At 46.5% G+C, this 71185-nt stretch overlaps 3 protein-coding genes, 3 non-coding genes and 1 pseudogene across 6 annotated transcripts; 5 read left to right on the top strand and 2 right to left on the bottom strand.

The window, feature by feature from the left end:
- Positions 1-4879: 4879 nt before the first annotated feature.
- On the bottom strand, positions 4880-5846 carry LOC137668850 (olfactory receptor 10A7-like; annotated as a pseudogene).
- An 11872-nt stretch (positions 5847-17718) lies between these two features.
- Positions 17719-18696, top strand: LOC137668853 (olfactory receptor 10A7-like). The gene has a single exon (XM_068410669.1). It carries the CDS (start codon positions 17731-17733, stop codon positions 18694-18696), a length of 966 nt encoding a protein of 321 aa, XP_068266770.1. The 5' UTR covers positions 17719-17730.
- Positions 18697-34735: 16039 nt separating this feature from the next.
- Positions 34736-35677, top strand: LOC137668814 (olfactory receptor 12D1-like). The gene has a single exon (XM_068410613.1). The coding sequence runs from the start codon at positions 34736-34738 to the stop codon at positions 35675-35677; it is 942 nt and encodes a 313-aa protein (XP_068266714.1).
- Positions 35678-40067: 4390 nt separating this feature from the next.
- On the bottom strand, positions 40068-41045 carry LOC137668915 (olfactory receptor 6B1-like). Its single transcript, XM_068410729.1, has one exon. The coding sequence runs from the start codon at positions 41043-41045 to the stop codon at positions 40068-40070; it is 978 nt and encodes a 325-aa protein (XP_068266830.1).
- Positions 41046-46711: 5666 nt separating this feature from the next.
- TRNAM-CAU (transfer RNA methionine (anticodon CAU)) lies at positions 46712-46783 on the top strand. Its single transcript has one exon. It is a non-coding gene; the product is annotated as a tRNA-Met (tRNA).
- Positions 46784-47880: 1097 nt separating this feature from the next.
- Positions 47881-47952, top strand: TRNAG-UCC (transfer RNA glycine (anticodon UCC)). Its single transcript has one exon. It is a non-coding gene; the product is annotated as a tRNA-Gly (tRNA).
- A 19628-nt stretch (positions 47953-67580) lies between these two features.
- TRNAM-CAU (transfer RNA methionine (anticodon CAU)) lies at positions 67581-67652 on the top strand. Its single transcript has one exon. It is a non-coding gene; the product is annotated as a tRNA-Met (tRNA).
- The last annotated feature ends 3533 nt before the right edge of the window (positions 67653-71185 follow it).

Here is a 71185-nt window from a genome sequence, read left to right as displayed (position 1 = left end):
ATTGTTCTCTAAACATAATACACAGATGAGCTACCTGCAAAACAGAAGACAAAAAACGAAGCAGCCCACAGAGACTAATTAATAACAACAAACCCCCGACATTCACACCCCTCGCCAAAAAGAAAAATCAAACACAAATATCTCCATCTCTGTGCACAGAGTTTAGGCCTGAAATTTCTACTGGCAATAGAAGCATGAGTCGTGCAACCTCCGCTGAACTGGAGCAGTGCTTGGGCAACGTTTCCTAAATCTTTTTCACAGACTAGGATTTGTGAAACCAAGTATGTGTTCCATCCATTCTGATGTGTAGGATTTCTGATGTTTGATTTTTGTTGGCATTTCACAGATGAGGAGGAGTTTCTGGCCTCTTTGTAGTCAAAACCATCCCAAATTGGCATTTTAGGCTTCTTTTTCAATCCTGTGGAAAAATTTCCACAACTGTTTACAGAAGAAACACATTCAGTTCTAGTTTAAGCAGTTCAGATGTCGGTGTATAAATCGCACAGGAACTTCTGAATCACACGGATGCCACTTTCTGGGAAGATGGCTTTAACATTTCCTCTACAAAGCTCCTGGCAGTTCAGCTCCAGGCTGATCGTGGGTTTGAAAACCCAGTATGATTTCAGCATCGTTTTGTAGACACACAGAATATTGTAGGTTGGAAGAAACCTCTGCAGTTTCTGGTCATTCCCCCGCTCAAAGTAGGCCAACTGCATAGGGCCTTGTCCAGTGAACTTTTCAACAATTGCAAGGATATTTAGGCAAACTCTCTGGGCAGCCTGTTCCAAGTCTGAATACCCTAAAGGTGGAAGAACATTCCCTAGCATCTAATCCAAATTTCCCATGTTCCATCTTGCACCCCTAACCTCACATCTTATCACCATGTTCCTCTGAGAAATATTTGCCCCCATTTTCTCCAAGAGAATCCTGCCCACACTAAGTAGTTGCAGACAGCAATATGATCTCCTGCTCCTAGGAAGGGACAAGGATGAAGAAACCCAGTCTCCCATCCCCTCCTTGTCCTCGAGGTGTATCAGACCACTAGTCACCCTGGTGTCCTTGTGTTCCTCCACTGGACTCCCTTCACTAAGCAATGTCTTTCCAGTACTGGGCAGTCCAACATTGGACACACTCTTCCAGATGTGATCTTGCAAGCGCCAAAGAGAGGGGAAGGATCGCTCCTGTCCACCGGCTGCCTATGCTCTTACCAATGCAGCCCAAGATGCATTTGGGCTTCCTTGAAGCAAGGGCATGCTGCTGACACACATTTCACTTCTTGTCCACCTAATCCCCAGAAGTTGCTTTTTCTGCAAAGCTGCTTTCTACCCAGTCATCCCCCAGCCCACCCTGTGCTGTGGGATTATTCCTTTCTTCCCAGATGTGCAAGTTCTGATTTACTTTTGTTGAACCTGAGGAGGTTCTCGTCAGAGCATTTTTCTCACCTGTCAATGTCCCCCTGAAGACAGGCTTTTCCCACCATGCATCACCGCTCCCTCCAGTTTGGAAGCACCAGCAAACACGTTGAGCGTGCGCTCTATTCCATCCTTCAGGTGGTTAATAAAGAAATTAAACAGTAGTAACCACAGGACTAATCCCTGAGAAATACCACTAGTAACTAGCTGCTCGCAAGACCCTTACCACATAGACATTTGAGCATGGCAATCCTGACCATTGTCATTATTATCTAATTAGCCAGTGCATATCTTCCAAAGTTAGATCTAAGGATTCTGTAGGAGACTGTACTGAAGGCCTTGCTCAAATTAAGGTATACCACATCCACTGCCCTCCTGTGTCTATCCGACAGTTATCTCATTATCCAAGCCAGTCAGATTGATCAGGCCTGATTTGCCCTTGTTGTATTCATGCTGGCTGTTCCCAACCACCTTCTTGTCCTTCAGGTACCTCAAAATGGCTACCAGAAGGATTTATTCCAGCACCTTCCCAGGTACTGTAGTTCCTTAGCTCCTCCTTCTTGCATTTCTTGAAGGGGGGTGTGGCGTTTGCCTTTTTTCCAGGCATCAGGACCTCCTGTGGTCACCATGACCTTTCAAAGACAACAAAGAGTGAACTTGTAGGGGCATCAGGCAGTTCCTTCAACACCACCCTTGGGTTCTTCCCATCCAGTCTCATGAACTTTTCTATGTACAGTTGACCTACATGCTCTAACAGTCTTTTCTTATCCTGCTCGTGCTGCTTCACTCCCACATACTCTGCTACTAGGCTTAAGGAGCTGGGGACGTTGAAGGCAGACCTTATCAGTGACATGGAAGGCAAAAAAGGCATTGCCTACTTCAGCCTTTTCAATATCCTTGGTCATGAGGTCTGCTGCCCATTGACCAGTGGACTTACTTAGATTTTCCTTAGCCTTCCTTTTCCTGTCAATGTACATCTAGAAACTCTTCTTCTTGCTCTTCCAATACCTCGCTAGTTCCAACTCCAGCTGAGCATTGTCTTTCCTAACTCCATCCCTGCATGGTCTCTGTTCCTTCTGGTTTGCCTGGCCCTGTTTCCATGTTCCCTGAACTTCCTTTCTTGTTTGAGCCAGGGGAGTCAGGAGTCAACCCACGGGCTCCTAGTATCCTTTCTGAAGCAAAACAGCCACGCACGCAAAATGTGGGAGCAAAAGAGAGATTTGACTGCCCTACGTACCACTCTAATAATAGTAAGACAGTTTTGCTTGTTCTCCTTCCCATTGTCCTCCAATAATGTCCTAACAGACCTTGCATCTTCCCACACATCTATAATGTAGGATCTCCTCTAAATACACACACATATTCTCTGCTTCATTTTGTGTCACACAGCCATTTCATTACCTATGAACTCTTAAGGAATCTTAACAACTCACTTAAATGTCTCAGGTCTAAAGAAGAGCCATATTGGAGTGATGTATTGTACTGGCTATGCTGGTAATGTGCTTCAAGCTATTATTGACCCTAACAATGAGGGGAGGAAAGTTGTAGAGTATCCCAGGGCACCTAGAAACATGTGTCAGAGCCCCTTCCTGCTAATTGGATTAAGAAGTACTAAAAAGTGACACTCAAAAGTAGAAGAATGACAAAGAAGCAAACAAAAAGCAAATAACCCTCACTATTGCCCATAATGACACCTACAATTACCTCACAGCAAGCACAAATCAAAGAACTGTTGAGCAATGCTGGCAGGCAGGCAGTCTTTTTGTCTAAAAGACTAGGGCATATACAAGGTCTGGGAATCACCAAGCCAGGTATTACTCCAAAACCAGGCAGTATAAATGTGGACAAGCAGCTCTTGCAGGAAGTATGAGCCACTTGGGCCAACTGACCTGTGGAGCGGCAGCAGCTGAGGAAATGGCAGTAGCAATATAAACACAATTATCTCTGGTGTCTCTGGGTCTGAACGCAGAGGACAGCATCATTCTAACTTTGTGTGGTTTCCCCGTTAAAGCTGTTAAGTGATGTTAGAGCACGGCCACCTCCTCCAGCTGCTGTGGCCCAGGACAGTACTGCCCAGCTGCCAAAGCCCTTCACAGTGCCCAGGGACCCAGGGTCTCTGCCCAGGTTGAGAGAAGCAGCTACCACTTTCCTGTCTGCAGGTTCAACCAGCAGCGAAGCTGAGCACATATCCTAGACACACATCCAGACACAGAGAGACACACAGAGAGGACATTGACAGAGCAGGTCACACAGATTGCCACAGATAAGGCGCTGCCTTCAATAGCATGTGCATACGGGACTGACATAAATCATAAGCACAGACAGCCAAGTCCCCTTCCTCCTCTTCAGCTAATTTATTTAATAATAGTTAATTTATTTAATAATAATTAATTTATTTTATTGCCAATTAAAAATGATTCGATGGTGAGAAACAAAGACAAAACTAAAACACCTTTCCCCCACCCCTCCTTATTCTTCCCAGGCTCAACTTCACTTCCTCATTCCCAAATCTTCCACCTCCTCCCAGCCCCAGTCTGTGCAAGAGTGATGAGGAATGGGAGGTTACTGTCAATTCATATGAGTTTGTTTCTGTTGCTGCTTCCTCCTCAGAGTGGAAGAGAATTGCTGCTCAGATATAAGCAAGGCAAGAATTGGGTTGAAGTTGGATGGAAAAAAGCAGAGAGAAAATAAAAACACAAGTCACATTTCGCTTTAATGAACACTCCATCTGTCAAGCCAGAAAAAGAATCGGACAGAAAGTATCAGATTCTGTGAGTTAAGAAACAATTCCCTCGCACAGCTTGCTTTCAGCCTACATGAGAAGGGAATTAATTAAAACAAAGCTACCGCAGCTGGCTGGCACTGTTTCAGGTTACCCTCTCTTTCAAACTGAGCAAGTCAGTTGCTAGTTTGGGAAAGAGATCTTTGTTCTGAGAGGAAAAAGATCAGATCAAGTCTAGACCTGAATCCTGTCCCTCCCATCAGTAGGAAGGACACTTCCAGGAGACACAGCTCCTCCCCTCCAATCATAAGGTCCTAACTTGTTTCTCAACTCATTAATGAGGGTTTTTTTGGGGGGGTGAAGTTCCAGGCTATAACTTTTCCTTTGATGGAGAGGAAAACAAACTTCTTTTTTCCCAAGCCAGAGACTTTATATACTTATGGAGTATAAGTATAAGGTGTAGTGATGGGAGAGGATAAGAATTTTATAATCCACTTTTATAATATTCCTCCACTGAATCAGCTTTACTTATTTGTTTGCAAGGACAGAGGTACAACAACCACAATTTATTCTAATATGCTGAGGAATAAAGGCCAGATATTTGATGAACTGAACAGGAAAGGATTGCTAAAGTAGCACAGACCCTTTTGAAAGACATTTCATTTCATTCATAAACTCCTTTGATATTTTTTTTTTTTTTTTTACTAGGGAAACACTTATGTTCTGTGCAGCTACAAGGAATGTATCACCTGGACAGAGAAAATATGGCCATCTGCTTCCTAAGTAATCACTTGTCAGTGCATCTCCTCAGGCTTTGCTTGACTTCCTGATTCCTCAAGGTGTAGATGGTGAGGTTGAGCATGGGGGTGACAACAGTGTAAGACAGGGAAACCATTTTCTTCATGTTGGATGAGAGGCTGGACTTGGGTCCCAGGTGAATGATACCAGCTGTGCTGTAGAAAAGAGTCACTACCACCAGGTGAGCTGCACAGGTGGAAAAGGCCTGCCTCTGGCCCGCAGCTGAGGGTATCTGAAGAACAGCATGGATAATGCGAAGGTAAGAGATGGTTATCAGAGAAAAGGGAATCATCACTATTATGACAATGGCAACAAAAATCAATAGTTCAACACACCAGCTTCAACACAGGAGAAACATCACAAAAGAAAGGATCGACCATGTTTCTCCCACAGAAGGGCAGGCTACATAACCACGTGGTGAAGGCCAGAGCCACAGGGATGCCAGACAGCCAAGACCCAAGAGCCATCCTGAAGCAGCGATCCCTGCTCATCATGGTGGCATAATGCAATGGGTGGCATACTGCCACTTGCCGGTCATAAGCCATTGCACCTAAGAGGAAACACTCACAGGTGACAAAAAGAATAACACAGTTGAGCTGCAAGGCACAAGCTGTGAAGGAAATCATCTTTCTCTTCACCAGCAGAATCATGAGCATCCTGGGGACAATGCTCAGGCTGTAGCAGATCTCGGTCAAGGCAAGGTTCTTTAGCAAGTAGTACATGGGCGTGTGCAGGAGAGGGTCAATGGTTGTGATCACAACAATCAGAGAGTTCGCTGTGAAGATGGCCAGGAACATGATGGAAATCAGTGTGAAAAATAGGAACTGCACCTTGCCTTGGAAGGCAAACCCCAAAAGTAAGAAGTGAGTAGTGATGGTTTGATTTCCTGGCTTCATTTCCTCAACAGGTCCCATCCTGAAAGAGAGGAAAAAAAACCACACTAGAAAAGGATTAGCAGCTTGGGACAGAGTTGTTGTCCACCAACCTGACCTACTTTCCTAAGATCTAAATGCTGTAGTGACCTCTTATCTCAGAGGCATAACATATAGTAAAGCCTGCATGTATATTCTCTTCATTGACTGTAAAGTCAGACTCAGATTTAGAGTCCTACCTTTAGGATGATGTATTGAGGACTAGTAGAAGCCTATAGCTGCGTTCCTTTCACCAATAGGCATCAATTCTTACCTGTCTGGGGTGGCTTCAGCCACTGACTTCAGCCTAATATGAATGTCTAAGATGCTTTAGATGAAATTACCCATGAAGGCACATCTTTCTTTCGACTGCAGATGAAGCCTTCTTACACAACCAGCTAAAGTGAACAGCTTAATCTCAGACTTTACCTGTGCTGCAATATAAAGCTGAAACTCTTTCATTACTTAGTGAATTACAGCAGTGAAAGAGCGTTGCTACAGAAAAGAGAGAATCACTCCAGCGACAACAGCTTCAGACTCCATACTCTGACGCCAGGAACCACCTAGGACAGCATGAACAGTTTGTCAGGGGTGGGGGCATCACCTCTTTAAACAGGATCAGCAGAGCGAGTGTTGCAAGGAGTCCATGCCATTGCTTTTCTCTCAGGCAATTTTCTTGTTTGAAGCTTCAGTGACTCACTGGCCCTTCACAGCTAACCTAAGAAGCTGATGCTGTTTGGAGCCTGTAGGAAGGGTCAACAGCCTTGTACTACAAGTGACCAGCAACTGATGAGTGAGTTTTAATTTTTGGCATTGTTATCCTTTAACTGTTGTTATCTGTTTCTTACTGAGGTAATAAAATCATTCCAGCTTTGGAGGTATTCATGTGTTCAGATTAAAATGCTTAACAAGTAGCCATTTATATTTTAATTAATTGTTGACTGTAGTCATTAAAGAGAGAAAGAGGAATTCCAATGGAATGATTTATCTCATCCATGAGATAAATGCCAAGAAAATATCTATTTCTTTCCACTAGTTACAAATCAATCCTTACCAGGTAAGACGTGGATTTCTGCATTCTAGATTTTCAAAGTCAGACATGATGTGGTTGTTTTAGAATTAAATTATTGTTGTTAAATTAGTCAGTTTGCATAAATGCCTCCTTCTTGGATGAGGGGCTAAGAGATTTTTCTTTTTTTTTGAGTAGCAAAATCACCAAGAAGGTACGGAGTTGTAAAGAGGGAGATAAATATATTAGCATAAATAAATTAGCAAAATGTGAGTGAATGAGGCAACTATATGCTTGCCTCCTTCTCCCTAAGTAATGTTAGAAAAACTAAGTATTTTATGCTAAATATTTAGGTCATTCACTGATACTAAACTAGGAGGATCTATGGACTCCCTCAAGGGTAGAAAAGCCTTACAGAGAGATCTGGATAGACTAGAGAGCTGGGCAATCACCAACCGTATGAAATTTAACAAGAGTAAGTTCAGGAATTTCAGGCTGCAAGGCAGCTTCGTCAGGGGCCCAACTGAAATGCCTCTATGCAAACGCACAGAGTGTGGGGAACAAACAAGAGGAGCAGGAGACGTGCGCATACCTGCAAGGCTACGACCTTATTGGCATCACAGAGACATGGTGGGATGACTCTGACGACAGGAGCGTTGGAATGGAGGGATACAGGCTTTTTAGGAAGGACAGGCAGGGGAGACGAGGAGGGGGTGTTGTGCTCTATGTCAAAGATCAGTTTGAGTGCATGGAGCTCTGTCTGGGGATGGAGGAGGAGCCAACAGAAAGCTTATGAGTCAGGATTAAAGGGCAGGCAGGGACGGGAGACATTATAGTGGGCGTCTGCTACAGGCCACCTGACGAGGAAGACTGAGCAGATGAGGCCCTCCACAAACAGATAGATGTAGCCTCACGTTCACAGGCCCTGGTCCTCATGGGGGACTTCAACCACCCTGACATCTGTTGGAAGGACAACACAGCTGGGCACAAGCAATCCAGGAGGTTCCTTGAATGCGTGGATGACAACTTCCTCCTCCAAGTGATAGAGTAGCTGATGAGGAGAGGTGCCATGCTAGACCTTGTTCTCACCAACAAGGAGGGGCTGGTGGGGGACATGAAGCTCAAGGGTAGCCTTGGCTGCAGCGACTATGAAATGGTGGAGTTCAAGATCCATAGGGCAGCAAGGAGGGCGCGCAGCCAGCTCACCACTCTGGATTTCAGGAGAGCAGACTTTGACCTCTTCAGGGACCTGCTTGGGAAAGTCCCTTGGGATAAAGCCCTGGAGGGAAGAGGGGCTGAAGAAAGCTGGTTAGTATTCAAGGACCACCTCCTTCAAACACAGGAGCGATGCATCCCGACAGAGAGGGAGGCAGGCAAAAATGCCAGGAGGCCTGCATAGACGAACAAGGAGCTCCTGGGAAAACTCAAACACAAAAAGGAAGCCTACAGAGGATGGAAGCAAAGACAGGTAGCCTGGGGGGAATACAGGGAAATTGTCCAAGAAGCCAGGGACCTGGTTAGGAAAGCTAAAGCCCTGACAGAATTAAATCTGGCCAGGGATGTCAAGGACAACAAGAAATGCTTCTATAGGTATGTCAGTGATAAAAGGAAGACTAGGGAAAATGTGGGGCCTCTCCGGAAGGAAACGGCAGACCTGGTTACTCAAGATATGGAGAAGGCTGAGGTACTCAACGACTTTTTTGCCTCAGTCTTCACTGGCAAGTGCTCAAGCCTCAACACCCAAGTCGCAGAAGGCAGAGGCAGGGACTGGAAGGATGAAGAATCACCCACTGCAGGAGAAGATCAGGTTCGAGACCATCTAATGAACCTGGAGGTGCACAAGTCCATGGGACCTGATGAGGTGCATCCATGGGCCCTGAGGGAACTGGCGGATGAAGTTGCTAAGCCGCTATCCATCATTTTTGAGAAGTCGTGTCAGTCTGGTGAAGTTCCCACTGATTGGAAAAGGGAGAACATAACCCCCATCTTCAAGAAGGGGAAAAAGGAAGACCTGGGGAAGTACAGGCCAGTCAGTCTCGCCTCTGTGCCTGGAAAGATTATGGAGCAGATCCTCCTGGAAACTATACTGAGGCACACGAAAATCAAGAGGTGATTGGTGACAGCCAACATGGCTTCACCAAGGGCAAATCATGCCTGACAAATTTGGTGGCCTTCTACGATGGGGTTACAGCACTGGTGGATAGAGGAAGAGCAACTGATGTCATCTACCTGGACTTGTGCAAAGCATTTGACACTGTCCAGCACGACATCCATGTCTCTAAATTGGAGAAACATGGACTTGACGAATGGACCACTTGGTAGATAAGGAATTGGCTGGATGGTCGCACTCAAAGAGTTATGGTCGACGGCTCGATGTCCAAGTGGACACCAGTGACGAGTGGCGTTCCTCAGGGGTTGGTATTGGGACGCGTCCTGTTTAACATCTTTGTAGGAGACATGGACCGTGGGATTGAGTGCACCCTCAGCAGGTTTGCAGATGACACCGAGCTGTGCGGTGTGGTCGACACGCTGGAGGGAAAGGATGTCATCCAGAGAGACCTTGACAGGCATGAGAGCTGGGCCTGTGCGAACCTCATGAAGTTCAACAAGGCCAAGTGCAAGGTCCTGCATGTGGGTGGGGGCAATCCCAAGCACAAATACAGGCTGGATGGAGAATAGATTGAGAGCAGCCCTGAGGAGAAGGACTTGGGGGTGATCGCTGATGAGAAGCTCACCATGAGCCGGCAATATGCGCTTGCAGCCCAGAAGGCCAACCGTATCCTGGGCTGCATCAAAAGGAGCGTGGCCTGTGGGTCGAGGGAGGTGATTCTGCCCCTCTGCTCCACTCTTGTGAGACCCCACCTGGAGTACAGCTTTCAGCTCTGGGTCCCTCAACATAAGAAGGACATGGAGCTGTTGGAACAAGTCCAGAGGAGGCCACAAAGATGAACAGAGAGCTGGAGCACCTCTCTTATGAAGGCAAGCTGAGAGAACTGGGGTTCTTCAGCTTGGAGAAGAGAAGGCTCCAAGGAGACCTTCTAGCATCCTTCCAGTATCTGAAGGGGGCGTACAGGAAAGCTGGAGAGGGGCTTTTTACAAGGGCAAGTAGTGACAGGATGAGGGGGAATGGTTTTAAACTGAAAGAGGGGAGATTGAGATGAGATATCAGGAAGAAATTCTTTCCTGTGAGGGTGGTGACACACTGGAACAGGTTGCCCAGAGAAGCTGTGTCTGCCCCCTCCCTGGCAGTGTTCAAGGCCAGGTTGGATGGGGTTTGGAGCAACCTGGTCTCGTGGAAGGTGTCCCTGCCCGTGGCAGGGGGGTTGATATGTTGACAACACATCGATGTTTTAGTTATTATTGCCAAACAGTGTTTACACAGCGTCTGCTTCTCACGCTGCCTCACCAGCAAGTAGGGTAGGGGTGCACAAGAAGCTGGGAGGGGACACAGCTGGGGCAGCTGACCCCAACTGACCAAAGAGATATTCTGTACCACATGACACCATGCTCAGAATAAAAACTGGAGAAGGAAGTGTGCTGGGCGGTGCCTTGGCTCAGGGACTGGCAGGGCGTTGGTCGGCTGGTGGTGAAAAATTGGGTATTCTTTGCATCACTTGTTCATCTTGGATTTGTTTTAATTGGGGTTGGTTTTGTTTTCTTTTTCCTTTTTTTTTTCCTTATTACACTGTCTTTATCTCAATCCAAAACTTTCTGCACTTTTACTCTTCCAATTCTCTCCCCCATGCCACCAGAAGGGATAATTTTACTGAAGTCAGAGTTTTGTTAAAGGATTCATGAAAATCTGTTACTGCATGGCAGTATGATGTTTTTGTCTCAGGATATCTGGCTAACAGTTGCTCACTTAGACAGACAGTGATGAGAGGAACAAGGATGAGGTGTGGAATACAAACAACGTGATTCATCTGGCTCAGCCACCCAAAAACCATCAAATGTGATTCAACCTCACACCAGTCTTTCAGAAGAATGATATTCCAGTTAGAATATATAATTCATCCCAAAACCATGGTGCAGTTACAGTATGTGCAAGGAAGAACACGTGCATCACATTCTATTTTGCGGGGAAAAAAAGTGCAAAAAATATGAGGAAATGAATGACAGGATCATGATAAATGGATAGAAGAGCTGAATTAAATTAAATTGAAAAGTCCCAATTTATGGCCTGTTACCATGTATGAACACTGAAAAGAAAAGAGAGGATGTCCAGTGTATCCTTCTGCTCAGTGAAAACATTTAAGTTTGGATTCAACTCCACACTGAGACCTCCAAACTTATGTGCCTTCAGCATAGGGACTGGATTCAATTGTTGAAACATAGATCTACAGTGCAATTCTTGACAACACAAGGCATCCTACTTTTAACACAGGGTGGTGGATGTGACCCAGAACTTAAGGTAACCCCTTATCCTTCTGGAATGCTATTCAGAGCCTAACGAGGACACTCTGTAGGACCTAAAATATTTCTCTACAACATAACTGAACACCAGTCCTAGACTGTCTCTATAAAAAAAGGAAAAACATAAGCACCTCCTACTGCCATCCCAGTTGTCTCAATAACTACTTCATACAGGATGATTGCTGTCTGGAGGTGCTTGCGACTTCTGATTGTCTTAGTACATTCAAAGTGATGTTGAGTTCTTTGCAAGTTATGTCAGAGTTAGCATGACATTCAGGAATCAGTATGTTAGGTTGGGATTTGCTCGGAGCTGTGCATTGCTTATGCTTTCTTTCCATCTTTTTGTCTCTTGAGTTTTCTTTCTTGATGAAGTGTGGTCCTTAATGGGCCACATATGTTTTCTCCTCAAAGTGTACAACCAGGAATAAGTAAGTCACATGCTTGTGCTTTGAAACTGTGCAGAAACAATACTTTGCCATGTACAGACTGCCTTCTCTACCAACACCAAGATAAAGGGTGTCAGCGTGGAGTCTCCCTCTGGCTAGAGGATCCTTGATTTCTCTTCATTGATGAATCAGCTGAAGAACAACTTACAGTGGATCTCTAACTTTCAGATGTCTAAGATTTGGTGACAGGTTTTCAATCTTGAAAGATTTGTTGAAAAACAAGCAGTGGAACAGAATCTGTTTTTCAGTTAATCTGTTAATCTATCTAGCAATTCACAGTCTTTATCCCCCCACCCTAGATGGAGTTATTCCTCCCCAGGTGCAGAACTTTGCACTTCCCCTTGTTGAACTTCATTAAGTTCCAGTTGGCTGGGTCCTCTGGATGGCAGCATGACTCTCTGGTGCATCAGCCACTCCTCCCAGTTTTGTGTTAGCAGCAGGTTTGCTGAGGCCCCATCATACAGATAATTAATGAAGTGCTGAACAGGATTGGATCCAGTACTGAACCCTGGGGTACACCACTAGTTACTGGCCTCCAACTAGACTTTGTGCCATGGATCACCACCCTCTGGACCTGACCATTCAGCCAGTTTTGAATCCATCTCACTGTCTGCTCATCCAGCCCATACTTCATCAACTTCTCTATGAGGATCCTATGGAAGACAACATCAAAAGCCATTATGAAATCAAGGAAAATAATACACAGAATCATAAAATCACAGAATGATTGAGGTTGGAAGGGTCATCTCATCCAACCCTCCCCTGCTCAAGCAGGACCATCTAGAGCCAGTTGCCCAGGACTGTGTCCAGACTGCTTTTGAACATCTCTAAGGAGGGAGGCTCCATAACCTCCCTGGGCAACCTGTGCCAGTGGTCAGTCACTCTCACAGTGAAAAAGAATTTCCTGATGTTCAGAGAGAACCTCCCGTGTTTCAGTTTGTGCCCATTGTCTCTGGTCCTGGCACTGGGCACGACTGGAAAGACCCTAGCTCCTTCTTCTTCACTTCCCCCATCAGGTGTTGGTACACATTGATAAGATCCCCCTGAGCCTTCTCTTCTCCAGGCTGAACAGTCCCAGCTCTCTCAGCCTTTCCTCCTATATGAGGTGGTCCAGTCCCTTCATCATCTTGTTGGCCTTTTGGTGGACTCTTTCTAGTATGTCCATGTCCCTTTTATACTGAGGAGCCCAAAACTGGACACAGCTCTCCAGATGCAGCCTCACCAGTGCTGAGTAGAGGGGAAGGATCATAACCCTTGATCTGCTGGCAACACTTCTCCTAATGCAGCCCAAGATGCCATTCACCTTCCATGTAGCAAGGGCAAAGAAGGGCATATCTAACTGCTATCTCTTCATCTACTAAAGCAGTCCTTTCATCACAAAAGTTTGCTAGGTTGGTAAAGCATGATTTCCCCTTGGTGAAGCTATGCTGACTACTCCTGGTGATCTCATTCATGTTCTTCATGTGCCTGGAGATGGTTCACAGGATTAGTTGCTCCATCACCTTCCCAGGTACCAAGGTGAGGCTGACCAGCCTGTAGTTCTCTGGGTCCTCCTTCTTGCCCTTTTCAAAGATAAGAGTGACATTTGCTTTCCTCCAGCCCTCAGGCATCTCTCCCAATCACCATGATCATTCAAAGATTATTGAGAGTGGCCTCACAACGACATCAGCCAGCTGCCTCAGCACTCATAGGAGCATTCCATCAGGGTTCATGGACGTATGTATGCTGGTATTACTTGACATGATCTTCTTTTACCAAGGATACATCATCCTTGCTCCAGACTCTCCCCTTGATCTCTAGGGCCTGGGATTCCTGAAGGCTGGTCTTGCTAGTATAGATCAAAGCAAAGGCTGCATTTGGTACATTAGCCTTTTCCAAGTCCTGTAATCACCAGGTCCCCCAACTCATTCAGCAATGGGCCCACATTTTCCCTAGTCTGCCTTTTGTCACCTGTGTACTTAGAGAAGCCCTTCTTGCTGTCTTTGACATCCCAGGCCAGATTCAATTTCACTTCAGCTTTGCCTTTCATAACTGCATCTCTGCATGCTCAGACAGAGCAAGAATATTTGAAAAACAATAATTCTTAATTATCTCATGCACTTGCGTCATGTAAACTGCCAGCCAGACGCTTTAGGGAATATACCTGTGTGGCTGATCAAAAAATCCCCACCCACGCACAGGCATGCACGCACACATACCACACACTGGAGGAATGCTCTGAAGAGGCAAGCAGAGGTTGGGAGCCCTTGAGGCTCAGGGGAGGATGAGGGACCAACTGCTTACAGCTGTTGCAAAAGAAAACAAAATCATCTCAATGTGAAAGGAAACTGGAGGGTACTTTTTTTGACAAACAGGCAAAACCTGTAACAACCAGTTGTACTTAAAGGAATGCAGACCTAAACCAGAGCAAAATTCATTTTAGGGTTATGCATATTGTTAAATTAACATAGCTTGTGTATTTATTAGGGTGGAAGCAAGCCTTACCAGGCCCAGAAATTGGTCACGAACCCAGCAGCGTCAGAAGTGAAAGTCAGACGAGCTGAACTGATATATGTCCAGCCACATGGCTGCAGACCCTGACCTATCAGGGACACTTCTGCCTAATGTCAGTCCCCGAAGTGGGCTGCTCCCAGAAAGAACTGCAGCATGCGTACAGGCCACACTGGAGCAGGTTTATCCTGAAGGACTGCAGTCCCCAGGGAGGACCCACACTGGAGCAGAGAAAAAGTGTGAGGAGGAAGGGGCAGCAGAGGTAAACTGTTATGAATTGACCATAACCCCCACTGCTCAGAGTGGGGGGAGGTAGAAGAACTGGGAAGGAAGGAATGAAGCTGAGCCCAGGAAAAAGGGGAAGTTGGGGGAAAGGTGTTTTAGTTCTGTCTTGGTTTCTCACCATCCAATCAATTTAATTGGCAATAAATTAAATTAATTTTTCCCAAGTCCAGTCTGTTTTGCCCATGACAATAATTGGTAAGTGATCTCTCTGTCTTTATCTTGACACATAAGCTTTTTCACTTTATTTTCTCCTGTTGAGGAGAGGGAGTGAGAGAGCAGCTGGGTGGGTACCTGGCAGCTGGCCAAAGCCAACCCACCATGCATGGCTAAAGACATTTGCATTCACATGAGAGAATTCACACAAATGAGAAAGCCACGTAAGTCACGGCAGACCAGAAGCAGGATGAGATTGTGCTATACATGGTGTGCAGTGAAGGAGTTAGAGATCAAGCCTGAAACCTTTTGCAGCAAGAGAATATTAATGGCTCCTCTGTGATGTTTCCCAACTGTGATGCTCTGGTACAACTTTCTTCTTGTTCCACTTGTTTGACTTGTCTTTCTAGATTTTTCATGATACAAACCTAGACTTCACTGGAGTTGATTAAGTGTTAAATACTTCAGTCTGGAATTCATATCACCTGAGTTTTCACCTGCGTCTTACGCTGAGTTACACCACCATCATGGGAAGTGCTTCAGATGACCAGCAGACATCTACCAAAAGATAAGAATCTTTCATTTCCAGAATAAAGTAGAAAAAAGCAGTAATTAAAAAAAAAAAAGTTCTATAAGATAAGCTGTTATTGTACTATTGTTTGCCATATTTAAGGCTGTGTAATACATTGGTATCATATTGCAATGCTCTATATTCATAACACTATTGTCATTCAAATATTTTTAATGATCACTTGAAAGTCTCTTCATCTACTGGGAAACCAACATATGTCAAACTTCATTTTTTCCCCTAGTGCCAGTAAACTAGATAAGAAAAAGAATTAGAGAATATCATATTATTACTGTTAACAGTTATATCAGTTACTTGTACAACTCTGAAGATGTGGAAGGAAACTTTGCTTATACTGTACTTAGACTGCTAGTATGTCCTAAAACATACTGCAGATTTATATAGACCATGGATAAAAAAAGGTCATTTAAGATACGATTTAATCATACCAAAAAGTTGCTGTCTGGAGACCAGATCCTCCTGGGAGCACATGAAAATTCAAATACTTCCACCCATCAGTTGTAGGAGTCTTTGGAATCAGAGAGGAGATGCTGCCTCTTACAGAGGAAAGCAAAGGGATTTTTTTTTTTTTTTTCTCTCGATTCATAGTTTCTCTTCCTCTCTGCCTTTGGAATTATTGCCCCTACTGAAGAGAGAGAGAAAATTCTACTAATTTTAGTAACAGAAGGTAATGTTTCAATTTCTATTCCTCATTCTTAGTTGATTCCTAAGGCAAAATCAAAACACAAGTGTGTTTCTATGGTTTATTTTTCTAATTGGAGCCTGGAGCTGCTCTTATGGTACACAAGAGGAATCTATCCCACCTACCTTTAGGCACCGGCAATGCAGGTTTTTACACCTGAATTACTCACTCACACGTCTGAGGGAAATAGGAACCTCGGTGTCATCAGCGATTCGTATTATTTTAGGTGTCTATGGTGGAGAAACACTAATTATACTGAGAGCATACTTGCTTATTTCTATTGTCCATAGAAAACTTTGGCAACTGTAGCTACCTGTTTTGCTGATAAATATGTTGAACAAATGAATCACAGTGTCTGTCTATGTACCTTTTCCTAGTCTTCTCATCTGCTCATTTTCTCTTTCATCATTGCTAAGGAAAACAAAAAGGCATTTTCAGAACTCCTGAAAACACAAAGACTCTAAAATCTTAAGCTATTTTATCGTTATTAGTGATACAGTTTGACTGCTATGTGGGTAGCAAGCCTTCCTTCACCTGTGGATGGAAGCTAAAATCCCCCTGGACATACAGATATCTCCATGGTAGTCTAAGCAATTTATTTCTCATTATTAGTTTGGAATTTTTGTCATACATATATATATTCTCATCTCATGCACGTGAATCCTGAAGAGAAAATGTTAATCCTTAGTTCTCAGAGTAAAGCTAAACTCCAGATCTTATGGGTCACATTATCTCAAGTCCCAATGGTGTAAATACAGAAAAAAAGGTATAATTCTATAGGTAAAGTGTATTATTCTCTTCATGTGCCTTTCAAAAATCAGCCAAGTATATTTTGTCTGAAACAGTCCAGGAAGTTTCCCAGTGAAATAATTCCATTAGCAGATCTGATGAGATGATAAATTCCCAGAAAATGGCAGCAAGGTGTAGATGATGATGATCACTTTTATGTGAGCATCTGTTTGTATGATGAGCATCTTTTTGCTCCCTAGAGCTTATCTTAAATGAAAACTCAAAATAAGGCTTTTATATGATTTGATGAAACAAATGTAAGTGCATGAACACTTTTATTAATTTAAACTTGTTTTGGTTTGGATTATATTTTTGCAGGGTTAACAATTAAAGTAATGTAGGTAGATCACTTCTGCCTGAGTCAAACAAGAAGGTGGAAAGCCACAGGATCTCCATATCACCTAGCTCAGAGCATCAAGAATTAAATGAATTTCAGTTAATGCCAGCTATCCAAAAATTTGGTTATTGTATACTCACTTCATTTTTAATGATACTGCCAATCCTGTCAGCCTTGGATATCCATCTTAGAAGTAAAGAAATTGTGCTTCTGTCTTGTGCTATAATTCTCATCATTAAATATGAAGTGATTTGAAGATGACTGGCTCACATTTATATGTCTATAGACATTTAGATGCTGAAGTTAACTGAGAGACATCCAGCCCATCCAAAGTGAAACTTTGTGGCCACTCTTGATAAGGTGACCTGGATTTGGAGGTATCCATTTCTTTCTATATAAAATAAACACAGAATGGGTCTTTGAAATTTGAATGTCTATCTTCTGTTCTCCTAATTTAGAGAAGATGAATCCCAGCCTATGACTGCTAAAGATGATCTTGTACAAGTTTCCCAGCTGAGATTTTTTTATGCTGGGGTCACTGTCATATCCAATCCAAGTTTCACCTCATGTTTTAAGCCTCATTTTACTTGCAACTGTAGCTATATCTGAGACCAGAAGTCTGTCCCAAGCTACTAATCATTTTGTAGTGGTTTTTTTTTTTTTTTTCTCTTTCAGGGTGGGACCTGTTGAGGAAATGAAGCCAGGAAATCAAACCATCACTACTCACTTCTTACTTTTGGGGTTTGCCTTCCAAGGCAAGGTGCAGTTCCTATTTTTCACACTGATTTCCATCATGTTCCTGGCCATCTTCACAGCGAACTCTCTGATTGTTGTGATCACAACCATTGACCCTCTCCTGCACACGCCCATGTACTACTTGCTAAAGAACCTTGCCTTGACCGAGATCTGCTACAGCCTGAGCATTGTCCCCAAGATGCTCGTGATTCTGCTGGTGGAGAGAAAGATGATTTCCTTCACAGCTTGTGCCTTGCAGCTCAACTGTGTTATTCTTTTTGTAACCTGTGAGTGTTTCCTCTTAGGTGCAATGGCTTACGATCGGCAAGTGGCAGTATGCCACCCATTGCATTATGCCACCATGATGAGCAGGGATCGCTGCTTCAGGATGGCTCTTGGGTCTTGGCTGTCTGGCATCCCTGTGGCTCTGGCCTTCACCACGTGGTTATTTAGCCTGCCCTTCTGTGGGAGAAACATGGTCGATCATTTCTTTTGTGATGTTTCTCCTGTGTTGAAGCTGGTGTGTGCAGACACAGCCTTGTTTGAACTATTGATTTTTGTTGCCATTGTCATAATAGTGATGATTCCCTTTTCTCTGATAGCCATCTCTTACCTTCGCATTATCCATGCTGTTCTTCAGATACCCTCAGCTGCGGGCCAGAGGCAGGCCTTTTCCACCTGTGCAGCTCACCTGGTGGTAGTGACTCTTTTCTACAGCACAGCTGGTATCATTCACCTGGGACCCAAGTCCAGCCTCTCATCCAACATGAAGAAAATGGTTTCCCTGTCTTACACTGTTGTCACCCCCATGCTCAACCCCATCATCTACAGCTTGAGGAATCAGGAAGTCAAGCAAAGCCTGAGAAGATGCACTGACAAGTGGTTACTTAGGAAGCAGATGGCCATATTTTCTCTGTCCAGGTGATATATTCCTTGTAGCTGCACAGAATATAAGTGTTTCCCTAGTAAAAAAAAAAAATCAATGGAACTTATGAATGAAGTGAAATGTCTTTCAAAAGGGTCTGTGCTACTTTAGCAATCCTTTCCTGTTCAGTTCATCAAATATCTGGCCTTTATTCCTCAGCATATTAGAATAAATTGTGGTTGTTGTACCTCTGTCCTTGCAAACAAATAAGTAAAGCTGATTCAGTGGAGGAATATTATAAAAGTGGATTATAAAATTCTTATCCTCTCCCATCACTATACCTCTATCTCCATAAGTATATAAAGTCTCTGGCTTGGGGAAAAAGAAGTTTGCTTTCCTCTCCATCAAAGGAAAAGTTATAGCCTGGAACTTCACCCCCCCAAAAAAACCCTCATTAATGAGTTGAGAAACAAGTTAGGACCTTATGATTGGAGGGGAGGAGCTGTGTCTCCTGGAAGTGTCCTTCCTACTGATGGGAGGGACAGGATTCAGGTCTAGACTTGATCTGATCTTTTTCCTCTCAGAACAAAGATCTCTTTCCCAAACTAGCAACTGACTTGCTCAGTTTGAAAGAGAGGGTAACCTGAAACAGTGCCAGCCAGCTGCGGTAGCTTTGTTTTAATTAATTCCCTTCTCATGTAGGCTGAAAGCAAGCTGTGCGAGGGAATTGTTTCTTAACTCACAGAATCTGATACTTTCTGTCCGATTCTTTTTCTGGCTTGACAGATGGAGTGTTCATTAAAGCGAAATGTGACTTGTGTTTTTATTTTCTCTCTGCTTTTTTCCATCCAACTTCAACAAAATTCTGGTCATTCTTTACTGAGTAGCATTTTCTCTTCCAGTTTCTGTGATTAATACCTAATTTACATCACTGTCTCTTTGAGTAGAAGCAACAAAGGCACTCTACTACAAATACAAAAGGACAATTAAAAAATTCTTGGTATACTGTGTGTACATGGCAAGGTTTTGGTAGTGGGGAACTGCAAGCTCATGGAAAGCCCATGCTAGATCAGGTTTATCCGGAAGGACTGCATCCCCCAAAGAGGAGCCACACTCGAGCAGGGGAAAAGCGAGAGGAGGAAGGAGCCACAAAAGCAAACTGTTATGAACTGACCACAACTGCCCATTCTCCATGCCCCCTGTGCAGCTTGAGGTTTGGAAGTGGTAGAAGATTTGGGAATGAAGGAGTGAAGTTGAGCCTGGGAAGAATAAGGAGCGATGAGGGGAAGGTGTTTTAGTTTTGTCTTGGTTTCTCACCATCTAATCTATTTTAATTGGCAATAAATTAAATTAATTTTCCCCAAGTCAATCTATTTTGCCCACGACGGTAATCAGTCAATGATCTGCCCATTCTTATCTCAACTCAAAAGCTTTTTCATCTTATTTTCTCCTCCTTTCCTGTCCTGTTGAGGAGAGGGCATGAGAGAACGGCTGGGTGGGAGTCTGGCTGCACTCCAACGTCAACACACCACATTAGTGTATGTGTTGATGAGAGGGGATTTCAGGAGTAAAAAATAGATGAAATGGGAAATAAAAAGAAAGGTATGGGGTATGTACAGAGTCAAGTCTTCCTCTCCAGTCTCACCCCCCACAATGGCTAGTAGGCTGCCAGTAGGGAAGAGGCTGGGAGAGGCACAGCCGGGACAGCTGAACCAAACTGCCCAAGGGGATATTCCATACCATCAGGTGTTTTGCTCAGCAATGAAAGCTCAGAGAATGGAGAAGGAGGGGGACATGCTCATGGTTAAGGTGCTTGTCTTCACAAGTAACAGTTAGGCATACTGAGCCCCTGCTTCCTAGGAAGTGGCTGGACGTCTGCCTGATGATGGGAAGTAGTGAATGAATTCCTTTTTTGCTTGTGTGTGCAGCTTTTGCTCTCCTTATTAAACTGTTGTCATCTCCATCCACGAGTCTTTTCACTTCCCTTTGATCTTCTGCCTGTGGGAGAGGGGAGTGGGCAAGAGGTAGGATGCTTATAAAGCTGCAGAAAATTTCAGGATAAACTGAGTCACTTGGCATTTTGCAATTAACCCACTCCCTCATACAAACAGTTTTCCACTTTACTTCTGTGTTAAGGAAACACCTTGTGCTTGTATAAACATGTCTTCAGTTGAAACATATACTCCCAAAGCTCCTGTTTGTGGTGTTATGCTGGCGTGGAGCCTGAAGTCACTGCATCCCACACCCCCTGACACTTTGGTTCTCATTTGAACAGTGTGGATCTCTCCCCCAAACATAGTGAGTAGTCACGGGCCATTAAACCAAGCTAGCAAGGGCAGTGTAAACATATAGTGAAAAAATTAAACGCCTTTGTAAGGATAAATAGAAGGGCAGTGCCTGTTCCTTTAGGGATACTTGGTCAAGGACCTTTTTCAATGCAACACGGGATAATAAGAAAGGGAGGAAGCAATAAACCATACCGGGACACAAACCTGACCAACAAATGGTAGGGAGGCAGTGAGGAGAACCAAACCTGGTCAGTCACAGTAACGGATGAGGGCATCTGAGAGTGTGAGAATGTTTATTCCAGCAAGGTTATCTGATCAAGGACTTTGTCAATTGGGACACTAAGGGAAAAGGGGAAAACCAGAAACAAAATATACAGAGACACACACCTGACAAAACAAACATGGAGACAACAAACCAGCCTCACCATTCACACTAATGGTCCATGTTGGTACACCCAAGAGGAACTGCTAATGTGGACTGTCTGTGGGACAAGTGTGTGAGTGTTTGCTAGCAAGCATTAAGCTGGACCAGATGGCAAGTAGGGGACCTGTGAAGTGGGTAAGGGGGCCTGGGACGTGGGCGGGGGTGCCAGGTGGACAGAGGGATTGTGTTGGTACTTGAGGGATCTGCAAATGTGTGCATGCTTGTGAATCCAGAGTGTGTTGTGCATGTGTGCTTTCACTACTGAACTTCTCTCTCTACCGGCTGAAGAGGAGACTTGACTGTCTGTGCTTATGGCTTATGTGAATCCTATATGTAGGCGCTGTTGAAGGCAGCGCCTTGCCTTGGCATTCTGTGTGACCTGCTCTGTCAATGTCCTCTCTGTGTGTGTGTGTGTGTGTCTAGGATACGTGCTCAGCTTTGCTGCTGGTTGAACCTGCAGACAGGAAAGAGGTAGCCGCATCCCTCAACCTGGGCAGAGACCTCGGCGGGAAGGTCCTGGGCCACAGCAGCTGGAGGAGGTGGCCGTGCTCTAACAGCACTTAACAGCTTTAACGGGGAAACCACACAAAGTTAGAATGATGCTGTCCTCTGCGTTCAGACCCAGAGACACCAGAGATAATTGTGTTTATATTGCTACTGCCATTTCCTCAGCTGCTGCCGCTCCACAGGTCAGTTGGCCCAAGTGGCTCATACTTCCTGCAAGAGCTGCTTGTCCACATTTATACTGCCTGGTTTTGGAGTAATACCTGGCTTGGTGATTCCCAGACCTTGTATATGCCCTAGTCTTTTAGACAAAAAGACTGCCTGCCTGCCAGCATTGCTCAACAGTTCTTTGATTTGTGCTTGCTGTGAGGTAATTGTAGGTGTCATTATGGGCAATAGTGAGGGTTATTTGCTTTTTGTTTGCTTCTTTGTCATTCTTCTACTTTTGAGTGTCACTTTTTAGTACTTCTTAATCCAATTAGCAGGAAGGGGCTCTGACACATGTTTCTAGGTGCCCTGGGATACTCTACAACTTTCCTCCCCTCATTGTTAGGGTCAATAATAGCTTGAAGCACATTACCAGCATAGCCAGTACAATACATCACTCCAATATGGCTCTTCTTTAGACCTGAGACATTTAAGTGAGTTGTTAAGATTCCTTAAGAGTTCATAGGTAATGAAATGGCTGTGTGACACAAAATGAAGCAGAGAATATGTGTGTGTATTTAGAGGAGATCCTACATTATGGATGTGTGGGAAGATGCAAGGTCTGTTAGGACATTATTGGAGGACAATGGGAAGGAGAACAAGCAAAACTGTCTTACTATTATTAGAGTGGTACGTAGGGCAGTCAAATCTCTCTTTTGCTCCCACATTTTGCGTGCGTGGCTGTTTTGCTTCAGAAAGGATACTAGGAGCCCGTGGGTTGACTCCTGACTCCCCTGGCTCAAACAAGAAAGGAAGTTCAGGGAACATGGAAACAGGGCCAGGCAAACCAGAAGGAACAGAGACCATGCAGGGATGGAGTTAGGAAAGACAATGCTCAGCTGGAGTTGGAACTAGCGAGGTATTGGAAGAGCAAGAAGAAGAGTTTCTAGATGTACATTGACAGGAAAAGGAAGGCTAAGGAAAATCTAAGTCCAATGGTCAATGGGCAGCAGACCTCATGACCCAGGCCATTGAAAAGGCTGAAGTAGGCAATGCCTTTTTTACCTTCCATGTCACTGATAAGGTCTGCCTTCAACATCCCCAGCTCCTTAAGCCTAGTAGCAGAGCATGTGGGAGTGAAGCAGCACGAGCAGGATACGAAAAGACTGTTAGAGCATGTAGGTCAACTGTACATAGAAAAGTTCATGAGACTGGATGGGAAGAACCCAGGGGTGGTGTTGAAGGAACTGCCTGATGCCCCTACAAGTTCACTCTCTGTTGTCTTTGAAAGGTCATGGTGATCACAGGAGGTCCTGATGCCTGGAAAAAAGGCAAACGTCACACCCCCCTTCAAGAAGGGCAAGAAGGAGGAGCTGAGGAACTACAGTCTCACCTCAGTACCTGGGAAGGTGCTGGAATAAATCCTTCTGGTAGCCATTTTGAGGTACCTGAAGGACAAGAAGGTGGTTGGGAACAGCCAGCATGAATATAACAAGGACAAATCAGGCCTGGTCAATCTGATGAGATAACTGTCTGGATAACCATAGGAGGGGCAGTGGATGTGGTATACCTTAATTTGAGCAAGGCCTTCAGTACAGTCTCCTACAGACTCCTTAGATCTAAGTTTGGAAGATAGACACTGGCTAAGTAGATAATAATGACAATGGTCAGGATTGTCAGGCTCATATGGCTATGTGGTAAGAAGTCCTGCTAGCAGCTAGTTACTAGTGGTATGTCTCAGGGATCAGTGCAGTGTCTACTACCGTTTAATCACATGGTGATTTAATCACCATGGTGATTAGTGGTTTGACACATCTTGAGGACAAGGAGGGGATGGGAGACTGGGTTTCTTCATCTTTGTCCCTTCCTAGGAGCAGGAGATCGTATTGCTGTCTGCAACTACTTAGTGTGGGCATGGATTCTCTTGGAGAAAATGGGGACAAATATTTCTCAGAGGAGCACGGTGATAAGATGTGAGGTGATGGGTGTAAGTCAGAACATGGGAAATTTGGATTAGATACTAGTGAATACTTTTGCACCTTTAGCATATTCAGACTTGGAACAGGCTGCCCAGAGAATTTGCCTAAATATCCTTGAAATTGTTGAAAAGTTCACTGGACAAGGCCCTATGCAGTTGGCCTACTTTGAGCGGGGGAATGACCAGAGACTGCAGAGGTTTCTTCCAACCTACAATATTCTGTGTGTCTACAAAACGATGCTGAAATCATACTGGGTTTTCAAACCCACGATCAGCCTGGAGCTGAGCTGCCAGGAGCTTTGTAGAGGAAATGTTAAAGCCATCTTCCCAGAAAGTGGCATCCGTGTGATTCAGAAGTTCCTGTGTCATTTACACACCAACATCTGAACTGCTTAAACTAGAACTGAACGTGTTTCTTTTGTAAACATTTGTGGAAATTTTTCCACCGGATTGAAAATGAAGCCTAAAATGCCAATTTGGGATGGTTTTGACTACAAAGAGGCCAGAAACTCCTCCTCATCTGTGAAATGCCAACAAAAATCAAACATCAGAAATCCTACACATCAGAATGGATGGAACACATACTTGGTTTCACAAACTCTAGTCTGTGAAAGAGATTTAGGAAACGTGGCCCAAACACTGCTCCAGTTCAGCGGAGGTTGCACGACTCATGCCTCTATTGCCAGTAGAAATTTCAGGCCTAAACTCTGTGCACAGAGATGGAGATATTTGTGTTTGATTTTTCTTTTTAGAGGAGGGATGGGTGGGGTTTTTTTTGTTGTTATTAGTCTCTGTGGGCTGCTTTGTTTTTTGTCTTCTGTTTTGCAGGTGGCTCATCTATGCATTATGTTTAGAGAACAATTTGTTTGTTGCTCTGCAACTCACCAGTGGATTACAAATCTCATCTCAGGAGACTGATCAAAGCAATGGGAAATTTACTTCCTCCATGTTGTTGTTGATATTTTGCACATTCTGGACATGCTAGAAAGACTTCTTTTCCCCTCTAACTAGGTCGTCAGAGATTTCTGGTACTGTTTGCAAAGCTTCCTCCTTGCATCTTACTGGAATAACTACAAGCCCCTGAGAACTTGCAGTAGTCCTTGTCATCAGAGCTGCAGTATTAATCTCTCAGCTAGAAGAATGCCAAGTAGATATGGAATGAAAAAATAGAGCAGAAATTCTCAGTCTTTTTGTCTTCAGCTTTGCCTTTTGGCTCACTCTCTGAGGGCCCTACTACAATGAGAAAAATGCTCCTTGGTAGTGAGGTGAGGTTTGTGCAGAATTCTTATTTTTTTTTTGTAATTTATCTTTTTTTATTTTAATTGTAACTTATATAGTTTGAAAAATAGGCAAGATTCAACATGTAAAGGCTTTTCTTTGCATTTGTATTTAAGTAAGAGTCTTAAAAAAAGATTGGGAAAACTATTTTCCTGAAGAAACAGAAGTATTTGCATTGCATAGAGAATTGCATCTATACCTCTTCAAATGCAGGTGACTGACTAGAATTTGGTAAGTCTATAATATTATCAAATCTAATGTTTCCAATAGAGTTTGTTCAAAGATCAGACTCAAAGTATTTTCAGGAAAATATGGTCAGTTATTTGGAGTGGACGCATATGTGCATAAATTACCTTTAGGCTGCATGCTCATGTCCTTCTATTATTAAATCAGTTTAGAAGTTTCCTGTATGTTTACTGTTTTCATGCTGCAATAATAAGCTAAAGAAGTATGAGCAAGAGAGTGACTGGGCTGGAGGTATGTCATAATGACTTTCAAAAATCACCTGTTTTCCAGAAAAGTATATACTACCATGGAATGGACAAGAAGGACTATGAAATGTATCTGTATGTGTTTTAACCTCTTTACAAGAAATATTTTGGAAGTAATTCTTATTTCATTAGTTGTATTCATCAGTATTAATCATCACTGCATTGAATGTACAGAGAAAACTACTCATCTTGTAGAATTTGCAGTCTATATTGTAAGCTAGAAATACCTGTGCCTACCTGCTTTAGTAAAACAATCTCAGGACTTTGTTCTTTATTGTGTATGGTTGGGACTTAGCCATAGCGAGGCAGTTTGTCTGGAAATTGCACCAGCTGACTCGGCTCCTGCAAATTCTATGCCTTGCTCCATGGCAGTGTTGTAGGAGATGTTGTAGACTTTTATTATAGAATCATAACATGGTTTGGGTTGGAAGGGACCTTAAAGATCATCTAGTTCCAACCCCCCTGCCACGGGCAGGGACACCTTCCACTAGACCAGGTTGCTCAAAGCTCCATCCAACCTGGCCTTGAACACTGCCAGGGAGGGGGCAGCCACAGCTTCTCTGGGCAACCTGTTCCAGTGTCTCACCACCCTCACAAGAAAGAATTTCTTCCTAATATCTAATCTTAATCTACCCTCTTTCAGTTCAAAACCATCCTCCTTTGTCCTATCACTACATGCCCTTGTAAGAAGTCCCATTCATCTGCTGCTGCTCAACAAAAAGACATTCTTTAGGCAAAGTGTACAGTTCAATAACAAAATCAGTTTGTGATCACATGCTAAGGCATCCTCTTCCTTTATTCTCAGCAACACACAAAAGAAATGCTGATGATTGTATGGTACCTTGGAGCAATTGCTAGTGGCTGTGGATTAAAGAATGGAAATTGTGCAATTTTCTCAGATCAAAGAACAGTCTGGAAGAGATGGTAACCATTAGAAATGTGAAAGTTGAAACTGGCTTAATGAAATGTAGGCACAATAGTAGAAAGGAAGCAACAAGAGTGATTCACTTTACGAGTTAGAAGCTTTATTAACGAGATCAAAGGTTGTAGCAGGAAGGGCTACTGTTGCCGCTTGTCTGCAGCAAGCTCTGTTCGGTTGCTGGCTGGCCTGAGGCTATCCGCACCCCAGGGCCATTGAGCACTGACACCAATGTGAGGATGCAACAAATGGCGTTTATTTAACTGCGCAACAGCCTTATATAGTCGTCTTGTCCCGTATGAACTCGCACGATAATGACACATCCTGCTCCTTTCGCCACGCCTACCTTCCGTTACAGCCCGAAGATTTTCCGGTTGCCGTACCCTAATCTACCTACATTTCCCCCTCCCCATGCTTCAAGTCATGCAAAGTAAAGCGCATCGCTGATTCTGGAGCCTTGCATCAAAGCGTAAGCGTAGCTGGCGGATACAACATCCCGAGCCCAGGTTCTCCAGTAAGATTCCCCTGCAACTCCTGAGATGCAAAGCAAAAGCAAGCTAATCATAAGCGCATTGTTTAAAGCTTTTGTTTCACTCAGCAACGGCCGCCGTTCCTCATCTTTCTTGGCACCCCGCCGCTTTACCAGACTCTCTGTACTGTCATGACTCCTCACGTCTGAAGGTCGAGGCTGGTGCTGTTTCGGCTTCCCCCACAGGTACTCCTGCAAAACATAAAGCTCGGACAGCGTACATATTACTTCGGGTTAGGATTTTGTTTTAAATCAGGGCGCAAACAGCGTGTAGGGACCCACTGTATAACATCATCCCGTTTGATGGCGGCATACCCCCTCCCGTGATGTAGCAGCTCCCAACCTGTTTCCCACTCCGCTGTCCCAGGGAACCGAACCTTGACTGGGGGGCCCACTTCTGGCACCCCTGGACCCCAATGTCGCTCAACTGGGGCACGCTCTTGGTCTCCCCGGGCAAAATGATTTAAAGAATAAAGAGGGCGATGTAAAATGTGAGATTGGTAGTTGACAGGAATTACGTCTGGGAATCCTTCCCCCTCCCCAAGAATCTTAATTCTGTGTTTTTGTTTCTTACTTAAACCTGGTTCCCTGTGTCTTGCAGAGCCCAGTCAGAGAATCCCAGCCTTGGTTACCCATAAATCCTGCTCTCTGTTGTTGAGCCACAAAGGTTGTATTGACCATTCATTGCACAGTTTTCTGCAAACATGCAAACAAACAGGGTAACACAAGTAGGATAATGCCTATTATAAACATTCCCATAAGCAGACTCTATCTACAAAACATGCAGTTTACTTCAGAACACACTGTTATTCTCTATTATTCTAGCTGAAAGGAAAATTACTGACAGGAAAGCTGATTCTGTTTAAAGGTAACACAGATCAGGCCTTTTAGAGACTACTCTGAGACCTACTCTTGCTAAACCGTTGCTAAACCATCCGGTATCAATTTCCCCCTTTGGAAGTAGTTAGATTTATTATCTCACTACTTCCATATACTATTCTCAATTATTGCCTCAACACAACCCACGCAGATCCCTATGATAATTATAATCACAACTATATAAACTATTCCCTCTAATAATGTGGCTAACCATCCTTTTAGAGACAATCCACCTAATTCTTGCAGGATTTTGTTGAGCCAATTATTTCCTGCTGCATCCCTGATTGCCCTGCTGTCTTCTGCTACTCTCTGTCGGATCTCCGGATCTAAATCCCACCTCCACATATGGTTTAATACACTTGATCGGAAACCACCGTACTCCTGTGCCTGTGGAGACAGAAGCATAATCTCGACCCGTTAGTAATAGTTCCCCTGGTCCTAACCCCTCGTTAGTACCTGGTTCCCTATACCACACTTTGCCTTTGTTTTTCACATAGCTTGCTCCCTGTCGAACTGCCTCCCAATGTATTACAATTGGGGGTTGCTCCTTATCTCCTGCTAAAGTTAAATGGTTAAGTACACAAACAGCTTTTGCAAGTCTCTCAGAAGGTTCAGTCACCTCTCCCCCCTTTTTGTTTTTGCAGAAGCTGTTTCAATGTACTATGAGCACGTTCCACAATCGCCTGACCCGTAGGCGAATGAGGAATCCTGGTGACATGTGTAATACCCCATAGTTGACAAAATTGATGAAAAATTTATGAACAGTATGCTGGTCCATTATCAGTCTTAAGTTGTTGTGGAACCCCAAGACTTGTAAAGCAAGCAAGTAAATGTCATTTGATATGACGACCTGTTTCCCCAGTTTGTGCTGTTGCCCATATTATATGTGAAAACGTATCAACAGATACATGAACATATTTGAGCCTTCCAAATTCTGCAATGTGAGTAAAGTCCATTTGCCACAGTTGCAACGCACTCAACTCTCGAGGATTTACCCCTGTTCCAATTCCCATGCCAATTTTCTGACAACTAGGACAAACACTAACTAATTCACGTGCTTGTGCCATGGTGAGGTGAAATTGTTTCGCTAACATTTTCGCTGATTGATGAAAGAATTGATGGGATAGGTGTATTTGTTCAAATAAATTTGGTGATATTTGCGTATAGGATACAAGTGTGTCTGCTTTATTATTTCCAATGCTCAAATTTTGATCAAATTGATGACTACGAATGTGGGTGACAAAATAAGGTATCTCTCTGAGGTTTATTGCTTGATGCAACTGTAGCAAAATGGTGTAAAGTCGCATATTTCTTATTGGTCGTATAAAAGCTCTTTCAATTCGATTTACAATGCCTGCTGCATAAAGAGAGTCTGTTACAATATTTACAGGTAAATCCTTCCATTTTACAAAAACCTGGTATATCGCAAAAAATTCAAGTGTCTGCAATGAGTCCTCAGTAAATTCCTGAGAATTTACAATGTTTCCATTGTCCATCCTTTTGTCAGGTAATAACTGCTGAATGTGATCGCTTTCCTGCATCAGTAAAAACAGTTAGTCCAGTCATAGGTATCTCTGATCTGATAGGTTTTTCTTCCCAATCCTGTTTGCAAATAAACTGTAGCTTTTTATCTTTTGGCAAATGTGTTAACAACTGTCCAGTAAAGTCCTGTAAGGCCATTTGAAAAAGAGTTGACTGATTTGTTAACCACTGTAGATATTCCTTTCTGATAGGTAAATAGATAGCATCTGAGTCTAGTCCGGTAATGTCTGTAACCCTTTTATGCACTTTGACAAGCAATTGCGCTATTGCTTCCACTCTGGTACAAATTGTTGTTTTAGGATGAAAAACCAAAGAGTCCACTCGAGCATTGCCTTCTGCAATAAACCCAGGCAAATTAGTATGATTTCTTACATGTAAAACATAAAACAATGCAGTTCGGATTTGAATTTCTTGCCACAGAGCTCGCAGCAATTCAAAAACACACTGATTACATATATGCTCTATAACAGGTCTATCCAATTGCTTTATAATGCCAGCTACATATGCTGAATCAGCAATCAAATTAAAGGGAATGGGAAAATTCTGAAATATTTTTAATACAGCTCGTAATTCTACCACCTGAGGTGAACCCTTTTGTTGTACTACCATAGATTCCCACTTGCTGTCAGAATACCAGACAAGGCCCACCTTGCCTGTGTTCCCAGATCCACCCGTAAAAATGGTAGTTCCATCCACAGGAGTGTCTGCGCACCACACTCCTGTGGCAATTGGAAGTTCCGCACTCAATTTTATAACAGGATGGGAGGGCAAGTGGTAAACAACCTGTCCCGAGAAATTCTCCATAGCTGATGGGAGGGCAAGTGGTAAACAACCTGTCCCGAGAAATTCTCCATAGCTGTTTGCAAAGCAAAGCTATTAGCCATACACCACTCAAAATATTGAGCTGCAATAGGAACGGTTAGTGATGCAGGGATCTCTGGCCACAAGCTCCCGACATCGCATCCGTCCTTTGATGAATAATCTGTGCCAATAGCTCTGTAACGAATCTGATCATTCTGAATTCCATTGACCAATTATTGCATACGGAATTTGCCTATCAAACAAAGTGATAATTTGTATTTCCTGATTCAAATCAATACGATGTACAAATTTGGAATGTAGCTTGCTTTCTATTTCTGTAATCAGTTGCTGTATCTCTGAAGTAGTGTGTCGTGGCGCTGTTAAAGTTGGGTCCCCTGCTAACAATTGGAATATAGGCTGCAATTGTGACGACGTAAGCCCCAAGTACGGCCGCAGCCATAACTTGAGCCTTATGTTCCACAGTACCCACTTTTGCACATGCCTTTATCATAGCATTCAAATCTGTTTTTCCAGGTAAAGCTTCAATGATCTTTTGACAATCATCATTAGCATTATCCCTGTTTGCCACAGGTCCAAGGCTTGGCAGCCGCACAGGTTAACCCCGTGTGGAAACACCAGTCCTGCACTCCCTGCGGTTTGGGCTGCGAGTTAACTGCATAGGCCTGGAACTGGTTGGGAAGATTCATTTGTGTCAGCATACGGTTCCCCCCCCATGTTCTTTCTCCAGTTTCCCCGTATTCTGCAGCTGGTTGTTATCAGCTGACCTTGAGCATTATACTGAGAACTGCACAGCTTCACAAAATGCCCTAGCTTCCCACAGCAATAACACATCAAAACAGAGTTATCTCTCCCACTCAGCTTCAACTTCTTAAGGCAGTTTTTCTTAAAGTGACCTTCCTGTTCGCATGTATAACAACGATGAACTACCTTATTTGCCGCCGCAAAAGTTTTTGCTAAATGCTCCATCTGAAATGTGGTGGTTCCTACTTTCTCACAAGCATCCATTAGCTCAGTTAAGGTGGCATTACTATTTGCCAGCCCTGCAACAACTTTTCTGCAGTCCTCACCTGTGTTGTCTTTCGCTAACTATAGTGGTAATTCTTCTTTTACAATTTTCCAATCTAACAGTTGCCAAATATTTCTTCCCTCAGGACCAGCACCCACAATCACCGGATATGCCCGTGGAATCACAACTCCTTCTAATAACACATCTCGAATGACCCCTTTCCATTTCACTCCTCCCTCACCTCCCCCCCCTTCCCCTGTATACGCGGGCGGAAGCTGACCCTCTCCCTCACCTCCCACATTACCAGATGGACGCAAACCTCCCCCCCCACCCTGATCTAAAGGTGGAGTAGGGAGTTGTAAAGGAGGTTGAGGTGGCCCTAATACTTGTCTCGAACACAGAGGGGGGTTTTTGGGGGAGACATAGTCATGTGTCCCGAGGCGTTGGCTGAACGATGCTGCTGCAATTCCGTCTTTAATTCTTCCAGTCGTCTACCAAGCTCTGTCATGTCAAGTTCATGTCCATTTCGTGATGGTAACAGTCCTTTAAGTCCTTGTGACTCTGGTACTACTGACTCTGTAAATGGCGAATCCGGTAAAGGTGGGTACAAAGCATGTTTACCCTCCTTCTTGTCCTCCTGCTCAGCCTCATCCGTAGAGAGATCAATGAGAGGGAGGGGGTTTCGGAGGGGGTTTCTGCCAAGTCTCCTGTTCAGCGTCTGATTCAATTAGTTCAAATCGAGTTCGTGTTTTAGGGCGCACTACCGGTTCTGATGGATCTGTATCTATTTTTCTCACTCCCCGCTCCTCAGCTTTTTTCGGAGCCGTCCGTACCCACGGTGATAAAGGAGCTGCCACCGGTAAAGCTACCGGGGCCATGGGAGGTGTTGGTCCCGCAAACAATGAGGGGGTAGTAGGCGCCTGTGGTCCTAAAGCCATAAAAGCTGTATGTGTGACTTCTCTCTCTGCTTTTATTCCTTTTAACGCTTCACTAACCAGCCGCCATGTAGCAGACAATTTAAAGGCTTCCTTATCACCACTTGACACCGCATTCCAGAGAGAGTCACCAATCTTCTCCCATAAAGGCACTTCAAAGACATCATTAAAGGTTGTAAAATGTCCTTTATCTTTTGCCCAAAACAGTAACTGCTTTAATGCAGCTTCGTCACATTTAATTCCTCTCTCAGAGAGTATATGTTGGAGGAGTTTCACCACTGCCACTTCTGTCTTGGTCAGGGTAGACCCCATGTAAACACGTCCGAGCCGCATCCCATGTCGCCCAGTCCTCCCGCGCAGCCCGTAGCAGCCACAAGATAACTCCCCATGTTTTTAATTCTTTGGCAGAACCCGCTGCCATAGCTCGCTCAGCGAGCTGCATCGAGCACCGCTCCCAGGTATTCAGCTGTAAACAATCAGCCGGTCCTGCCACCGCCCCCACCTTTAACGAGACGGTCCACACACTGGGCTACATCTTTCGATTTCACAGAAATCTTAAATTCCCCGCCCAGTAACGAAATCACCTTTATCAAGGTTTCCATGGTTCGCGAACCCACTCCGACCGCCTGCGGTCCGCCAGCCCAGCAATCACGTCGGGGTCACCACTTGTTGCCGCTTGTCTGCAGCAAGCTCCGTTCGGTTGCTGGCTGGCCTGAGGCTATCCGCACCCCAGGGCCATTGAGCACTGACACCAATGTGAGGATGCAACAAATGGCGTTTATTTAACTGTGCAACAGCCTTATATAGTTGTCTTGTCCCGTATGAACTCGCACGATAATGACACATCCTGCTCCTTTCGCCACGCCTACCTTCCGTTACAGCCCGAAGATTTTCCGGTCGCCGTACCCTAATCTACCTACAGGCTACAACCTTAGATGGGTTAAAAACTGGCTGGATGGCCGAGCCCTGAGAGTGGTGGTGAATGGAGCAAAGTCCAACTGGCGGCCGGTCACTAGCGGTGTTCCCCAGGGCTCAGTTCTGGGGCCGGTGCTGTTCAATAGCTTTATAGATGATCTAGACGTAGGGATTGAGTGCACCCTCAGGAAATTTGCAGATGACACCAAGCTGGGTGGGAGTGACGATCTGCTGGAGGGTAGGAAGACCCTACAGAGGGATTTGGACAGGTTAGATGGATGGGCCGAGACCAACGGCATGAGGTTCAACAAGAACAAGTGCCGGGTCTTACACTTGGGCCACAACAACCCCATGCAGCACTACAGGCTGGAAGAAGAGTGGTTAGAAAGCGACCCGGCGGAAAGAGACCTGGGGGTGCTGATCGAAAGCCAGCTAAACATGAGCCAGCAGTGTGCCCAGGTGGCCAAGAAGGCCAATGGTATCCTGGCCTCTATTAGGAATAGTGTAGCCAGCCCGTCTAGGGAAGCTATCGTCCCTCTCTACTCGGCACTGGTGAGGCCGCACCTTGAATCCTGTGTCCAGTTCTGGGCCCCGCACTTCAAGAAAGATGTTGACGTGTTGGAGCGAGTCCAGAGGAGGGCGACCAAGCTGGTGAAGGGTCTGGAGGGTCTGACCTATGAGGAATGGCTGAGGGAGCTGGGGTTGTTTAGCCTGGAGAAGAGGAGGCTCAGAGGTGACCTTATTGCAGTCCACGACTACCTGAAGGGAGGTAGTAGTGAAGTGGGAGTCGGCCTCTTCTCCTGGGCAACTAGCGATAGGACAAGAGGACACAGCTTCAAGCTTTGCCAGGGGAGCTTCAGGTTGGACATTAGGAAGAATTTCTTCTCAGAAAGGGTTATTAGCCATTGGAAGGGGCTACCCAGGGAGGTGGTGGAGTCACCATCTCTGGAGATGTTTAAGAAAAGACTGGACATGGCACTTAGTGCCGTGGTCCAGTTGACATGGTGGTGTCAGGGCAATGGTTGGACTCAATGATCCCAGAGGTCTCTTCCAACCTGACTGATTCTATGATTCTGTGAAGTGACAGATGAGCAGAACTGAAATGTTAATGTAGGAGAAGGTGAAGAAGCAGCAACGTTTTACATCTTACATATTCTGCTGTTATGGATAGATGGAAGCTTTTATTTTAATATTTTTCCCTCTGATATTTTATTTTTTTTTAATCTAGACAGAAAATAGAAGACTACATTAAAGTTCCTTTTGTCCATCTTAGCTTATTGAGTTTTTATGCAGCTTTTATGTTTGATTGTACGTGTCATGTTTTGCTCCTTTCTGCATTTCTTTGTATTAAAATAGCACAGAAACAAATGAGTGTTGTAATGTTGTTACTCCTCAAAACTGTGCAATCTTGACATTTTACCTTTGCCTCTATTGTTCTAGAAATGCTGAACCAGACAGAGGTCAGTGAGTTCATCCTTTTGGGCCTCACTGACGTCCAGGGGCTGCAGCGCTTTTTCTTCATCTCCTTTCTGTTGCTCTACTTGACCAGCCTTCTGGGAAATGGTGCCATTGTGACGATGGTGATATCTGAGCCCCAGCTCCACACACCAATGTACTTCTTCCTGGGGAACCTCTCCTGCCTGGACATTTTCTACTCTACGGTCACTGTTCCCAAGATGTTGACTGGCCTTCTCTTTGGGCATCAGCCCATCTCTTTTCGTGGCTGCTTGGCCCAGCTCCACTTCTTCCACTTCCTGGGCAGTACGGAGGCTGTGCTCCTGGCCACTATGGCCTACGACCGCTATGTGGCCATTTGCAATCCTTTGCACTACACCCTTGTCATGAGCCCACGGACTTGTCTGCTGCTGGCTGTGGCCAGCTGGTCCATTGGCTTTGTACATGCCGTGATGCACTCAGTCATGACCTCTCAACTGCGTTTCTGTGGCCACAACCACATTCATCACTTCTTCTGTGACATCAAGCCACTGTTGAATTTGGCTTGCAGTAGTACCAGCCTCAATATGACCCTTCTCAATGTTGTCACCACATCTATTGTTCTAGGCCCCTTCACTCTCATAGTCCTCTCCTACCTCTACATCATCTCCTTCGTCTTCCAGAAAGTCCAGTCCCAGGAAGGAAGATGGAAGCCCTTCTCTACCTGTGCTTCCCACCTCACTATTGTGGCACTATTCTACATACCAGTGCTCTTCAATTATACACCGCCCTCCTCAGGAGGCTTCCCTAAAAAGGATGTGCAAGTGTCTCTCATGTACAGTTCTGTCACCCCAGCTCTGAATCCCTTGGTCTACACACTTAGGAACCAGGAGATGAAATCTGCCCTGAAAAAAACATTAGGGAGAAAACTCTTTCGTGGAGGAAAGTGACTAAAACACGAACAAGACTCAGAACATGGTTACTCCACCTCTCATACTTATAAGGAAAGAGGTCAAAAGGACACCGTATTGCAAGAGATTGAAAAACTACTGATTATCTCATGTAGTTTAACACATTTAGGAGTTAATTGCATAGATGTAAATCAGGGGAGATACTCAAGACTTGATGATTCTTCCATCATTTTTAGATGTCCTATGGTACGCCATCTGTTCCCTGGCTTCCAATACAGAAATATGTGTGTCTCTTGCAGGACTTGAGGCATAGATGACAGTCCCATGCTGATGTCCTGGATAATCTACAATATGAAATTATTACTTGGTGGCTATGTTTAGGCAGCTGAATGGCTCTCCTACCATTCAGACTTTCTGTATAGCTGAAGAGAGCTAGCATGTGTCACATTTTGCATGGGCATAGCCTGAGAAAGAGATCGTCAACATTTGACTTGAGTCAGCCCTCCGGAGGGATATGTTTCTTTCCATTAAGTGTAAGGGGAACCTTACTAATGAACCTAGATTTAAATGTAAACTGAAAAATGGATGTGAGCTAGTAGAGGTGTCTAGTAGAGGTGAAGCCTCTAGTAGAGCTGTGTCTAGTAGAGGTGAAGCCTCTACTAGATTTGACAGTGTGTCTTATCTTGCCTAGATTTCTATACTTCAATTTATTTATGTGTCTAGCTGCTTTTCCAGATTCACACTATAGTCAATGATGAAACAATTGATGTGCATTTACACAGACTACTACAGACATGTTAAATGTCCTCAAGTATCCTACCCAGACTTTGCCTGTGGATCCAGAACAGGACTGCTGCAGGTCCTTTGTCATAATTAATGCCTGTGGAGTATGGACATTTCTAATAGCAGTAGAGATCTCCTTATATTTAGTCATTAAATCCCAATTTTAGGGTGGAGTGCAGTGGTTTGTAAAGTACTTCATTTTTCGGTGCTGTGATTCTTTACACAGACATTCAGCACCTTCAGTCTTAGGCTGGACTGCAGTTCCATGATGAGTTAGATGAAAAGCATATGACATTCTTGGACACTAGATGTGCTCTGTGTGCCTTTTGGATTACTGAGGACAGAATAAAGGGGTACTCTGAACTGTCTGCATAATGGGCTAGGTGCAGGGAATGGAGGGCAAATTCCTGGCTACAGGCATGATTTCTGGAGATGACACCTTGACCCAGCTGGCCATGCATTTGCAATCCACAGATTTCAGAAAGATTTCATCCTTTCCAGCTTCACAATTCAGATCCATGCAATAGCATTAAGCATCTGAGAGTGAGGCATTTAAAACAATGCTCGCTATAAGAGCACGCATGTGATTTGGTTGCCTAAGAAAAGGCATCTATAGGCATCATATAAGAGACTTGTATGTCCTCCGCCTGATGCTTTAGAAAGACACAGGAATCCATTTGGTTCTGCTTCATACGTGCCAATCCTGTGGAACACGCGAGGTATCAGTATAAGATGTGAACAGACTCCGGGATGTTGGCCACAGACCCTGAAGAGATCCAGGCTTAGATGTCCCCATGTCAGCTAAGCACCTAAATTCCATTAAGATACAAATACCAAAATGTAGGAGCTTGCTGCCACATCAGATGCTCAAAGGTATCCTGCATGGCCTTCAAGCTGCCACTTCAAAATGGCATGCAGGTCTTGTTGGTCCTTGACCAAACCTACAGGCTTGTTCTAAAGGCTTGGGTATAAAAGAATGTCTTTAATGGCATCAAGTGCATATGTGGAGACAACTACATCAAGGGCTTGAACTGAGTTCCACTCCCCTGCCCATCTTACTTACCCCTGACTGTGTTAAACACTTTCCTCAAGACTTCTAAAGATGGTGACCCCAGCTTCCAAAAAGGGCATTACGAACAAGATAGATGTTCTTTCTGTCAGCACAATCCTTTCTCACTGAGCAATCAGGCAGCACTTCTGCATCCTCTCTGAGCGCTCACATGCTCCTTCCAGCACTCTTGGCCACTAAGAACAACTGCCCCTGAGACAGACAGAAGACTTGACAAGCTTTTGTAATACACTTGGAATTAATGATATGTTGTGGCATGATGTTTTGTAACAAGATAGGTAGGAAGACATAAGATTTCAGTTTCAACTCCAGCTTTATTGCAATGCAGGGTGAATCAGAATGAACAGGAATGAAGCTTACTTCAGCACTGGGGCCTGCAGTCCATGAAGAGATGCACATTTTTTTTAGCTAGAACGTTGTGAAGGAAATATTTGTCTCCCTGCATGTCACAGCCTGCTGTTCAGCTCTGCACTGTTGCTGGCAAAAGGTATACGTGTGTTTTCTTTGTGGACCAAACCAGAGATCTGTGCTACAAACTCAGTTGGTGCAGACTGTCATTTGCTCAATAAGTGACAGCTTGCACCTTGTGGAATAAACTGCCCATGGCTTCATGGTACACTGTTTATGTTAGATCTCTTTTGGGTCTCATCTAGTGTGTAGCCATCTAGCACAACTCCAAAAATGTGGATGTTCTTGATTCTGTGATTCTTGTTTACATTTTTCAATTCAAAAAGGGGTTTTGTAGCAGCTTAGAGAGGTGTGGTGATTTTCACTTTTTATTAATATTTTGCCCAGTATCTTTGTTCTGTGACCCTGGAGGTAACAGGGAGAAATAAAAAGGGTGTTTGAGAGTTCTGCAAAAAAGAAATGAGGGAAATTCTTATTGAACATGTAGGCAATCAATGCTCCGTTGTAGGCATGGAATTGAAGAGTGGTATCAAGACACAGTGTAAGGTAGTCTATGCTTCCTGTGGCCACTGTACAAAAGGGACATTTGGAATCATACAGTATTTTCATGGAATAGTTTCCACCTGGTGGGACTTTCTATTTTCTTTGTGCCAAGGCCATGTCATCGGTATATATGTGTTGAAAACCTATTTGGAATAAGTGAGTTTCAGCAATGCCGTGTAAACAATTAATCTGAGACTTTATGACCAAACTGAGCCTGTGATTGCTGTTACGGTGTTGAGACTAGAAGAGGAGTTTCCAAACAGACATAATCTGGAACGGAGGAACACGGAATTACCAAAAAACCCCACTTAAACCCTTCAAAATTTCCACATGCCCAAACATTAGTCAATGACAAGAACTAATGAGAAAATGATTTCATTAGCATCAACAGATATTAATTTAGCTGCTGTATCTCATATAGTCAATTTAAAATTTGATGAATTTTAAGAGATCCTGAGAGCTGTGGTCAAGTGTGTAAGAGTAGCTGAATCCAATGTACTAGAAGAGCTAGAGAATTCCTGCAGTCCTGGGTGGGGGAGTTGAATGACTGCTCCTTACCCTCGTTTTCATGTCCTGCTAGAATTATAGAATCACAGAATTGTTTAGGTTGGGAAAGTCCAAGTGCTAACCTAACACTGTCAAGTCCACCACCACTAGCAGTGAGCCTGAGCATGAATTCCCAGTAGCTGCATGTACACACACACTCACAGAGCCACAAATGGATCAATATGGACAGAAGGACATTATCTTTACAGGTCTCCACATAACACAGACAGTATGAGTGTGGTTCTCTAATAATAGAAAATCCCCTTAATGGGTTTCTCTGTCTACCAGACCTTTTGTCTCCCCAGTTTTGGTCTCCCAGGACCTTGGTCTTTTCAATGCATGACATCCAGAGTTCCAGTCTGTCCAGTAGTTGGACTTTGGACTTATGGTCTCTCCAGTATCTTGCTCCCTGACACCAGTCTCTCCAATTGTTGACCCCTAAACTGCTGTCACTCCAGAATCTGGCTTTCAGGCCTCTTGTCCTACTTGATATCTTTATGCTCATTACTAAATTACTCACATATATGCATATGCACACATAAAAGGGAAAATCTTGAGGCAGGACATAGAAAGGAAAATAATTTAATAAAAAGGTGGGACAGATTGTGGTAACCAGGTGCAGTGGTTGGCCAGACAAGTGTATTGACCAAGAGCCTGCTTCTGCATGACCGGTCCCTGTTATCTCTTCTTCATTTTTCAGTGCTTGATATCTTTATGTTCCTTTGGCCTTTTCCCTAGAAAACATGTAACATCTCCAATTCTTTTGTTTAATCCCAAATTTTCCTTCCACCCCCAGACTTCCTACAGTAAATTCTATACTACTTTATGCAGTAGTCCCTTTTGGTTTGCATAGCACTTGGGAGAATTTAATTTGTTGTATTACCTTAGTAGGTTTCTGTACCAGTGACAATGACTCAGTTATTCCCCTTTGATGGTCTTAAGGGTGACTGATTCAGATGGATCAGGTTGTCAGCATTCTCCACCCTGTTACTGTTCCTCTGATCACTGTCTGTGTCCATTTGGAACTGTTATTTGCCCAATATCCTTATGGTGTGCTTATCAGTTCCAGTTTATCATAGCTTATCCTTGCATTTGGAGAGAAGGGATGGATCTGGAGGCCTTAGAGATAACAATTTTTTCACAGAGAGCTTTTTTCAGTGCTCTTTTCACTTCCTGGTTCCTCAGACAGTAAATGAAGGGGTTTAGGATGGGAGTGACAATAGTATACACAGATGACACAAGCTTATTCAAGTCAAAAGGGTCGATCTTCTTGGGCCGGGCATACATGAAGAGGGTGGCTGAGAAGAAAATGGTGACCACAGTTAGGTGGGAAGAACACGTGGAGAAGGCTTTCTTCTTACTCTGGGTATTGGGGATGTGCAGGATTGTCATAATGATTAATAGGTAGGAGACAATAGTGATGAAGAGGGGAACCAGCAGTATGAATAAGGCCAACACAAAGTCCACCATCTCTGCCATTGACATATCAGTGCAGGCAAGGTTCAGCACAGGGCTAATATCACAGAAAAAATGGTTGATAATATGGGGACCGCAAAACTTCAGCTGAGAGATGAAGGAAATCTTGATCAAAGACACAGTGAATCCGCTGAACCAGGAGACAACTACCAGGTATATGCACATTTGGTATGTCATCATGACCGGATAGCGCAATGGTTGACAGATGGCCACATAGCGATCATATGCCATTACAGAGAGAAGGACACACTCAGTGCACATGAAGAAGCTGAGGAAAAACAGTTGGGTCATGCATCCCACAAAGGAAATACTCCTGTCTTCAGCAATGAAATTTGCCAAGAGTTTAGGGATAGTGACTGAGATGTACCAAACCTCAACGAAGGAGAGGTGACCAAGGAAAAAATACATGGGTTTGTAGAGCTCACAGTTTGTCTTGATCAGGGCAATGATGATCACATTCTCCAAAACAGTTAAAACGTAGGTCAGCAGAAATACTATGAAGAACAATACATGCAAGTCTGCTGGGGCTGGGAATCCTCGCAAGAGGAACATGTGGACCTGAGTGGAATTCTTCTCCTCCATGCAGAGAAGTGCAGAGCTGAGCCTTGGAAATTAAATATAGACCAGGAAAAAAGAAAGAAGAATATGGGACAGTTAAAAGTTAAACAAAAATTCCAATCCCTAGATAGGATTTGTCTGACTAAGCTTTAGATGTTTGCCTTGTGGGTTCCCCTTCCAGTCAATGGAAAGAAACAGGCAGTTCATCTGACCTACTGACACCTACTTTAGGATGACATACACTGCATCAAAAATGCAGGTCCACTAATAACAAGGGAAACGTAGATGACTAGTACAGGAATAGTCATCCAAGCAGAAGCTATTTATGGTACATTCTGATGAATCCCACCCCCAGTTCCTATGTTCATCTTCATTCTAGTCTTTTACTAAATCTTTGGTCAAATTTTAAAAGGCATTAATGGGAGCTAGATAAACCAAGCATCGTCCTTTGGATTCAGGTGTCTCAGAACTGTGATCCTGCAGTTATTGGGAAGTAAGAGCTGGTCATCCTCTATCACTATTTTTGCCTGTTGAAACAGTTTGCATGTGGAATGTACTATTTATTAGAAATGGGAATATTCACAAGAATTGGTACATTTTTATAAGATAATTTTAGAACTATATTCATGGACCATTTTCTAGAAAAAAAGAGAAATTCAGATAATTTATTTCAGCTTGAAAAGAAAAAAATAAATAATGACACAGAAATTCTAGTTCCTGGATATTGACCACAGGTGGCTGACTTCTTCAACATTCCGCTATAAAACATTATTGAAATATCTGAGAAGTTCCTGAACTAGGTTTACGTGACAGCTAACGTGACTATATCCTACATTAAATCCAGGATTTTCCTTAAATAATTCAGAAGCAAACCCTTGCTTGGTGTGTTCTCTTCCAGCTACTCGCTGCATCTGTCTTCAGATGGGATGACTCATTATCAAGAGGTGCCCAGCTCTGTCATTAATCGCAGAATACTGAACTGACTAGATGTTAGACACCAGACACTAAGAAAGAAGGAGACTGTCATTGATAATTTACTCTCACTTAACTGCAATAGGATCTGGACAACTAGCTCAACAACCAACACTTCCTATGATTTCACCATGGTGACAGATAAGAGTAATAGATTTTCTATTACTGTTGATGTTTATGTTAGCCTTGCTATTTTGTTGCTTAATTTAAGAGTCCTGTTTGTGGGTTGTTTTTTTTTTTTCCACATACTTTTAAGATGGTAATCACAACTGTTATAGGCCAAGCTTTGTATCTAGGACTTCATTTAGGCAAAAATATTAGCTACGCAAAGACAGGCTGCCCAAATAAAAGCTTACTATTTGTTCTTAAAAAACAGACAACGGGTTCCTGATCTTGATGTTGCCAGGTGCTGCACGCACTGCTACCTGCCACAACTATTGCTACATACACTGACTGTGTCTAGCTAATGTAACAAGAAGGATGGGATTCATCAACCCTAATACAGACATCCAGCTTCTAAGCATCTAATTCAAAATTAGCACTTTATGCCTCCTCTATAGTCTATAGAGGAAACTAGGCACTACCGGTGGGAGATTCATCTCCTCCTAATACTAGTGCCTAGATAAGGACTGACCTGTTACACCCTAGGAGATGACATTTGCTGAAGACAAAGGGTGTCTAGAGCACTGACGCAGATGTAGTGGTTCTCATGTGGACATCTGAACTACACTCTTGCTCGTTCACTTTGGGCAATATTGTTACGAACTTCTGTTATCTCAGACAATCTGAATAATCACACCAAAGTAAGTGTTAAAAGAATTTTTTTCAGGAAAGAATAGTAATTAGAAGAAATGGATCAAAACAATGTTCTGTTTCTGTCTTTCTGTTGCAATCCCTGCCCTGCCACTTCCCTCTTTTCTCTAGACTCTCACATTACTTCTCTCTTTCTTATACCTTCTCTCTCTTTCCCTCCTATTTATCTGTCATCCACTGCATTTTTTAGACATATGTCTTGCAATCTTTTTAACATTTCTACATAGCATAATTTCTAACCATAAGAAAAGAGAAACACCCCCCTAGATCTCCAGGATATTGTTTAAAAAAACAAATGCACCTTTTGGTAAGTCACTTTTTCAAGTAAGAAACTACAAAGTGTCAAAGACTTCATTACAAAACAAAAGGAAACATTGCTTCTACGAAACTGTGAAACAGTGGAGTTCAAGATCCTGGGGTGGGGGGAATAAAAAGCAACAGCATAGTTCAGACCCTAGACTCAGGACAGCAGACTTCAGTATATTCAGGAAACGGGCTTGGCTAAACAGGGAAGACTTAATGGAGTTCCAATGCAAAAAGCTAGCATGCAGGAGATGGAAACAAAGCAGGGATTTAGAAACTACAAAGCAGGGATTTAAAAGAACTTTCCAGGGATATAGGCATTGGGTTAGGAAAGCCAAAGCTCAGCTAGGGTTCAGATCAGCAAAGGACATCAAGGGCAACAAGAAGAGCTTCTGCTACATTAGTAGTCAAAGGTTGAACAAGGAAAATGGAGCCCTGTTTCTGAATGACACAGGTGAATAAGCGACAGCAGACACAGGTAAAGCAGAGAAACTTAATGCCTTCTCTGTCTCAGTCTTCACCAAGGTACACTCTTCTAAAATCTGCAGATGACTCCACTTGCAGGGAACCAGTTGATATGCTCATGGGTAGAGATGCCATCCAGAGGGACCTGGAAAGGCCAGAAGAGGAAACTAATGAAATTCAAGAAAAACAAATACAAAGCCCCACCCCTAGGAAGGAAGACCTTGTAGCAATATGAACCTGGGACTGATGGGCTGAGGAGAAGCTCTGCAGGAAAAACCCTGGGAGATTTTCAAGACCTGACCAGATAAAGCTCTGAGGCACCTGGTCTGAATTCATAGCTGGTTTTCCTCTGACCTCACAGCTGATTCTGATTCGAGCAGGAGGTTGTGGTAGTGACTTCCTGAAGTCCCTTCCAACCTGAATTATCCTATGACCATAACAGTGCATATGATATTTCTGTTAGGCCAATTTTAACATCTTCTTTTTAATTCTGTGGAAAAAAAAAATTAGAGTTGTTTTCACATGCTATGTAAAGGCAAAATACAGGTGAAAACAAACACAATTTATTATTTATTGCACTACTTTTATTAACTTGTTGAGATATTCATACTACAATAAAATATCTAGATGGTGATTTTTAAAATGCTAGTGTTTTTGATTACTATTCCCACTTTTTAAAATGAGAATTGTAATTTTGATCCTTGTGAGTTCACCAGGATGAAAACAATTTTGCTGGAAAACATTTTTTGCATATTAAAAAAACCAAACCTGAACATAATTGAAACAATTTCAATTAAAATCTCTCACCAGTTTACAGACTTTGATCTAAAAGGTACATCAGACTTTCAGGTGCATCTTTTACACCTAATTTTGGACTCATTTAATATATTTAAAAGGTGAATCTTCTCCCCATTAATTGTAGAGTACAATTCCTAGATGATCAGCTAAAATTTGGACAACGACATTTTCAGATCAAATGAATTGCTACTAAAAAGGGTTCAAGAACAATAGTTGTATTAGCAGCTGCAGCCATTTTACTGTGATCAATTTATACACAGAAAGTTAGGTGCGACTATTGCAGCATCAGGACCCTGTAAAGTCCAAAAGTTCTGGAGGAATGTATTTGACACTAAAATCTCAATAAAAATAATTACTGTTGCCTTATGAAGCCTGTTTCAAATCACCACCTCATTAATATCAACATCAACATCGACAAATATTAAACATTAACATTAACATTATTGCTCTTTGCAGTTCACTGTTTTACCCAACTAGAAATGTAGTATAAGCTTATTTCTAAAAAAGTAATTTATATATTAAAAAAAAAACCAAAAGAGGATTTAGCATCTTTCTGTAAAGATAGTTACCAATCCAACCTGTCTCCTCATTTGTGTCTGCTATGAACATGTGCAATGCAACTCCACAAAATCAAATCATGAACATTGGGTGCAAGAACTTAGAAGACTGAGACTTGAGGAAGTTCACAAGCAAGGCTGAAGGAGACCAGAATTTGAGCCTTGTCACATGAAAATAAGACAATCACCTGCACATTAGTCCCATCTTATGAATCTTCTCCAGACTTTTGTGTCTCCTTTTTGTCCTTGAAGCCATATATGGAGGAGAAATCAGAAGTATCTATAAGTAGCCCTGGTTCCACAGACTTCAGTGAATCTCTGGCAGTTTAGAGCAGGCTGTGACTGCTTGTTGTATACAGGAGCATAATTCTACACAGAGGCCTTTGAGACCTTGTCAGCAAGCCTTCAGACCATTCCCTGAAGGATCCTGTCTCTGGATAGATGACTGAAGGACTGACTTTTTTTTTCTCCCTTGCCATGTTAAACACTGCTCTCATGTTTTTAAACAATTGTAAGAGTTCTGTGGTGCAGTAGTTTCAGCACTGAGCTGGAAAACAAAATCTCTAAAAATGTGATCATATTATCTGAGTTGCAGATAGATAACAAGGGCTTCATGTGTGCTTGCCATGCTATTTTGAGGGAGGCAGTATAGGCCAGAATGATGGTATCCAACCAACAATGATAACCCCTCTTATAAGCCCTGCACAGATATTCTGCATGGGGCAGGAGCAGGATGGGTGCTGTGACTCAAGCCCAGCAGAAGCTCCAACAAAGGCTATTGCTTCTTTTCTTGTATGTAATAAAGGAGACAAGGAGGGGGAACAAAGATGGGAGGAAGCCAGATAGTACAGGAAGATACTTTGGTGCCTGAATTCACAGCACGTAGAATAAAAATCTTCTAATACGATGAATGCAGTTCTGGGTGCAGTTTAGCTGACCAAAGCTGTAGGTGTCATTGAGCTGTCCATGCCATCATGGCCTAAAGGGTTATCTGGCCTGTGGTTGTGTACAGATCGTGACTGCGTGTTTGTAAGATTCTGTAATATACAAGGACACGGAGGCTTTATCCTCAAAATTTCTCTACTTTTTTACAGATTACCACAAATACTACAAAAATCACCACCAGCAAGTATACCTATGATTAATAAAGCAAATACATATATCCAAGCTATTACAAATTATTATCAGCAATAAATAATATAGCAGCAATCAATAATAATGGCAATAAATAACAGCAACAATCAATAACTGACAATAATAGCAGCACTCAATAATAACAGCAACAAATTTATATATAAGATTACAAGTTGCTACAAACTTATTGCTAGTAAAGTGAACTTATCAATAATATAACAGCAGATATACTTATGATAGATCACTTATATGGTACCAAGAGCATTAAACCAGTGCCAGAGAGGGGCCAAACTATACCAGAGAGTAGGACAAACTGATCTCAGAAGGGGACCCAACCATCTCAGAAGTGGGAGGACAAACCACACCGATGCCAGAAGTAGGTCCAAATGGGGACCAAATAGAATAACAGAGTCTCACTTCAAAAGTTATCCACATCACGGAGTTTGGGGTGAGCCAGGCATCCCTGGTGAGGGTCTGAAGTCTTGTAGAAAGTTCATGCAGAGAACTCAACCTGTTTAGGAAAAGCAAAAGTATGTGCAGGACACAGGATAGGGGAAGGGAAAGAGGCATGAGCACCACCTCTGGTGCTGGTGATGCCACTGAGCATCAGGCAGGGCTGTGGGAGGTCCCAGCTGAGGTGCTGGGCAGAGCAGAGTGGCGCAGCGGAAGCGTGCTGGGCCCATAACCCAGAGGTCGATGGATCGAAACCATCCTCTGCTAACTGATGTTTTTTCCCCGCTCCTGACAGCAGCTGCCTCTCCCTTGCATCATTCAGCAAGTTTTAACCTGCACTACTGCGCTCCTGTTCTCTGGGCACCCATGCCCATGGCCCTCCTGCACCCTCAGCCCCTTCTCTCTGCCACTGCCACCTTCTCCTTTGCTTTCTTAGCAGCCAGCACTCCCAAAGTGCCCCTCAGCAAGGCTGACTGGTGGTGTGGAGCAGCAGGCAGAGCTCCCCACACAAGGCAGTGGGTGTCCTGGGGACACAGGTGTTTCTTCCTTCCCCTCAGGGAGCTCAATCCCCACTTCCCAGCACAAGCAGGGACCTCCAGGGCTCTTCAGTTGGGGAGGAGGACAAGGCTGGTGCTACTTTGGGAAACACCAGTTCGATTGACTCAACCACCTGGGAGCTTCCTCCACCCTAGTCTGTTTCTTGCTGTGCCCACTCGCAGGTCCAGCCAGGAGCAGGGCTGTGCAGGTATTGCCAGTGGGAACTGTATTGGTTATATGTGGCTAGGTGTTGGTAGTGGAGGGGCGAGGGGGTGCTGCAGGGTGGCCTCTGTGAGAAGAGGTAAGGGGCTGCCCTGTGCCAGCACAGCTGGTTCCACCTCCACAGCCAACCCACTACAGGACACAGCTGAGCCTTCAGCAAAGTTTGTGGCCTCTATGAAAACATAATCCAGGAAGGGTAGAAAATGCCAGACAGAGAGAGAAGGAAGGGGAAAAAAGCATCAGAAAGAGCAGAGGGAAAATGCATCCCCTCTATGCCATGTAGCGGGGTAGAGGAGTCCGGTGTGAAGGAGTAGAGTTGACACTGGGACAGAGGAGAGGAAAGGTGGTGTTTTATGTTTGTCTTTTTGTTTCTCACTATGTGAATCTATTTCAATTGGCAAGAAATTTATTTCCCCCAAGTTGAGTCTGTTTTGCCCACAACAGTTTTTGCTAAGCCATGTCCCTGTGTTTATCTTGACCTCGAAGCTTTCTCATCCTATTTTCTATGCTCCACATCCCCCTGAAGGTGGGGAAAGGAGTGAACAGGTGGGTGGGTGTTTGGCTGTTAACTATGCTTACACCACCACAGGCATAGACACACAGATGCGTTGGTGGTATAGTGGTGAGCATAGCTGCCTTCCAAGCAGTTGACCCGGGTTCGATTCCCGGCCAACGCAAAAAAACTTTTCACAAAGAATCCCAGAATCAGTCAGGTTGGAAGACAACTCTGGGATCATCGAGTCCAACCATTGCCCTGACACCACCCTGTCACCACCCTGTCAACTAGACCATGGCACTAAGTGCCTTGTCCAGTCTTTTCTTAAACACCTCCAGAGATGGTGACTCCACCACCTCCCCGGGGCAGCCCATTCCAATGGCTAATGACCCTTAATGGCTAATGACCCTTTCTGAGAAGAAATGCTTCCTAATATCCAACCTGAACCTCCCCTGGCGAAGCCTGAGGCCATGTCCTCTTGTCCTATCGCTGGTTGCCTGGGAGAAGAGGCTGACTCCCACTTCACTACAACCTCCCTTCAGGTAGTTGTAGACTGCAATAGGGTCTCCCAGAATCAGTCAGGTTGGAAGACAACTCTGGGATCATCGAGTCCAACCATTGCCCTGACACCACCCTGTCACCACCCTGTCAACTAGACCATGGCACTAAGTGCCTTGTCCAGTCTTTTCTTAAACACCTCCAGAGATGGTGACTCCACCACCTCCCCGGGGCAGCCCATTCCAATGGCTAATGACCCTTAATGGCTAATGACCCTTTCTGAGAAGAAATGCTTCCTAATATCCAACCTGAACCTCCCCTGGCGAAGCCTGAGGCCATGTCCTCTTGTCCTATCGCTGGTTGCCTGGGAGAAGAGGCTGACTCCCACTTCACTACAACCTCCCTTCAGGTAGTTGTAGACTGCAATAGGGTCACCTCTGAGCCTCCTCTTCTCCAGGATAAATAACTCCAGCTCCCTCAGCCGTTCCTCGTAGGTCAGACTCTCCAGACCCTTCACCAGCTTGGTCGCCCTCCTCTGCACTCGCTCCAACACCTCAACATCTTTCTTGAAGTGCGGGGCCCAGAACTGGACACAGGATTCAAGGTGCGGCCTCACCAGTGCCGAGTACAGAGGGACGATAGCTTCCCTAGACGGGCTGGCTACACTATTCCTAATAGAGGCCAGGATGCCATTGGCCTTCTTGGCCACCTGGGCACACTGCTGGCTCATGTTTAGCTGGCTGTAGATCAGCACCCCCAGGTCTCTTTCAGCCGGGTCGCTTTCTAACCACTCTTCCCCCAGCCTGTAGCACTGCATGGGGTTGTTGTGGCCCAAGTGTAAGACCCAGCGCTTGTTCTTGTTGAACCTCATGCTGTTGGTCTCGGCCCATCTATCTAACCTGTCCAAATCCCTCTGAAGGGCCTTCCTACCCTCCAGCAGATCGACACTCCCACACAGCTTGGTGTCATCTGCAAATTTCCTGAGGGTGCACTCAATCCCTACGTCTAGATCATCTATAAAGATATTGAACAGCACCGGCCCCAGAACTGAGTCCTGGGGAACACCGCTAGTGACCGGCCGCCAGCTGGACTTTGCCCCATTCACCACCACTCTCTGGGCTCGGCCATCCAGCCAGTTTTTAACCCATTTAAGAGTCCACCCATCCAAGCCCCGGGCAGCCAGTTTGTCCAGGAGGATGCTGTGGGAGACAGTGTCGAATGCTTTACTGAATTCTAGATAGACTACATCCACAGCCCTGCCCTCATCTACTAAGTGGGTCACTTGGTCATAGAAGGAGACCAGGTTGGTCGAGCAGGACCTGCCTTTCATGAATCCATGTTGGCTGGCCCCGATGCCCCGATTGTCCTGCATGTGCCGTGTAATGGCACTCAGGATGATCTGTTCCATCACCTTGCCTGGCACTGAGGTCAGGCTGACAGGCCTATAATTCCCTGGATCATCCTTCCGACCCTTCTTGTAGATGGGCGTTACATTTGCTAATTTCCAGTCAGCTGGAACTTCTCCAGTTAACCAGGACTGCCGGTAGATAATTCAGAGTGGTTTGGCAAGGTCATTTGCCAGTTCCTTCATTACTCTGGGGTGAATCCCATCCGGGCCCATAGCCTTCTGGGTGTCCAACTGGCACAGCAGGTCACTAACTGTCTCCTCCTGGATCATGGGAGGTTCACACAGCCCCCCGTCCCTAACTTCAGGCTCTGGGGGCCGAGTCTCCTGAGGACAACCGGTCTTGACATTAAAGACCGAGGCAAAGAAGGCATTGAGCACCTCTGCCTTTTCCTCATCCCCTGACACTACACTACCCTCCTCATTCAGCAAGTGGTGGAGGCTCTCCTTGACCCTCCTTTTGCTGTTGATGTATTTGTAAAAGCTTTTTTTGTTGTCTTTGACTGTAGCAGCCAAATCAAGCTCTAATTGAGCTTTGGCCCTTCTAATCTTCTCCCTACATGACCTGGCAATATCCCTATAGACCTCCCAAGTTACCTGACCCTTCTTCCAGAGCAAATAGTTTCTCTTTTTTCCCTTAAGTTCTAGCTTAAGTTCTCTGTTTAACCAGGCCAGTCTTTTTCCCCGATGGCTTGTCTTCCTACACACCAGGACAGCCTGCTCCTGAATATTTAGCAATTCCTTTTCAAAGCATGTCCAGCCTTCCTGGACTCCTTTGCCCATCAGGACCGACTCCCAAGGGACTCTGTCCACCAACCTCTTAAACAGGTTAAAGTCATCCCGCTGGAAATCTAAGGCGGAAGTTCTGCTCTTGCCCCTCCTTACTTCCCCCACTAGCAAAAACTCTAACATTTCATGGTCACTATTCCCAAGACGGCCACTGACCCTCACATCTCCCACTAGTCCTTCTCTGCTCACAAACAACAGGTCAAGCAGGGCCCCTCCTCTAGGGGGCTCATTTACCACTTGCATGAGGAAGTTGTCCTCCACACATTCTAGGAATCTCCTAGATTTCTTCCTCTCTGCCATGTTGTATTTCCAGCAGAGATCCGGCAAGTTGAAGTCGCCCATGTGTACAAGGGCCGGCGACCGGGCGGCTTCTGACAGCCGCTTGTAAAACGCCTCGTCCGCCTGCTCATCCTGGTTGGGTGGTCCATAACAGACTCCCACTGTAATGTCCGCCCTGCCGCCCTTCCCCCTGATCTTTACCCATAGACATTCAACCTTGTCATCCTCATCATCTTCCTCAATTTTGGTACAATTGAAGCACTCCCTAACATACAGCGCTACCTCACTGCCTCTCCTGCTTCACCTGTCTCTCTTAAAGAGCTTATAGCCATCCATAGCAGCACTCCAGTCATGAGAGTCATCCCACCACGTTTCTGTGATGGCAACCACATCATAACCTTCCTGCTGTACAGTGGCTTCTAGCTCTTGCTGTTTGTTGCCCATACTGCGTGCATTGGTGTAAATGCACTTCAGCTGGGCTAGCGGTCTTGCCCCCGACGCAGGCCTGTCGCCCCTAGGTTCATTTGTGGCTGCCCTGGTCTTATCCCCCTCCCCCACTGAACCTAGTTTAAAGACCTCTTGATTAGCCCTGCCAACTTCTGGGCCATAACCCTGTTCCCCTTCTGACTCACGTGTTCCCCGTCCGGCATAAGCAGGCCCCGTGCCATGAAAGCCACCCCGTGGTCAAAGAACCCAAAATCCCACCTATGGCACCAGTCTCTTAGCCACATATTAACCTGTTGTATTTTCGTAGTCCCTTCCCTATTTTCTCCTAACACCGAAGGAACTGAAGAGAGTACAACCTGTGCACCTACCCCTTTCACCAAACACCCCAGGGCCCTGAAGTCCCTTTTGATTGCCCTGGGACTTCTCTCTTCAGTCTCATCCCTACCCACCTGGAATACTAATAGAGGGTAGTAGTCAGAGGGCCTCATCAGTTCAGGAAGCCTCCTGGTAACATCCCTTACCTGAGCCCCAGGGAGGCAGCAGACTTCCCTGTGAGTTGGGTCTGGCCTGCATATAGTGCCCTCCGTTCCCCTTAGCAGGGAGTCGCCTACAAAAATTACTTTTCTTTTCTCCTTTTTGTAGCTAGTTGCAACCCTCCTAGTCGGTTGCTTCTGTTAACGTAGCCCCTTAGAAAGTCCTTCACCTAGATTCATGCTCAGGAAGACGCTCAGGCTCCAGTACCTCATACCTATTCTGCAGGGGGACGCGGGGAGGGGAGGAAGGTCGGGATGGAATTCGCCTACCACCCTGAGCAGGGACTTGCCTCCATTCCCCCCCATCCCCTAGGTCTCCTCCTGCTCCTTGTGGAGGGGGAAGAGGATCCTCCACTTCCCCGGGGAGCATTAGGCCGGTCCGTATTCCTCAGGGCAGGCAGGGAACAGCACCACCTGCCAATCTCTTCCTCTGATGCTCTAGTGCTCCTTAACCTTTCCACCTCCTCCTTGATTTGTGCCGCCAAGGAGATGAGGTCGTCGACCTGTTCACACCTCACATAGGCGATGTCTCCGTTACCCTCGAGTGCCAGGGCCAGGCTCTGGCACTCCCTGCAGCCAGCCACCTGCACCTCTGCATGCTTCCGCGGCAGCTCCGTTTGCATTGCCATGTCCTTTCTGGCACCCGCAGAGGACTTAGGGCCTTGCCGAGTAGAGACCATTCCTGGACTCTCCTCTTGCCCCCATGGGGGGGAGACCGCACCTTCCTGCCTGCCTACCCTACTCGCCCTACCTGCGCTAACTGCCACGCCAACTGCCGCGCAGTTTCCTTACTGGGCTCCCTGGTGCCTTTCCTCTCCTCCTCCAAAACCACCTGCTCAGTTTCCCGTATCAAGGTTAGCTCCCACGAGTAAGGAAGCAAGCAGAGCAGCTGCTTGGCAGGCAGCTCTGCTGCTCATTGTAAGAACCATGCTCGCAGTCACAGAGCTCTGCCCTGCTCCTCCCAGTGCCCATAGCAGCCCCGATTCGACACAGCCACTGGCAACACCTCCATATCCCCCAACTGAAGCATCTCTGCCTGCTCCCAGGCCTGTAAGGGGTGAAAGCCTCAGCCCTGCTGTTAGGTCCCACAAGAACAGTCCCAGGTCTTGTAAGCTCAGTTGTGCAACTCCAGGCTGTTGTGATCAGAGCAGGACAGAGGCAGAGTGCTGTCCCTGTAACCCTGGGTGAGAGGCAACAGCCTCTGCTCTGGTCCTCTATTCCCTGCCATGGTAAAGCTGGTTTTGCTGGGTGGGCTCTCTCTTCATCCCTGCTTCTCCCCAGTTTCTCTCCCAGGGATCCCAGATGAGGGTGCTGGTGAGAAATGCTGATATAGCATCAGCTGCTTGGGGCCCTTGCTGAGACCCATGTATTCTTCCTGCTGAGGTGGCTCCAGGCTGGGCTCCTCACTGTGGTGTTGGTACAGGAGACAGAGGAGGGCGATTTTTGGCCTGGCCCAGAGCTGGACCTGCTGCTGCTGCTGGTTGCACCTGGCAAGAAAAACATGCTGCTGTGGCAGGTAAAGATGAAGATCAAGAATGCCTAGGTGGGGACCAAGGCATACACTGTGCTTCATGAGGCCAGGTATGCAGTTTCCAGGAACAGTGGGAGGATACCTATTCTTTATGTAATGTCTCAAAGCCACACTGGAGTGAATTTCCTCTACGCCCTCCTCCATTTTTTCCATCTCTCCAGTGCTGGCTGGTCAAATGTGGGGTTTCAGCCTCTTCAGAGGGGATGCTGGTATGTACAGTGCCTGGGTTCAGAGCACAGCATTATTTCCTCTATAGCACTCTTTCCTGAAAACAGACTCTGGTACACACTGTAACTTGGTGTGAAATACAATCAAGAAAGCATGTCTGAGACCCTATGCCCCCAGTCCATGTGAAGGGCCACTGACTTATCTTCTCTAGGCTCTGGCATTGCAGAGACACTCTGAAGTTTATTGGAATTGGGTGTAACAACGTTCCCAGTAACTAAGAATTGAGACACCCTCATTTCTCTTGCAGTTTATAGCCTGTGGACTAAGGGAAACACAAGGAGCTTCTCACAACTGGAGTCTGTACCTAAATGGGACAAAGCTTCTCAAGTCTCTGATTCCAGGGTTGCTTAAAGCAAAAAAAAAACCCAACATTCTTTGTGCCGACAGTCAAAAAAAAATCTGGGCAGTGGGGATGTATGTGGGGTTTGGGTTGCATAGTATTTACAGACATCCACTCTGCTATCAGCAATGCTACAAGTAGGTGGAGATAGAAAGAGGAGGATTGTGATTGCTCTGTTCCGTACTGAAAAGCTCACCCTAACCCCATCTTGCAGTTACACTGCCTGTGTCCAGAGCTGAAAACCAGTGCTTGCCTCCTTTCCACTCTGTACCCATCCCCTGGCATTTATTCCCAAAACACCAGTGAAAGAGAGAATTGCAATGGCTGTTTTTCATGTGAAGTTTATGAACAACAGTTGAGAGGACCTATCAAAAGGTCTCTATTAACATTCACATCTGACCAATTTGGAGACTGGTCTTTGACCAACCTCACAGTAAAACAGCGTTACTGTGTGTGGCATTTTTTGTATTTCCACCTGCATCCATTGCTTCTTGCTCTCTCAATGGGCAGGTTTGACAAGAGGAGGGCGTGCTCTTCTTTATTCTGCCTGTTCACCCTTCTGTCCCAGGTGTTTAGAGACATGGATAAGATGCCACTTTAGCGTTCGCTTCTCCAGGCTAACCAATCCGAGCTCTCCCAGCCTGTCCTTGTATGACAGATGAGCCAACGTCTTAATCACCTCAGTGTGCCTTTGGCAGGGTTCACAGAGCCCATAGCTGTGCAGAAGTGGGAATCAGCTACACAGCGGCACCACTGGAGTCCCTGTAATGGCACCTACAGGTCTCCTGCAGGGGAAGGAAACTTTGCAGAAGGCTTTCCACTTGCTTCTAGGAGCAGATTAGATCAAGAGAGAAAGCAGAAGCAACAGCATTCAGTCAGGGGGAGATGTGCACTTGCTGCAAAGTTCATGCACCTGGAGCAACAATGACTGCTGAGAGGTTTTGGAGGTGCAGAAGTGAGGACAGTAATGCATCGTCTGGGAGACTAAACAGCGACACTGGATCCACCTTTGTGCTTGGCTGCATGCTTGCATGTAGGACACCTTGCTTTACAGCTGAGCATCTTAGGGTTTTTTTTTCCTTCAAAGCACCTGTGAGTAGCAGCGTGCATCAGTAAAAGGAAAAGAGGTATAAACCTGACTTCCAAATGCCAGGACTCTGGCTGAGATTCAGGCTCAGAAAGGCAACTGGTCCCTGCCTGCTTCTGAAGGCGTCCTCCACCACTCAGCTGAGCACACGTGTCCATTTTTCTCCTGCCACCATAAGATGTGTTGTCATCTGAGCCCAGTTCATAAGCCTACTTCTGTTCTCTGCCACAGGGTACTCAGGGCAGGCAGTGAAATGTCACTGCTTCCTGAGCATACATGCATGACACGCTGGGTACATGAGCAGAAGAAATGAGATCAGCTCTTGAGTGCTTTAGGTGGTGGGACTCAAGGCTGACCCTGAGAGATATCACAGGGCTGTGATGATGAGGTTACACACTCATGCTGCATGTATTTGAGGCATCTCAGTATTTCTCTTGCCTGATTACATACTTTTGGTGCTCTGGTATCAGTTCAGGAGCTCCACCCTCCATTGGTGATAACATCAGGAGAAAGGCCGGTGCTTCTCCTTGCTGAGTAGGTGTCTAGGTGAGAGAGGAGGAGAACAAACGAACACGAGACTCCAGCGATGATGCACAAAGTCTTTAATGAGAAGGAGCAAATACAGGGGCACAGAGACCAAGAAACACATCTGCAGGGTTCAGGGAGGCACAGAGAATGGCCCCTTTCCCAAGGACAAGCTCCACACAAAGCGCTTGCCTGTTCCCATTCTGCTCTACGTGATGGCAATCCCAGACCACCCAGAGCAGTCCCTAACTCCAGCACCCTCCATCCATCAGCAAGAGGTTCAGCAAAGCAGAAGAGAACGAGCCCTTTCTCAAGGAGCTCAGAGTAAAGAAGAGCCAGAGGAGGCATGGCGAGGTCTGCTGTGCAGCGAGGAGCAGCGGGCACAGGTCTCTCCTGCCAGGTAGGAAGAGGACACCCAGCCCATCTGCAAGCCTTGGCCACACTCCTGCTGCAGAGTCCCCATCTTCCTTCCCACTCCAAAGGGGATGATCCACCAGCTTCAGCAGTTCAGATTGCAGCAGGGGGGAGGCAGACACAGCCCTGACCCGCCCAGACCAAAGGAGCCCCCAGAAGAGATGGGAACCCCCCCGGTGCTGAGGGAGCTGCCAACAGCAGCTGACAGAGAGGATCCCACAGCTGTGTTCTGAGGGAAAGAGGTGAGGATGGGGCCCGGCAGGGTCACCACCACCGGGGAGGCCTGGATGGCAACCGTCGAGTCAGCACAGCGGGCGACGCAGGGCTCACTGCAGCTGCTTGCAAGTGGGGTTGGGCCACAGGGGCCACAGGGGCGTGGGGGACAGGGTCTGAAGCAAGACATCTCTTGGTGAGGGAGGCAAACCTGAAACACAGAGCAGAGATGAAACACAGACCCCGAGATAAGTCTATCTTGCTTTTCCTCAGCTCTCTCTGCAAATACACTTTGCTGCCCTCCATCTCCATTTCTAGCTCCATATCCAGAAAGGGCCTGCAGCTGATCTTGCTCATCTGCCCAAGAGGTGTGACATGTCACCTTAAGGATGGATTTGAAGGACTGGGATTAAAAGTGTGCCTAACTGACTGCTTATCACACCAAAACATCCTCCTGCATTTCCTGGTGCAATAGCACAGATGAAGATCGATGCAATGGTCCCAGCATAAATGGGAACATTTGGGTTGAACAGGTGTCTCAGAAATCACCTCTTAAAAATACACGCTCTGTCTACAGCTTCCATTACCCTCATCGTGCCCTCCAAATTACATGGCATAGGAAGTCTGACCCACTTTGGGATAGGACCCAGCACAGTGGGTTTAAAGCACCTGTGGAAAGACTGATCATACCCCATGTCCAGAACAAACACTGCTGCATTGAAGAAGGCACTGGATGCACTTGGTCATTTCCTTAGAGACCATCTGCTTCAGGTGCAAATGCTGGTGGGCAGACCTCCCTGCAGCTGAGCCCCATTGATCCCCTTCTGCTTCAAAGAACCCCCCTCTTCCCAACTCTCCCCAGCCACCACCATCAAAATGGAAAGAGGTGACAGCCCTTGAACAGTTCCATTGTGGAGCCAAGCTGAGGTGCCCAAGTTTCAACCCGAGTAGCCACCATGACAGCAGTTCAGCCCACAGAGAGAGATGGAGCGGATTCAGGCTTACCTCGTTCCTTGAGGAAAGAAAGGGAGGCAAGAGAAGAGGATGCAGAGCCTGGAGCAGTGCAGGCTTTTATGCTGTGTCCCAGAGCCCTGCAGGACCACAAACATTCCCTGCTGCTGAAGCATCTAAACACCCAGTAGTTGCCACTTGCTGAGTCTTCGCTGGTGATTAAGCCCTTGCCTCTTTCATCTCAAGTGTTTTGCTCTCACTTCATACTGTATAACATTGATATAATTAATTTGTGTTCCTGCCTGCTAAGACGAATTGGCTTGGAGGTCTCAGGCTAGCCGTGCAGAGATTTTAAGTGTCTTTCCATCACATGGATCGCGTTCGTTACATCGCCTTCTTCCCGGTGACCTTCGTGACCAGTCATGGTGAAATTCAGCTCTTAGGGACACCTCAAGACAGCTCTCAACTGCTTTCAGTGCACAGACTCAGGCTAACCCTGGGAGACTTCTCTCCCTCAACCTGTCATTGTAGGCTCACGGGAGATGGTGGGAGATGAAACTGATGCAGCCAGGCTTGTGACAAAACTCAACAACAAGGAAAGACCATTGTGAGCTAGAGGGAAGCCCCTTGTGGGCAGGACTGATGGCCACAGGGACCTTGCTTCCACGCCGCAGGCTCTACCTCAGTCTGTTTTTTCTTCCCTTGCCCAGAGGTTCATGCAGGTCTCTTTCAAGAGACTTCTCCATGGGATCTCCATTGCCATATCTCTTGAAGACTTGACCAGGCCCTCATGTTTCGTCCAGCCAGAGGTCTGGGCTTGGCTCTGGAAGTGGAGAACCTGTTGGAAAAGAGCAAATCAATGTGTAGGAGGGTGATCAAAGAGAAGCCCGCGTCCTTTCCTGAAAGAGACCCACACCCAAATTGACCTGTTTGCCTCAGCAAGGGTAACCCAGAGGCTAAAGGCATGGATGGCCTGCTTTTGAGGAGAGGCACAGGCAGGGAGCCAAAAGCTCATGGCTCTTTTTCCTGGGTCAGGGATGGGGCGGCCCATTCCATGTGTTTCACACTACAAAGGGACATCAGATCCATCTCCCACAGCACCTGGGAGTCATTGTGATGTGGAAGAGTTGGGAAAAACCCTGAGCTCCTGGCAGACATGAGTCACCATGCTGTGGACTTCAGTGGACGCTGTGCCCCAGCCTCAGGCGTGCCAGGGACACCAGAGCTCATAGCCTCATTCCTCTAAAAGTGCCACTTTCCTCAAAGGCATTTCCACACATTTTAGCACCATTCCTGAAACAACTGGTTCTTCTATGTCATCTTGTGCTGCTGCTGCCTTCCAAGGCATTGGCTTTTGGTGGCTGAGGGGACTCAGTGCACCCCAGAATAATGATGGTTAGAAAGGACCTCTGGACATCCTCTGGGCCCACTTCCTGCTCTGAGCACGTCATTCTTCCCAGTTACCTCAGAAGCGCTGGGGCTTGTCCCATTGACTTCAGAACAGTGCCACTGTCAAGAAAGGTCACTGTCTCTTGTGCAGCTCTTCAAGGGCTGCACTGCAACCCCCTTTGGGACACCAGGAGATGGCACAGAGGGTGCCAGCACCGGTGAAGAGATCCCAGGATTATGGTGTAAGGTCTGGAAACAGGACGAATAGAAGCTTTCATGTGGTCTGTATAATGACACCTAAAGGATGACCACTTCTCTATCTCATTCTCAGTCTGGTTGTTTCATCCCACTTTTAAAACCCACCCTGTTCAAGCTTCGATCTGAATGAGCCAAAAGGCTGGAGTGTGCTCCATGGCACCATGGAGAGCACAAGGGCTGGTTGTGTGTGAGGAATGTCACCCGCTCTGCGTTTCACTTTTACAGCAGTGACTAGAAGCCCCTTGTGACGAGAAGGGCTGGAAAGAGGAGAGAAAATCTGCACTAGCACAGCTTTCCCTGCACATCCTAGAGGGAACCTTCACTCCTAATGCTGATATTTACTTCCCATCCAGCTCCAGACCTTGCCTCATAGCCCTGGCATCTTCTCACCACTCTTGTCACCCTCACTCTCATCTCCTGATGGCCCACTTGTGGGGCTGGGAGGCACAGCTATGAAAGCCCTTGTCTGGGAGGGTGGGGATTGGGCCTCATGCCCTTGCTCAGGTGAAAGCATACCTGTTTGGTGGATACATGGTTGGAGTGGGTCACCTCAATAGGTCCTTTACAACTCAAGCTGTTTGATGATTGCTGAGGGGAGGGAGCATTGCCCTTCCCTTGGTTCTGCGGAATCCACATCTGGATTGGTGAGGCCTAATTTGTGTGCCCAGGGAGAAGAGAGGTGGTGATGATCTGTCATGGAGAGAGGTACAGGCAGAGGACTAGGCAGAATGTAAGGGCTGGAGCACATGATGTATGGGGTGAGGATGAGAGCACCTGGCAGAGATGAACAAGCTGGGGAGCAGGGGATGCGTGTAAGTGCAGAAGGGCAAGAGGCCCAGAGTCTGCTGAGGTACCAGGAAAGATTGGTCTATTCAGAGCAGTGGATCAGAACAGAGGACCTCCAGAGGTCCATTCTAATCTTCACTATTCTGTGGTGCACTGAGTCACATGAACCCTTGAGCAGCCACTAAAAGGCAATGCATTGGAAGGCACCAGCAGCACGAGATTACATAGAAGCACCAGTTGTTTCAGGAATAGTGCTAAAATGTATGGAAATGGCCTAGAGGAAAGCAGAACTTTCAGAGGAGTGAGTCTGTGAGCTCTGGTATCCCTGGCACGCCTGAGGCTGGGGCACAGCGTCCACTGAAGTCCACAGCAGAGTGACTCATGTTTGCCTGGAGCTCAGGGTTTTTCCCAACTCTTCCACATCACGATGACTCCCAGGTGCTCTAGGAGACGGATTAGGTGTCCCTTTGTAGTTTGAAACACATGGAATGGGCCACTCCATCTCTGACCCAGGAAAAAGAGCCGTGAGCTTTTGACTCTCTGCCCTGAGCCTCTCCTCAAAAGCAGGCCATCCAGGCCTTCCACCTCTGGGATGCCCTTGGTGAGCAAAACAGGTCAATTTGGGTGTGGGTCTCTTTCAGGGAAGGACGCGGGCATCCCTTTGATCACAAAACCAGTCCATGGTAGAGCCTGATGAGCGTAATCAAAGTCCTCATGGCCATCACTCCTGCCCACCAGGGGCTTCCCAATAGTCCACAACAATCTTTCCTTGCAAGTGAACTTTGCCAAATCCATGGAGAGGTGAGTCTCTTCTCCTATATGGGGTTGAGCAGTCTTGACCTTCTGCCTGAAGCTACACGCTGTATCCTGTGTGTCTACTATGAGCCATGGGGAGGAATGTCTCTTAGGGTTAGCCTGAATGCCTGCACTAAAAGGACTTGAGAGCTGACTTGAGGTGTCCTTCATGGCTCAATTTCACTGTGACTGGTGGTCATGAAGAGGGCAATGTGACAAAGGCAATCCATGTGCAACAAACCCACGTAAAATCTCCCTGCACAGTGGTCTGAGACCTCCAAGCTGATTAGCCTTACGAAGCGGGGACATAAACAAATCATTTTGATGTTAGGAAGCATCACGCTCACAGGCCCTGATCCTGATAGGGGACTTCGACCACTCAGACATCTGCTGGAAAAACACCACAGTGAGCTGCAAGCAGTCCAGGAAACTACTGGAGTGTGTTGATGACAACTTCCTTGTACAGGTGAGGGAAAGCCCGATAGAAGAGAGGCACTGCTGGACCTGTTGGTTACTAGTGTGGAAGAACTTATCAGGGAGGTAAGACTGGAGGTAGCCTGGGCTGCAGAGGTCATGCCCTGGTAGAGTTCTCAATCTTCAGGGGTGCAGGACAGATAAAAATTACAGTCAGGCCCCTGAACCGCAGAAAGGCAAACTTTTGCATGGGAACCCTTGGGAGACTGCCCTCAGAGATAATGCAGGAAATGAGACCTGGGAGATATTTAAAGACATTTTTCTCATGGCGCAAGAAGCTCTCAGTGCTGATGTGCCAAAAGTCAGGCAGAGAAGGCTGGAGGCCATCTGGGTGAAGCCAAGACCTCTTAGCCAAACTACAACACAAAACCAAAACGCTTAGCCAGTGGAGGCAGGGATACACATCCTGGGGAGATTAAAGGGATATGGCCGGGGAGTGCAAGGAGGGGATCAGGAAAGCCAAGACACAGCTGGAGCAGAACTTGGCTAGGGAAGTGAATAATAAAAAGAAGGGTATTTTCAGGTATGTAGGATAACAAAGGAAGATGAAAGAAGCTGTACCCCCCTGATGAATGAAACGGGAGACTTGGCTACAACCAACATGGAGAAGGCAGAGGTACTCAACGACTTTTTTTCTTTTTTTGCCTCAGTCTTCACAGGCAAGTGCTCTAGCCATGCTGCCCAGTTCACAGAATCGGAAGGTAGGGACTGGGAGAATGAAGTACCACCCACTGTAGGAGAAGATCAGATTTGAGACCATCTAAGGAACCTGAAGGTTCACAAGTCCATGGGACCTGATGAGATGCATCTGAGTGTGCTGAAGGAACTGCCAGCAGAAGTTGTTAAGCCACTATGAAAGACTATGCTAAGGCACATGGAAAATAGAGAGGTGACTGGCTACAGTCAACATGGCTTCTGTAAGGGCAAATCGTGCCTGACAAATTTGGTGGCCTTCTACAATGGGGCTACAGCATTGGTGGATGAGGGAAGAGTGACTGATATGTACCTGGACTTGTGCAAAGCATTTGACAGTGTCCCGCATAACATCCTTGCCTCTAAAATGAAAAGACATGGATTTGATGGGTAGACAACTCAGGGGATAAGGAATTGGTGGGATGGTAACACTCAAAGAGTTGCAGTCAATGGCTTGATATCCAGGTGGAGACCAGGGTCGAGCGGTGTCCCTCAGTGGTCCGTATTGGGACATCTTTGTCAGCGACATGGACAGTGGTATTGAGTGCGCCCTCAGCAAGTTTGCGGATAACACCAAGCTGGGTTGTGTGGTTGATGGTCTGGAGGGAAGGGATGCCATGCAGAGGGACCTTGACAGGCTAGAGAGGTGGAGTTCAACAAGGCCAAGTGCAAGTTCCTGCAGCTGGGTCGGGGCAATCCTATACATGGATACAGGCTGGGCGAGGAGTGGATTGAGAGCAGCCCTGCAGAGAAGGACTTGGGGTTATTGGTGGATGAAAAACTGAATATGAGCCAGCAATGCGCCCTTGCAGAACAGAAAACCATATCCTGGGCTGCATCAAAAGAAGTGTGGCTAGCAGGTCAGGGGAGGTGATTCTGCCCCTCTACTCCAATCTTGTGAGACCCCACCTGTTTATTGTGTTCAGGTCTAGGGCCTCGAGCATAAGAAAGACATGGACCCGTTGGAGCAAGTCCAGAGCAGGGCCACGAAGATGATCAGAGGGCTGGAGCACCTCTCCTATGAAGACAGGTTGAGAGAGTTGGGGCTGTTAAACCTGGAGAAGAGGAGGGTCCAGGGAGACGTTCCAGTACTTGAAGGGGGCCTACAAGAAAGCTGGAGAGGGACTTTTTACAAGGGCATGGAGTGATAGGACATGTAGTGAAGTGGGAGCAAAACATTTCGGATGAAAGAGGCAAGGGCTTAATCACTAGTGAAGACTCAGGAAGTGGCAACTACTGGGTGTTTAGATGTTTCATGAGCCAGGAATGTTTGTGGCCCTGCAGGGCTCTGGGACACAGCATAAAAGCCGGCGCTGCCCCAGGCTCTGCATCCTCTTCTCTTGCCTCCCTTTCCTCGAGGAACGAGGTAAGCCTGAATCCACTCCATCTCTCTCTGTAGGCTGAACTGCTGTCATGGTGGCTACTCAGGTTGATACTTGTGCAGCCTCAGCTTGGCTCCACAATGGAACTGTTCAAGGGCTGTCACCTCTTTCCATTTTGGTGGAGGTGGCTGGGGAGAGTTGGGAAGAAGGGGGTTTTTTGAAGCAGAAGGGGATCAATGGGGCTCAGCTGCAGGGAGGTCTGCCCACCAGCATTTGCACCTGAGGCAGATGGTCTCCAAGCAAATAGCCAAGTGCATCCAGTGCCTTCTTCAAGGCAGCAGTGTTTGTTCTGGACATGGGGTATGATGAATCTTTCCACAGGTGCTTTAAACCCACTGTGCTGGGTCCTATCCCAAAGTGGGTCAGACTTCCTGTGCTGTGGAAACCAGAGGGCACGATGAGGGTAATGGGAGCTGTAGACAGAGCGTGTATTTTTAAGAGGTGATTTCTGAGACACCTTGTTCAACCCAGCCTGTTTGTGCTGGGATCATTGCATCAATCTTCATCTGTGCTATTGTACCAGGAAATGCAGGAGGATGTTTTGGTGTGATAAGCAGTCAGTTAGGCACACCTTTGCTCCCAGTCCTTCAAATCCAGCCTGAAGGTGACATGTCATGCCTGTTGGGCATGTGAGCAAGATCAGCTGCAGGCCCTTTCTGGACATGGAGCTAGAAATGGAGATGGAGGGCAGCAAAGTGTATCTGCAGAAAGAGCTGAGGAAAAGAAAGACAGGCTGACGCTGGGGTGTGTGTTTCCTCTCTGCTCTGTGTTTCAGGTTTGCCTCCCTCACCAAGAGATGTCTTGCTTCAGACCCTGTCCCCCACGCCCCTGCGGCCCAACACCACTTGCAAGCAGCTGCAGTGAGCCCTGCGTCGCCCGCTGCGCTGACTCGACGGTGGCCATCCAGGCCTCCCCGGTGGTGGTGACCCTGCCGGGCCCCATCCTCACCTCTTTCCCTCAGAGCACAGCTGTGGGATCCTCTCTGTCAGCTGCTGTTGGCAGCTCCCTCAGCACCGGGGGGGTTCCCATCTCTTCTGGGGGCTCCTTTGGTCTGGGCGGGTCAGGGCTGTGTCTGCCTACCCCCTGCTGCAATCTGAACTGCTGAAACCAGTGGATCATCCCCTTCGGAGTGGGAGGAACTCTGCAGCAGGAGTGTGGCCAAGGCTTGCAGATGGGCTGGGTGTCCTCTTCCTACCTGGCAGGAGGAATCTGTGCCCACTGCTCCTCGCTGCACGGCAGGCCTTGCTGTGCCTCCTCTGGCTCTGCTTTGCTCTGAGCTTCTTGAGAAAGGGCTCGTTCTCTTCTGCTTTGCTGAACCTCCTGCTGATGGGGGGAGGGTGCTGGGGTTAGGGACTGCTCTGGGTGGGCTGGGATTGCCACCAGGTAGAGCAGAATGGGAAAAGGCAAGCACTTTGTGTGGAGATTGTCCTTGGGAAAGGGGCCATTCTCTGTGCCTCCCTGAACCCTGCAGATGTGTTTCTTGGTCTCTGTTCTGTGCCTCTGTATTTGCTCCTTCTCATTAAAGACTTTGTGCAGCATAGCTGGAGGCTCGTGGTGGTTTCTTCTCCTCCTCCCTCAGTTAGCCGCCCACTCTGCAAGGAAAAGCACTGTCCTTTGTCCTGATCTTACCACCAGTGGAGGGTGGAGCTCCCTGAACTGATACCAGAGCGTAAAATATAAGCAAGTAGGCAAGACAAAGACCAAAAAGCCTCCGGGAAATGGCATGTGGATCTGTAACCTGCTCGTCAAGACCCTTTGATGTCTCTCGGAGTCAGTCCTGAGTCCTGCCACTGAAAGCACTCAAGAGCTGACTTAATTTCTTCTGCTAGTGTACACCGTAGGCTTTGCATGTATGCTCAGGAAGCAGTGACTTTTCACTGCCTGCCCTGAGTACCCCCTTGCAGAGAATAGAAGCAGGCTTACCAACTGGGCTGAGATGACAACACTTTTCCTTGGGGTTATAGTGTCCCAGGCTGCCTGTTGTTCTGCCAAAGGAAAGACTGGAGCCCTTTGACCATTTGCAGGCAAACATGGCTAAATCTTGTTGCTGTACCACTGTAGAGGGGTGGAATGGGGAGAGGTGGGTGGTACAGGGTGTAAAGGAATGTACCAAGAGACTAGGCCATGTGGCATCTCCTGAGAGTGATGTTTGTGTCAGGAAGGAAAGTGATGCAAAATATGTGATTTGTGGTGAGGATTAACGAGGTGGCAGAAAAGTTGGACATGTGTGCTCAGCTGAGTTATGGAAGGCACCCTACAGTGACCAGCTCCATGTTTGAGCAGTAAGCATTGGAGAGATTGAAAAGATGGAGGAGGATGGAGAGCAAATTCACTCCAGTGTGACTTTGAGACATTACATAAAGAACAGGGCTCCTTCTACCACACCCCCAAATCGCACACCTGGCCTCTTGAAGCACAGTGTGTCCCTTGACAACCACCTAGGCATTATTGATCTTCATTTGTACCCTGCCACAGTGGCATGCTTTTCTTGCCTATGCAACCAGCAGCAGCAGCAGGACTAGCTTTTGGCCCGGCCAAAAATCCTTCTCTCTTGGCTCCTGTACAAACACCACAGCCAGAAGCTGAGCCTGAAGCTCTCAGCACTGTTCTCAGTTTGTCTCAGGGCTGCGGGGAAGCAAGGGGAGTGGTTTGAAACACAGGAGAAAGGTAGGTGGTTCCTGAGCAGGAGAAACTGCAAGGCACCATGGAGCCAGGCTGAAGAAAAGTTTGTCTGCATTGGCCAGGAATTGAACACAGGTCAACTGCTTGGAAGGCAGCTATGCTCACTACAATACCACACATGCACCTGTGTGCACTGCTGCCTCCTGCTCCTCAGCTTCACAGACTGGCCAGCCTCCTCCTTCCAGCACCTCTCCCCACCCCGCTTCCCCTCTCTGCTTCCCCGCTTCACTTCCTCAAGCCGCTCCTCACGCTCACCCTCTCAACTGCAGCCACCTCCCACCCTGGATCTGCATGAAGACAGGCATTGCCACACGTACCACCTCCTCACACCGTCTGCTCAGCACCGTTTTCCAAATATTCCTGTACCAGAGCCAGAAGGAAAATGGAGCTATGTTCATCTACTGATGGAAAAGATTACTTTTCCAGATCGTTTGGCTTTCTAGTCCCTGCACAGGCATTGGACATTCCTCACCAGTTCTGGCGGAAAGATCTAGAATGACCTGTTCCACCAAAACAAACTCTCTCCTGTTGTCCTCTAACTCACACACTTCTCCCATTTATTCTCCCTTTGCCCTGTCACTTCTCTTAATCTAGGTGCAACTATGCCCTTGCCATAGATCTCTCCTATTCTTACAAGCCATTCCCTCGACACATCAACAACCCTCATGGAGGGTATAGTAGTTTTTGTTCAAGGGTAGACACCCCTCTGCGTCCCCAAGAAGCTGGAGGTGCTGACAGGAGGTCACAACCTCTCCCGTAGGAGTGTACCCACCCTAGTGCTCACAGAAGGCTTGGAGTCCCCCTCAGATAAATTTGAGAAGAAAAGTGGGGGTCTAATAGACCGCAACTACCACCATCCTCAGTGGTCTCCACACAGCTGCCTTCCATTCTTCCCTGGAAGCAGATGAGACACCAGCTGGGGAGTGAAACCATTCTCTGTGGCAGGATATCCCAGCTGCCCGGCTGAGAACAAGGTGCTGGGATCTGCAGCTGCAGCCCCTGGGATTACACCTCTCAAGGCCTCTAGAAGGCTGGTACCAGGTGCCTGTCATGATTAGTGAAGGTCCCAGCTGCAGATCTTCAAGTGGAGCATTGCCCTGAAACTCCTGGGGAGCCAGGTGTCATCGCACAGGGCGTGTGATTAGCAGGGCAGAGAGGGCTGGAGCAGGTAGTTGTGGCCGAGTGGTGAAAGCGATGGACTAGAAATCCTCATGCTCACATTTGCACCCACACCCCAGCCTTCTCCTTCCCACTTTTGTTTTTGTCTCCTCTGTCTGGTTGCTGTGTGCTCTGGCCTGTGGATGGGAGAGGGAACCAGCAGACACACACATGCATAAATGTGCTGGCCTCACCATGGCCACCTTACCCCTCGCCCTCACTAACAGGATCTACCAGCTCAGCCTGACCAGAGCCTTCCTGGGACACCTGGCACCATCTAAGGCTGGTGGGCACCCAGTCTGGCTGGGCCAGCCCTGACCTGGGAGGAATGGGAGCCACCTCCACCTCCAGTATTAGACAGGACAGTGTTGGACAGGACAGGAATGGCACCAGGCACAGAGAGCAGGGGTTTCTCTGGCTCCTTGAAGGCTGCGTGGTGGCAGGGGCAGCCCTTCGCTGTTGGGGAGCAGCAAGGGCAGGGCTGCACCGGGAAGGAGGACAAGCCGGGAGATGTTAGGTGAGCACAGCAAAGGTAGGTCAAGTTCCTTGCATCTGGGCACAGTCCCTCAGCCCCCAGGGAGCTGGATTTCTAAGCAGAGTTGCAGCCCTGAGGATCTCGCTGGAGGGCAGTCCCTCTCCACCGTGCAAAGCAACAAGGCTGCCCCCTCACTCTGGGGTTTCATTCAGTGGGTGCAGAGCCATCTCGGGTGGTCCAAGAGAAAGTTGCCATCCATGGTTATGGGCAGGAGATGTGGGGAGAAAGGCAAGGCAAGGCCCTTGCGGTTCCCACCCCAGGCCCACAGCCACTGAGGTTTCCAGGGAGACGTTTTTCCTACTCGGGCGAGGGCAGAGGATAGGGGAAGAAAAGTGGCATGAGCACCAGCGCTGGTGCTGGCAGTGCCAGGGAGCATCAGGCAGGGCTGTGGGAGGCCCCAGGTAAGGTGCTGAGCAGAGCAGAGTGGCGCAGCGGAAGCGTGCTGGGCCCATAACCCAGAGGTCGATGGATCGAAACCATCCTCTGCTAACTGATTATTTTCTTTTTTACCTAGTCGTCACAGCCACTACCTCTCCCTTGCATCATTCAGAAAGTGTTCCCTGCACTACTGCGCTTCTGTTCTCTGGGCACCCATGCCCATGGCCCTCCTGCACCCTCAGCCCCTTCTCTCTGCCACTGCCACCTTCTCCTTTGCTTTCTTAGCAGCCAGCACTCCCAAAGTGCCCCTCAGCAAGGCTGACTGGTGGTGTGGAGCAGCAGGCAGAGCTCCCCACACAAGGCAGTGGGTGTCCTGGGGACACAGGTATTTCTCCCTTCCCCTCAGAGAGCTCAATCCCCACTTCCCAGCCACAAGCAGGGACCTCTAGGGCTCTTCAGCTGGGGAGGAGGACAAGGCTGGTGCTACTTTGGGAAACACCGACTCGAACAGCTGGGGGCTTCTTCCATCCTAGTGTATTTCTTGCTGTGCCCACTCGCAGGTCCATCCAGGACCAGGGCTGGTATTCCTCCCAACGGACACTCTATTGGCTATATGTGGCTGGGTGTTGGTAGTGGAGGGGCAGACAAGGTGGTCTCTATGAAAAGAGGTAAGGGGTTGTCCTGTGCCAAACACAGCTCTTCCAGCTGCTTCCACGACACTGCGCTATCTGTGAAGCTTGTGGCACAGGGAGCACCTGTGCTTGAGCAGATGAATATTCCTGAAGGAACTGTAACCAGTGGTGAAGCCACGCCAGTGAATAGTTTTCCTCACAGGCCTGAGGCCTGTGGAAGAGCCTGTGCTGAAAATGATTTTCCTGTTTATAACTGCAGTGCATGGAGAACCCATGCTGAGTAGTCTGCAGTGAAGGACTGTAGTTGAGCCTGGAAAAAGTGGGCGGAATGGTGGTGTTTTGTGTGTCTTTCATTCCTCACTACCCAAAACCACACATGACTCAATCCTTATCCTCTGGCTGATCTGGACTAGAATTCATTGCTGGACATGCACCCCTCACTCCCACGTGCACGTCCACTGAACAGGAGATCCACTGAACCCTGGTTCTGACTGTAGGTCTATGCAGAGTGCACGTTTGGAGCCTGGGTAGGGTTTGTCTGGTGTCCTGCTCCAAATCCTGGGCAGTTCCTGATGCTGATCTGCTCTACTCACTGGCTAGAGCTGCTTGAGATTTCCTAGTATGTTTGCTGCTGTTCACTCTGCACTTGCTTGTTATTACAGCTTCAGATTTAGTTGCCAACATCTCGCGTGCACACAGAAACACATCCACCCACAAAAGGAGAACACAGAAATTAGCTAGGAACAGATTGTAATAGAAATAGCAATTAGTTTCTCATTCTTCATGCGTCTGGAAAGCTTTCCAGGATGAGTTGCTCATTCCTATTCCTAGGGATTGAGGTGAGGCTGACCAGCCTGAAGTTCACCAGGTCCTCCTTTGTGTCTTTGTGGAAGACAGGAGTGACACTGACTTTCTTCCAGGCCTCAGGAAACTGTCCAATTGCCATGACCCCTCAAAGACAATCGAGAGTGGCCTCTTCCTGAAATACTCCTTGTCTGAGTGCTCCATAAGCTGGCACCAGGAAGATGGCACAGATATCTGCAGGTGAGCTCCCTGCTACCTGACTACCTGATGGGTCAGAAACTGGAAGATCTCTTGGATGTTGACTGCAAGGTCACTTCTGGCTCTGCAGGTGATGGGCCATCCACAGGAATATAGCTTGCACTAGGTGCTTGTGCTCATTCCATAGTTGATACCACTGCATGGTATACATTTTTATATCCAAACGCTTCTTGGTCCAAAGGATGTGGACATGCCATCAGAGGGAGATCTGAGAACATATGGGCATGTCAGCATCAAAAATGGCCGTCAGGCAATCACAAAGCAATATAAGAACCCATGGGGAATGACGCTGCCAAAAGTTGTCTCTTCCCTCTATTTAGTGAGTGGGGGCTTCCTTGCCTGATGTGCTTCTGGGTACATGGGTAGGGTTGGCTGGTCCTGACAGCCAGTCACAGGTCTGCCCGAGAGCAGGTGGGTGTGACATGGTTAAGAAATGGCTGTCAGCCAATCACAGAGCAGTATGAAAACATCTTGGTTATGGTGTTTAACAAAATGTCAGCTCCCTGCCACAAAATGGCAGCTGAAAGAAAATGGTGCCCCCAAGTGTGTAGGAGAAGGTACTTCCTGGTCACATGTTCTTGCAGATAAACAGGAAGGGGCAGCTGCTCCTGCCAGCCAATCACAACAGGCCATGTGACAGGGAGAGGGGAGTGGCTTTAAGGGAGATGGCACACCTGGCTGCCAGCTTGGGGCATTGAGGCCGAGGGGCCTATTTTGCCAGAAGTGGAGGGCAGGGCACCTGCCACTTTTTATTTGGGTAAAACTTGTCCCTCTGCTACCGACTACAATTGCCCCAAGTGATCAATGCTGTGGAGGTGACCATATTTCTGCTGAGGGATTTGCTGCGGGGAATGGGGATATGACCCACTCTGGGCAGGCTGGCATGGGGATTCACCAAAGCAATCATCCACCACCAAAACCAGTAGCTGCACAAGGCAGATTTTAGCTAAGGAACAGGTAGTGAGTACAGTCCTTTGTCACAAAAATTCACAACTGGCTTGTGCTGGCAGAGGAGAAAGGCTAGGACGCAAAGTATAGAATCAAAAAATGAATGTGTTCATGTGCGTGACGTTTCCTAGGCAAATTAGGGGCACGTTGAATGTAGTTTAACAAGAGATTCTTATACCTTTCAAACCATAGAATCATAGATCATCTAATTCCAACCCCCCTGACATGGGCAGGGACACCTTCCACCAGACCAAGTTGCTCAGAGCCACATCCAACCTGGCCTTGCACACTGCCAGGGAAGGGGCAGCCACAACTTCTCTGGGCAACCTGTGCCAGTGTCTCACTACCCTCACAGCAAAGAATTTCTTCCTAATATTTCATCTAAATCTCCCCTCTTTCAGTTTAAAACCATTCCCCCTAGTCCTATCAGTCTATGCCCTTGTGAAAAGTCCCTCTCCAGCTTTCTTGTAGGCCCCCTTCAGGTACTGGAAACCTTCTCTTCTCCAGGCTGAACAACCCCAACTCTCTCAGCCTGTCTTCACAGCAGAGGTGCTCCAGCCCTCTGATCATCTTTGTGGCCCTCCTCTGGACTCGCTCCAACAGCTCCATGTCCTTCTTATGTTGAGGGACCCAGAGCTGAAAGCAGTACTCCAGGTAGGATCTCACAAGAGCAGAGCAGAAGGGTAGAATCACCTCCCTCGACTTGCTGGCCACGCTGCTGGTGATGCAACCCAGGACGCGGTTGGCTTTCTGGGCTGCAAGCACACATTGCCGTCTCATGTTGAGCTTCTCGTCAACCATCACCCCCAAGTCCTTCTCCTCAGGGCTACTCTCAATCCATTCTCCATCCAGCCTGTATTTGTGCTTAGTAGTGCCCCAACCCACGTGCAGGACCTTGCACTTGGCCTTCTTGAACTTCATGAGGTTTGCACAGACACAGCTCTCAAGCCTGTCAAGGGATGGCATCCCTTCTCTCCAGCGTGTTGACCTCACCACACAGCT

This window comes from Nyctibius grandis, chromosome 11 (assembly GCF_013368605.1).
Source record: "Nyctibius grandis isolate bNycGra1 chromosome 11, bNycGra1.pri, whole genome shotgun sequence".
Lineage (NCBI taxonomy): Eukaryota > Metazoa > Chordata > Aves > Nyctibiiformes > Nyctibiidae > Nyctibius > Nyctibius grandis.
This window is presented reverse-complemented; position numbering and strand designations above follow the sequence as displayed.

Bases quoted from the DNA above. Each gene is read 5' to 3' on its own strand.
- LOC137668853 (XM_068410669.1), top strand. From the start codon at position 17,731: ATGAAGCCAGGAAATCAAACCATCACTACTCACTTCTTACTTTTGGGG.
- LOC137668814 (XM_068410613.1), top strand. From the start codon at position 34,736: ATGCTGAACCAGACAGAGGTCAGTGAGTTCATCCTTTTGGGCCTCACT.
- LOC137668915 (XM_068410729.1), bottom strand. From the start codon at position 41,045: ATGGAGGAGAAGAATTCCACTCAGGTCCACATGTTCCTCTTGCGAGGA.